Consider the following 70,745-nt stretch of genomic DNA (forward strand, 5'->3'; position numbering starts at 1 on the left):
TATTTTTAATATATACACTTTTTATTTTTTGCATTTGAAACCCACTTCCCTTTTCCTCGGGCTTTCTCTGTTTTCCTGTTTGAAGTATCTGTTACTATGGAAATGTCATGGTGCAGTAAAGTGGCATTTACAAGTGAGGTGTAAAGAATTCTCAGAACATCTTGAAACACAAGTCTAGGGTTTAAGAATATAAGCCCTAATGATGTGATAGTGTTCATGCCTTCAGACACTGTGTTATAAATATAAACACACCCGGAAATTTTAGACAGCATGGAGGAGATAGTTGAGAACTTTATTAGGATTTATGTGCCCAGATTCTGAGTATATGAGAAATATTAAAAACACAAAACATAACACACTAGTTGGGAAGAACATCTGGAAAAAATGAACGACAGAATGCCAACATTTACTTATGAATACACACCTCTGGAAGAAGGACTGGGGGTTGGGGGGAGCACGGGCACCCCGTGGAAACTTGGAGAAACCTTTGTAGCACCTTCTATGCCATAAATATGTTCCCTAAAAATTGCATGTAAATCAACTGTTGGTAAATCATATTTATCAAATGTAACGGTGACCGCTATTTTAAAGATATCTTAAGAATGTACATTTCAGTAGGGGAAATTATTACCAATGGAGTAACGGAAAAATCTCTCCGGACTGAGTGAAACTCAAGGTCCTTCATTATTATCCTGGCTCTGCCAACTGAATGTGTGATTCAAGAAAAGTCACTCAACCTCCCTGGGCCAATTTCCTCATCTAATCTGGGTTGTAATTCTGAATTTTCACTTATTAGTTTCTGAAAGCAAGGTACAGGGGTACTGGCCCGCAGCCTCATGTCCGGTTTCTCCTGGGAGACAAAGCTGCACACTGAAGCCGGTGGACAGAGCCCAGGGCCCTTTTATACGAGAGGAGCTCGGGTTGGTACGGCCAGCAGGCCAGTTACCATTCTGTGTTCTGCATCTTCCTTACCCACTTTGTCATTTCCACGTCACCCTAAGTGTGATCATTCCAAATTTTCGTTCCAAAGTCTTGACAAAAGCTTATTCTTTAGAGTTGTCCTCTGGAAAAAATTGACAGGTCAAGGTAGGAGCCCATTCTTGGTGACCTTCCCACCTCTGGTCCTGTTCCTATTCCACAAGACAAGGCACTGCCCAGGGCAAGGGCTATACCCTCTGCCTGGTACAAGCCCAGGTGCAAAGAAGGAATTCGGCAAATGACGGTTCACAGAAGGAGGAAGCTGAGGCAGAATGGTAGGTCTGCTGAGATACCTGAACCCTAGGAGTGAACTTTTGGCAGCTGCTTTAAACATTTCTGGACTTTCCAAATTTTCTACAATGGGCAGAAATATAAACATACCACAAGCATTAAACTTTCCTTTTCTTGGCTTTTTGTCAATGCTCTGGTCTCTCATAAATAATACAATCTTTGCCCGGTTTTCCAATACTTGGAACAGGACACAAGGCACACATCTTTTCTTTAAAGGAAACAGCAATTACAGTCTCCTATTCTGTTTTGCTTAAACAGCAACGACACTCTGCATTTGTCTTTGTGGACCTAACACCTGCAATCTAGCCTCAGGCAAGGACCCCTGCCAACTGGCTGCGGGGAAAGGCCATTTACCAATGGTGTTTAGGCGCCACCTTGATTAATCCACCATACAGGAAGTACAAAACACACTGTAAGAATTCCTTTGTCTTCTTAAGCAAAAACAGGTTTAGGCCTTATTAACTGGCAAGAGATAGAAGGCAATGAGTCAGGTTTTTTGCCAATTTACTACCACCTTGTAGAATAATTCAGGAGCTGTTAGGAAGACCAAAGAAGCAAAGGAAATTACTATCTACTGAGTACTTACTGCATGCCAGGTCTTGTGCTGGGCCTGTCATACACGTTATTTAATGTGAGCCTCACATCTAAGAGTCACTATTTAATATACTATATTTTGACTAACTTCTCTTATTTTCTGCCCGCCTCCCCCACTTAAATGTATGCTCATGAGGAACGTTTTTGTCACTTATTACTACATCCTCAGTGCCCAGGACAGTGGCAGAAATATACAAGCACTCAATAAATACTTGTTGAATAAACAAACCGAACAGCCCAGTGAGACAGGTGTTGTTCCTTTCCTTTCAGGGATGAAGAGGCCAGTGTCCCAAGGGTGCAAGTGAACCGCCCAAAGCCACAGCCTTGTTAAGGAGGGGGCCTGAAACCCAAGTCTCATGCTTTTGTTCTTTTTATGACCAAAGGACATCATTAGACTTAGACTTAAATACTGAAGAACTCTTTCAGCTTGACAAACTCATAATCTATATGCCTATAAACCTGTATTTACCTTGTGTTCCTTTGAAAGTCTGAAATCTCACCAAGGAGATACATTTGGCACTTTAATGATATTCTGCTAAGGCAACAATGAAGGACACATTTTCCCAACATAACAACAATTCCATCTATGGATAGGCATGGTCTGTATCACTTCTCATTTTAAAACCCCATAACATGGTAACTCTCTAGACATACATAAAAAGCACAGTAATTCTGGACACTGACAAAATAACATGTGCAAACCTTAGAGTTTTATAAGTTACGACATGATAAGCATGTATTATTCTCAGTGTAGAATGCCAGGTATTCAGGTGTGCATCCGTGTTGCTTGAGTGCCCAGGTATGGGAGAAGGTAGACTTGGCACATTAAAAGCCATTCCCATCCTAAGAAATTGTATGGAAGGCTCAAGGATTCTTAGTGAGTCAGCGGTAACAAAATCCATCTCAAGAATATTCCCTTTGTATAAGAGATTGTAAAGAATGAAATCCAACCAAGAAGAATTTCACCCAGGGGAGTATTTCACATCCTTCTCCAATTTTCAGAATACACTTGGTCCCTACATGCTCCTTTACCTACCTGGACTACATAACAGGAGCGTGCCACTTGCGGTGTTTCCTCATATCACTTTGGTTTTCTCTAGGGATTCTGGTCACAACCACTTCTCTCTGGGGCAGGCCCTTTCCCTTCTGTCCCACTCCAGCTCCCGACAGTCCGTACAGCCTGTGCCAACGAAGCCAGTTCATTGTTCACGGGCCAAACTAGTGCTCTGGCTTCACGTTCTCCATTGCCAACTTTGGTGCTATTGTTTTATTCTGATAATAAAAGTAATAATACTTCAGAAATGTTTTTAAAAGATAAGATATACAAAATTTAGAAAACACTCATACTCCAACAATGTTAGTCATTTAAAAAACAATTTTGGATTTATATATACAATTTTTTATATCACTCTTTTAACATTATAAACACTTTGCCATGCAGTGTTAACTCTTCATAAACATTAACTCTAATGATGGCATTACAGTCTATTGTAGAGTCATACTATAATTTATTCAACCAATTTTCTACTGTTGGACTTCTGGATTGTTAAGCATAAATTCCACCCACATTTTAGACTATTTCTTTAGGACAGATTCCCAGAATTGGAATTAGAGGATCAGAAGATATAAACATTTTTAAAGCTCCTGATAGATACTGCCAAATTGCTTTTCAGAAAGCTGTTGCCAATTTACACTTCCAACACTGCCAGTGTGTTTTTCTACCAACATAGGCCTGTCTAAAGGATAATAAAATTTAAGTGGAACATACAGAGGTCTATGGCAAAGGTCATTCCTATTTCAAGTATGTAATTAACAATGAGTTAGTGTGAGCTCATGGAACAAGTTTCGCAGAAGCGGAGCAATATAATTAGATTTCAGACTGACAGATCTGTGGACTGGGTCCGTTTTGTACATTGCTATGCCCCTGCACACAGGACAGTGCCTGGCACATACAGCCACTCAGTAACAATGTGTTAAATTAACACAGAGTCTTCTTTTGAGATGCAGCTTTTCAGCAACTGTAGAATTTAGTCACCCCTGGATTCAAGGGAAAGATGACCAGCTGGGTTACCCTTGTAAAGGTCTGTTCAGTCCTGACAGTCTATTTCAACTTTGGAAAATCGGTTTAAATGAAGGTGACCCAATACAGCCTTCTTTAGGGGAAAAAACAAGCACGCACATCTAAAAGGACATACCTTGGCACCAATTGCAAATATATACATATAGATTTTTGCAAGCATGCAAAAACTATAATTCATGCAAAAACTATAATTTCACCTCCATAGAGCCACTTTGATAAGTGACAAATTTGTTCAAAGGCTGCCCAAGGTCAAGGCTATTTTGGAACCAATTTCAGTTCATTCTATTATCACCAGTTGTAATACTGACAAAATTGTTTTTGAGATATTACAGGGCATATATAGGTAGTGGTTTGTGTAATATTGTTTTGAGTCAAAAAGAGCACAAAACTCATTTTGTGAACCAGAATAGGGTCAAAGTAAAATAGTCAGTCATTCAACTCTAGTTCACGTTCCTGGCACCATAAAGATTCCCTTTAATATTCCATAATTTCTATACAGTAAATTGTCAGACTCCACCAGATCAATTTAGTATTAACAAGGTTATTGATGGAAAAGAATCAATCACTGTCATTTTATATATACACTTTATGAACACTAGACCAAGAGTCAGCAAATTATGGTCCATGGGCCAAATCTGGCCCGCCATCTGTTTTTCTACAGTGTGAAAGCTAAGGAATGTAAGAACAGGTTTTTTTTTTAGCTTTTTAAATGGTTGAAAAAATCAAAATAATATTTTGTGACATGTAAGAATTATATGAAATTCAAATTCCAATGTCCATAAAGTTTTCTTTTTTTAGAACACAGCCATGCTCACCTGTTTCCTTATTAGCTGTCTGCTTTTGCAATAAAATGGTGAGTAGTTGCAACAGGCTGCGTGGCCCACAAATCCTAAGACGTTTCCTTTATGACCCTTTCGCTAGACCCAAGTAGGTCCTTGGAGGTATTGAAATTTCCCACTACAGATTTTTTTTGGTTTCTGAATATCAGTAGTAGAGGGGTGATGCATTTGGGACAGTTATTTGCAAGGATCTAACAAGGCAGAAAGTAGAGAAGATAAATACGTGAGGGCTGCCTTGGATAGGATGGAAAGCCTATAAAATGAGAGATCTGATTCCACTAAAAAGTGGAAGAACACAGGGTTCCATATGTAGTTCCGGCAGCAAAGGAAGCTCTTACTAATTGAGCCACATGGGACCCTGGTAAGATGCAATCCCAAGGCCAGTGAGACTTGTTTGCAAAGAGCAGGCTGGCTAAACAGCTGTCACTGTGATATAGTGAGATGACTCTCCAGTAGTGCCACACTTCTTTGCTAGATGTCCTTAAACCATTTAACATCCAGATTTCTCAGGGCATTTCTAATGGCACATGTAAATGCTGACTAAGTGGATCTGAAATGAGGGCTCTGGAAAGCAGGTCCTAGGTACACCTTCTTCCCAAACAATCATATTTCAATGAGAATTCAAAGCCAGGGGCAGAATTTCTAAGACTGCAGAACTTTCCATCTGTTTTTCAAAATCAAAGATCGGTGGACATTTTATTCTTTCTGATTTGAGTATTACCAGTGGGACAGGTAGAGTAAGGTAGGGTGGGGTAATGGATGCAGGAAAAATTAAATAAAATCAGTGATGGGATGATCTGCCCTGAAAGGTTTCTGTTCCTCCAGGACTTCCAGCTGTGGCATGTAACATCCAATGGGGAAGGGGAAGATCAGCCTGAAAGCCAGAGATTCATCAACTGATTGTTTTGAGCTCGAGAATTGAGGTCAAGGCTTGCAGATTGCCAGCTCACCTCCTGACATCCTGCAGAGAACTAGGCTTCATCTACTACCATTAGGTGGAGCTTCTCTTGCCCGGGAAAATATAATTGCTGGGAGAATGGGATTTGGATGTTGTATTTCAGAGAAACTTCTGTGAGGTAACTAAATTGCCTCCATAAGAAACTGGTAATACTGGTTGCTGCTGAGGTGTGGAACCCGTTGGCTAAGGGTGAGAAAGGGAGTTTTTCTCTTTCTCTGTATGCCCCTAATCAAAAACAAAAACAAGAACTCCTCCACCCTAACCATGTTGCCCACCCTGCTTCCTAAGGATAGGAAGGCAACCTGGGGCCAGGGCTACAACAGACAATTTCTTTACTGGGGGCTATAGGCTGACGTAGGAGCTAGAAGAGGGATCCGTAAATCAGAGCAGAGTTAGCTGTGAGTTGAGTGAAAAACCATGACCAAAAGGGCAATTCAAGATCATCACACCAAAGTGACCAAAAGCAGCTACTGGAGGGAGGTGTGGTCCAGAACCAGGGAGACAGAGGAGCAAGAGCAAACTGGTAGAGAATAAACTGAGAGATGTTTGAGAAAAGCCAAGGACAAGAGCCTGGGGCGTGATGATGGGTAGATCCGTGAGACTATAGGTTCAGGAGCCCTGGGCAGCAAGGTGCAAGACAGAGCAAAATTCATGTCAGCAATAAAAGAGCTTTGGTGGTAGGCACATAAGTTACTGTAAAATATGAACTCTGCCATCCCTTGAGCCTGGGATCTAATGATTCTGAGCAGCCACGTGTGGTTGGCTCTGGATGAGTGTTTCGGCAGTAATTTTACTTCCCCCAAATCTGAGGTACATCAGAGTTGTCATCTCATTGAATATTTTCTGGGAAACCCTGCATTGGGTTCAAGTAGTCATTTGACGTGACTTCTACTCGGGACAGGATCTAAGATAATAAATTAAGTCCCTTTCATAATTCAGTCCTGATTACCTGTTTCCAGCTGCTGTGTCCAAACCCTGCATGGGCCAACATTGCTCTTGGTACCCTGTATTCCAGCATGGTCTTAGTCCAGCACCTTTGGAAGGGTCTCTCCAGCCCTGTGCACAGGACAGGAATAAGTCCAAAAATAAGTTATCTCAGGACCTCTGTGTTATAATAGGTTGAAGGGAATGACTGTGAAGGGATCTGGGCCCTGGCCCAGGAATACACAACTCTGCAAGTCACCACTGGACTTTAGCCCAGGATTAGTATGAGGTTCACTAACTGATGTTACCCCAATAAATTTAATAAAAAATATTTTTAATGAGGTCAGTCAAAGCTGCAATAGACAGCCACGGGGACTTTTGCCTCACAGTGCAATGCAGAGTGCCTGTGGGGAACCAGGGTTTCATCTGATGTAGGAAGATGTAATGGTCCTGAAATGGGATGTCTAGAAATCACTAAGTAGGTAAAAGTCTGTAAGCTGTTGCTTGGTTTGAGTTTTCTCGCACAATATCTTTTGTTTGTGTAATCAGGTCTAGGTTTCAGGGTGCCTCAAAACTGACAGGGAGTAGTGTAGAACTTGTATTTTAGAGGGGATTCAATGAAAGAACGACTACGTAAGTGTTGGGCCTCTGCTATCAACCAATGTTGTTTACTAACTTACTAGGGAAATAAAAGGAGCTGTTATGTATAAAAATTCTTGGATAAAGCACAGACCTTGGCAAATCCTATGAAATGCTGTTAATAACCACCCTGCTCCCTGCTCCTCCACCAGTCATTCTGAGATGTTTCCAGTCTAAGCGGTATTACTTGGAACCCACCTGGGGAAAGTTCCATTCCATAAATCCTGGTGGAGAGGCAGGAAGACATAAAGGAGTTTGAACTTACATAGACTGCTTTTTTCGGGGGGCGAGGGGCAGGGGTTGATGGGAAGTTTAGATAACCAAATAAGTGAGTTATTATAAACCTATCCATAATTTGCCCTGGCTGGTGTGGATCGGTGGTTGAGTGCCAGCCTGCAAACCAAAGGGTCGCCAGTTCGATTCCCAGTCTAGGACACACGCCTGGGTTGCAGGCCAGGTGCGCAGTAGGGGGCATGCTAGAAGCAACCACACACTGATGTTTCTCTCCCTTTCTCCCTCCCCTCTCATCTCTAAAAAATAAAATCTTAAAAAAAAAAAAAAAAACTATCCACAATTTATAAACAACTGGCATAGAGTTGGGGGCAGAGAAGAGGAAGCAAAGGATCCCAAATTGTTCATCCTCTGCAACATCATTATTTTTGCTCTCCAGCCAAAAGTGCCATCACTTTCTTACTGCTGCAGGTTCAAAGCCTCATGCTGTTCTGCCTGCCTGGGAAGCCTTCCCTAATTTCCTAGCCTCTTGCCCCATCTTTCCTTATGAATCCAGCTCATGAACCACTTCATCCATGAAGTCCACCCAGCCCTTGGTGATTTGTTTTACAATATCACACTGTCAATGCCCAGCCGTGTTCTAAAAACTGCAGGTATCCAAAAAGCACCTGACAAATGCTGCCAATAGTTTCTAAAATCAGGCTGCCATGTAGGACTCAGCACGTAGGCAGCTTCCTTAATGCAGGGTCTGGTCTAGTGTTGCCTGGTCTCCCTCCCCACACAGCACAACCTAGGTCTGAGTCTTTTCAAGGACCAGATCTTCCTCTTCCAGCAGAGAAGATACCCAAATGAGCATGTGCATGTTGTGGGGGCAGGGTCCAAAGCACAGGACTAGAATGAAATAAATCCCCCTCTATTGTGAGGTTTAGGTCTGTGAGCTCAGTATGGGTAGGCCAACCCAAGTTCGGAGGGGTTCCCACTGAATCATTTGGGCTGGACTGGCCCTTAGCATTGCTCTTTATGTCAGCATGCCACTGCCTTCTGTACCATACCTCTGGCCTCATTGTGAAGCAGGCTGGAACTGGAGGCCTTCTCTGGGGGTCCCCCCAGAAGAGCATGCCTCCCTGGGCACAGTGATACAGACTCCAGGAGATCCTGCTCCCACCTCTCACTGGTATGATCCCCTGAGGCAGCATGTTGAGAACACAGGAAGGAACAGGACAGCCACAACAATCTAAGGTCTGGGCAGTGAAGAGATCCAAACTTGTTAAGCAAAAGAAATCAAGAACAAGCAAGAACCAGAAGTCAGCAGCCACAGGTTCTTCAAAGTTGTGCAGAACAGCAAGGAAGATATGGCCCAAGTCCAGCAGAGTAACCAAGGAGAGCCATGGCATGGAGGGAGGGATGGTACAGATGACTGGAAACAGAGCAGCAGCAAATGAAGGTGCCTAGCAGTGAGGCAGCTTTTTAGCTCAGGTTTAGCTACCTCACAATCCTTTCACCAAAGTGTGAACCAATCCTGAGCTGCCCTGGTGGGAAGGCTTGTTGAAGATGAGGCCTGCAGAAGCTGGCTGGCGGCACAGTGGATTCTGGGATGGGAGACAGGCAGAGGCATTTCCCCGCCAGCTTCACACTGAAGATGCCTCCATGTTTCAGAGCCTATTACCTTTTTCTTCACACACAACCTATTTTTCCTAGTTTCTTTGGAAAGATCAAAACAAAAGTCTAGTTTTTGAGGTTTAGGGTTATCCTTCAAAATAGCGGATATAATTTTGGCAGAAAATTTTCTCATGTTCAAGTTTTCTTTCAGAATGAGTCTGACAGTTTCTTTATCTAAATTTAACTCTTCGGCCATCATCCTCACTGTTAACTGCCTGTTTGAACAAACCAAGTCCTTGACCTTTTGGATATTTTCATCTGTCCGGTGGGTAACTGGACGGCCACTTCGGGCATCATCTCGAACATCTTCCCGTCCTCCTTTAAATCTTTTGTGCCAGTCAAAAACCCTGGCCCTAGACATGACTTCATTCCCATACGCTTCTTTTAAAAGATGGTGGGTCTCACTTGCAGACTTGTTTAATTTCACGCAAAATTTTATACTAATCCTTTGTTCTAGATAGCGGTCACTCATTTTGGAACTTAACACAGGAACGTTAACAGGCTACGATTACGGGGAAGACAGAGGGACCAATCTCTATACGACTGCAGGTGGAATCAGTTCGCTTGCTATTCTTGATCCTCTGGAAGCCTCACCAGGAAAAAGGAATTGCTTTTCTGAGTTTTCGGCCCTCAGCTTTCAGTCGAAGCTGGGGAAGCCCGTTCTGAGAAGCAAATGGGGCTAAACAGTAGCCGCAAAGCTGGGGAAAATGAAATCTCCTACAACCCACCTCTGCGTCCAACACACTGCACGCAGATCTGCCGGGAGTGTACAAATCAGTAACCAAAGTCGTCCCGATTCCGCGGCGCTTAAAAGTCTACGGCGATTTCTGCAACAGAGGACTAAGTGGTGGTATCTTAAACAAGCAAGGAGAGATACACCAGTGACGTAACGTGTAAGCTCGCCCCAGAAACGCAGAATCCCGCGAACGCCAAACCTACCGAAGCAGCCCTGGGTTCACCAGCTCTAGAGTCCAAGAGACACGCCCGCATACGCAATTCCCTCCCGCTCGGGGTAGAACTGCGCAGGCGCACTGTGGCAGCCCGCGCCAGCCCCCGCCTCCAGCTGGCCACACCCGGGCAGGCGCGTTTCCCTGCGCGTGCTCGCCTGCGGAGAAGTCGGCGGAAGGGAAGGGGCGGGGGAGGAAGACTAAGGGAAGAGAGGGCACCCCCGGGCGCCAGGGTGCATTGTGGGAAGGAGGCGGCAGCGTCCCGGGCGGGCGGGAGGTGCACCAGCGGCGGCGACGGCGGTAAATCCTCCAGGCCGCTCACAGCACTGTGGAGCCACATCCCCAGCTCGGCCTCGGACCGCGGCGCCCCTCCTGCCCCTCGCGGCTTCTTGCCCGCCCGCCCCTCCCCCCGGCCCTGCCGAGCCGGCCGGCCGGCCGGCCTGGCTCCCCTCCCCGGCCCCGACGGGCGGGCGGGCTGCCCTGAGGAGGCGGGGAGGGGAGCGGTGGGCCCGCCTGCGGGCGGGCGACGATGCCGAATTTCTGCGCGGCCCCCAACTGCACGCGGAAGAGCACGCAGTCGGACTTGGCCTTCTTCAGGTTTCCGCGGGATCCGGCCCGGTAAGCGGCGGGCGCGCTGCTGGCAGCCTGGGCCCACCTCTGCGGTGCCCGGGTCCGGGGCTGAGAGGAGTGTGTGTGTGGTTGGGGGGCACAGTCTTCGACCCCAGCCTCAGACCCGAGTGGGGACCGGGCCGCGAGCATTGGACTTTTGTGCACCCAGGGATCTCGCAGCACGTGCGCCGGCGGAGGTTCGGCGCCGGCGGAGGTTCGGCGCCGAGGGTATTACCCGAAATGAGAGGCAACTAGGGTGGCGGGCGAGAGGGATAAGTGGGTTCTTGTCGTGGTTAGCTTACTCTGTGACTTCGGACAAGTCGCTTTCTTCTCTGGGCTTTAGTTTCCCCAGCTGTCAAAAGAGGGACTTGGAGTCTATGATTGTGGGTACCGGGGCCCTTTCCTCTCCTTGCCACCACCTCCGGGACAGTGTTTTTTTTTTTTTGAGTCCGGCCACCTTGTTTGATCTCAAGTCACGTCACAACTGCTGTCTCCTTCGGACTTGCTCCTGGTTCAAATTCTGGCTCAGGCTGTTACTCATTATCTGCTTGGTTATTGTGGGGATAACGGAGCCGGCAGGGAGGAGGTAGGGGTGGGGGAAGTACGCATGAAGGCATGAAAATTAGTATTGAAACCTTCTTTGAGGTAACTTAACACGCTCTTAGAGAGAGTGATAGCATAGGGGCTGTGTTTGAAACGCTGAAGATTCTTGGTCTCTCTTTGATTTAGTCATTTCAGATCAACACACCTACTACGTGTTAGATGCAGGAAATTCACAAATGAATGAGTGTTGCTGCCTGCAGAAAGTTCATAGTCCATTCAAGAATATGAGCAGGCGATTGTTATATAACATGCTATTATTTATTTATTTATTATTAGTTTCACAGATATTTATTGAAGGCCTACTATGTGCTGGCATTGTTCTGAGCACTGGGGGTGTACAGATGGCAATTCACAAAATCCCTGCTCTCATGAAGTTAGTCTGGAGAGGGGGGAATAGACAAATGCACAGTGTGTCAGATGGTGATAAATACAGTGCTATGATGAAAAGTGGGAGAGGGGAATAAGAAGCAGCAGGGGAGGCATAATATCTATTTTAAACAGGGCAATTAGAGGAGGCCTTAGTCAGAAGGTGAATTTGAGCAAAGGCCCGCAGTAGGTGAGCAGGCTGGCCATGAAGGTATCTAGGGGAAGAGCATTCCAGTCTGTGGAACAGTAAATGCAAAGGGCATGCTTGTTAGACGTACAGCCAGAAGTCCATGGACTGCTAGAGCTGGTTTAAGGAAGGGTTAGGGTCGGAAAAAGATGAGACCAGAAAAGTATGTGTTGGGCATGCAGGGGCGGGGGTGGGGTGGGTAGAGGAGGAGGGCAAATTGCATAGGACATTGTAGGCCATGGAAAGCACTTTGGGGATTTATTCTAAGTGAGATAGGAAATAGTCAAAGGATTTAGAGCAGAGACATCCTTTACACAGGGTCACTGGCTGCTTGTTAAATAGATTGTAGGGAAACAGAGGTGAGCAGGAAGACCAGTTAAAGGCAATTGCAGTAATTCAGGTTAGTAAAGGGGGAGGCAGTAAATTTTGCATTTGTTTTGAAGGTGAATCCAAGAGGATTTGTTAATGATTGAGATGCACATTATAAGAGAAAAAGAGAAGTCAAGAATGTCTCTAAGATTTTTAATCTGAGCTTGGGAGGAGCAGGTTTGATGGAAGAATATATATATATATTTTCGATTTGTTCCTTATGGTCGATTCTTGTATGTGCCCTGACCAGGAATCAAACCCACAACCTTGGCATATCCAGATGATACTCGAACCAACTGAGCTACCCGGCTAGGCGTGGGGGAGGATTATTAAGTTTGATTTGAGACATGGGAAATTTAAGAGATGTGATAGACACGTTCAAGAATAGATGTCTTTTTTCATACCACATCCAGAAATAAACTCAAAATGGCCCATTTTTAGATCAATGACCTAAATATTTAAGAGTTAAAACCACATAAAAAGATATACAAGTCTGGGATTTAGAGACTTCTACCTCAGTATTGTAAATATGGATGTTCTCTGTTTTTAGAGGGTATTTAAAACCATGGTATCAGGTAAACAAAGCAGAGCAAGGCTGAGGGTTGTGCCCTAGGGTGTTTCCAGTGTTTAATGTTCAGGGAGATGGAGAGGGACTAGCTCATGAGAGTAAGGAATAGCTTTTGGTTCTATGAGAGCAAAGAAGAGGAGCAACTTAATCTTACTAGACCTTACCCCAATAAGCATTATCTTCACTTCACCTAAATTTTAGCCTGAGGGCATTTTGGGGAGTACATTTTACTTGTCTAATGAGGGCTCTGCTCAGTTCTGGACCACAGGTCATTTGTGTCCTGTGTAGTTAAGTGCTCTTTTATTACACTCCTTAGCAGGAAGTGTGGCCTGTACAGGTTTACAGCCTCAGATTTGGAAGTTTTCAAATCTCGTGCAACATCCCTTGAAATGCTGGAATTTCCTCAATAGTAGTGGCTTTTTAACCTTTTTTGGGGTCATTGTCCCCTTTGAGAATTCAACATAAGGACTCTTGAGAAAAAACATAGACACACACTTTTGCATTCCACACTCAAGTTATTTATGAACCCTTTAGGGGCCCTGTGCATTCCTGACGGGTGGGCCTTTGCTAAACCAAGCCCACCAGTGATGGCTCTCTGCTCTGTGAGGGGACATTTGAAGATTCTGGACAGCTTTGGCTGTTATGTCTTCCTTTTTTGGAGTGGAACTATATTCCTCCCTATAATTGATGTTTTGGGGGACTTAGTTTTGTCCCCAGAGTCACACTATGCAAGTCTGTGCCCTTTTCATGTAACAAGTCTTTTGAGTATTGAAGACCAAATTATGAACTTTAAAAAACTTAGAAAAAACCCCATTTCTATTGAGATATAATTCACATACCAAACAGCAGTTTACCCATTAAAAAGGTACAATTCAGTGGTTTTGGGTATATTACATGATCAATTTTTAAAAGTTTTTTGATGATATATATATACACACAGATTTATAACATAAAATTTGCCATTTTAACCATTCTAAGTGTGTAAGTCAGGGGCATTAATTACATTCATATTGTTGTGTGACCATCACCACTAGATATTCCCAAAGCTTTTTCATTACCCCAAGCAAAAATTCTTGACTGCTAAGCAATAACTGCCCCCCATCCTTCTAATCTACTTTCAGTCTCCCTCCATGAACTTGTCCTGTGTATTTCATGTAAGTGGAATGATACAATAATTGTCTTTCTATGTCTCGCTCATTTTACTTAACATAATAGTCTTCAAGGTCTTAACTTTTTATCTAGACAAAATCTCATACTGTAGGACTTCAAATTATACTATATTTGACAGGATTTCTTTTTTACCATGCCTAGAGTTAATTATAATAAAGAAGTAGTTTCTAGAGATGTTTATTAAATTAATAACAGTATTTTAGGGTTATTAGTTATAATTAGTTTTTTTCTGTAAATGAGTTGTAGGGATGAAAGGTGACATTGCTAACCTATCTATTTGAAAGTTAACTAACATTTTTAACTAATAATAAAGATACATATGTTTAATACTATTTTTAATACATTTCCCATTCATCATATTTATAAATTCCAAGCACACTTTTAGAAACAGCTACTTAGAAGTAATTTACAATTCAAGGGTCTAATCAATAAAGGACACACTACTTTCATACCATAATAACTCTTATTGGTTTAAAAAAAGTGGCATTAATGTGCTCTTTTTTCTTTTAATATAAAATAATAGAATCAACTCAGTGCAGTAGCAGGAAGGTCATAGATTACCTAAAATTAAAGTAAAAAAAAAAAAGAAAGAAAACTGCCCAAATTTTGGTTGCTGCAGAATGGCTTGAGTAATGCCAAGACTTGGCAGGAACCTGGGGACTGTCTGCAGTGGCTCGTCCCCAGACCAGGTGAGAAGGTTAGAGTAGAACCTAAGGAGTTGCTTGTGGTGGTTGAAGCCCTCTTCTGCCTCCTCAGGCAGTTAGTACTGGTTCACCCCAGAAGTAGTGGAGTCTTCCAAGATTCGTTTACCAATTTAATTAAAGATAATTCAGAGTTGATGTGTTCTACCTTGTAAAATGTAAAACAGTGGTTTTCCAGGGACTAATGAGGGTCAGGGTCCCCAAGACCCTTTCAAAGAATCTGCAAGGTAAAACTTATTTTTTAACACTCTGACATTACTTGCCTTTTTCATGCTCATTCCCTCAAAAGTATACAGTGGAGTATTTCAGGGCTATATCCCATATAATAACATCATTGCTCTGATAAGTTGTATATTGTATTTTCTAAAATTTTCTAAGTATTACTCTTTAGAATCAGGTGTTCATCTGTGATAGTTTCTCAGAAATGAGTACAGTAAGCCTGCCACTCCAAGGAAAACAACTGACATGGAGCATTCAAGCAAAAATTAGAATTTTGGAAAACATATGTACCACCTTGACTTTGACAGTTCTCTATTACAGACTTTTTTTGACAAGGTCAGTGGTGATATTGATAGTTGTGATTTTTTAAATATATTGACTAATGAAATGTGTTACCATTTCAGTGGTTTTCATAACTCATTGAAATAATATTTTCCAAATTGACCAATCAATGATTTTACAAAGACAAATGGATAAAAGCTCTATTCAAAGTGCAAGATAGACACATGGACTGAATGTAACCACTAGAGTGTGAAAAAGTTCATTGGTCTGTTTTCACATCGCACCTAAACTTGAAGAAATTTTTGGTGGAGTTTTGGTGTAGTATCAAAGAAGAATATCCACAATTTTGTGGAAAGGGAAGAAAATTTTAATAAACTTTTAACTTGTATGTCAGTGCAACAGCAGATTTTCTTAATATATTTCAACAAAACAACATATGACAATAGATTAAAAGCAGATGTGAGAATCTAGCAGGCTTCTATTAAACTAGACATTAAAAGAGTTTTGGAAAGATGGAAAACAATGCCATTCTTTTCACTAAACTATCTAAACATTTTCAGTAAATTTTTGTTTGTTTGTTTTGGAGAATGTAGTGTTTTGTTTTTAAGATTCTATTTATTTATTTATTTTTAGACAGAGGGGAAGGCAGGGAGGAGGAGAGGGAGAGACATCAATGTGTGGTTGCCTGTCTTACACTTTCTACTGGGGACCTGACCCACAACCCAGGCATGTGCCCTGACTGGGAATCGAACTGGCAGCTCTGTGGTTTGCAGGCCGGCACTCAATCCACTGAATCATACCAGCCAGGGCAGAATGGAGTTATTTTTTATTAACATGTTACCTATGTTAACATGTAGTGGGATTACTATTTTCAGAATTAGTAAGTATTAAAAGTTCTTCTCAATTTTAATCTCTGTAATTGTAAGCATTGATAGATAAAACCTACATAAACAAAAAAAGCTCTTCAGGTCCTAAGTAATTTAAGAATGTAAAAAACTCCTGAGACTATGAAGTTTGAGAATTACTTGTATAAAATGGGATCTTAAAGTCCTTTATATCATCTCTCTTAATCCTTCAAACATACAACACTTGCAGTCAATTTTGAGATAGTCGTTGCTTTTAGATAACCAAAGCAGGTGCACAGAAAGGTTAGCTAATTTGTTCAAAGTCCCACAGGAATACCTAAAACCCCAAGAGTAGGATAATTATATAATATTACCCAAACTTTTTTGACCATTAAACCTTTTTTTAAAAAATGGTCCTTGGAATATATTTTTAGAAATGTTGCATATTAGTATGACACCATTGAAGGAAAAAAATTTCAAATAAAACTTAAAAAGGAATAGTTAGTGTCGGTTGAATAGTGCTGAAGTGTGATTAAGATGAGGATAGAAAGTGACCATTGGATTTGGCGGAATGGAAGTCATTAATAATCTTGAGCAGTTTCAGTGGAAAGGGGTAAGTGGAAGAAGCCTCCTTGAGTCGAAACTGTGAGATAAAGTGGGTATAGTGAAAATGGACTCAACTAGTTTTGCTATGTAGAGAATGGGTTAAGGAAGTTTTTAAGATGGGAGATACTAGGACATGTTTATACTGATGGTAATAAACTGGTAGGATAATTGTAGAATGTTGAGAGACCGTATACAGAGAAGTGCAGGGGAAGGCTTACCTACTTGGATGTGTGTATATACATACTGGTATACACACATACACATCTGAATCAGATGTTTCCCTCAAGAAATGACATTTGAGCTAAGATCTGAAGGCTGATCCTTCCATAGGCTTTCTTGTGCAAAAGATGTGAAAAAGCAACAGAGGAGGATACTAGGCTGAATAAACAGCATGGGGAACAGCCCTAGAATAGAAGTGATCACAGTGCATTCATGAAAATGAGGTAAGGCCTGTGAGGACGGCAGAGGGGAAAGGTGGTGTGATATGAAGGTGGAAGGATGGATAAGGACCAGACTGTGCAGGATCTAAGAAATATGAGGAGTTGGTTGTTTATCCTAAGAGTAATGAGAAACCCCAAAGCAGGGAAAGATATTCTTAAATTATCGTTTTAAAGTTTACTCTGCAGCAAGGAGAAGGGGTTAGAGAAGGACAAAAGATATTTGGGAAGTAGATAAATTTGGGAAGTCATTCTGTTCTGCTAAAGGAAAAGGCTACAGAATCTGGAGGACAGGACAGAACAGCAACAGGAGGAGCTAGGAAAGGGGTAACATTGGTAAAAGCAAGAGGTAATTATATAAGTATGTATATATTCATATACATATACATAAATGTATACGAGGACTGTCCAGAAAGTATCCAGCCACGGATTATGAAAAACAAAGACATTTATTGAGGAAGATACAAGAAACATTGTAATAGGACAGTGACACCTCAGTCCCCTTCAAAGTAGACATCTTGGGACCTCACACAGTTCTCCCAATTGCCATCAGCTGCCCCATCTTATGTTTTCCTGAATCTCATTGATAGTCTGAAATCACTTCCCTTTCAAAGGTGATTTTAGTTTTGGGAAAATCCAGAAGTTGCAGGGCACCACATCTGGGTTGTAGGGGGGCTGAGTCACCAGGGTGATTGGATGTTTTGCCAAAAATGCTGCACACAGTGTGATGCATGAGTCGCCACATTGTTGTGATGAAGCTGCCAGTCACCAGTTGCCCGTAGCTGTGGCCTTCCGAATCATCTGAATAGTTTCCATGGAGAAATGTTCAAACTTAATGCAAAATTTGACACAGATTCATTGCTCTATGCTCAGTTATTTTTAATATGGCAGCCACACAGTATATATGCTCATTCAATGGCTTGTACTGTCCCCACTGATTAGTATAGTGAAATCATCATTGTTCACACATGCGCATTCCAGTCCACTCTCCCTGGCTGCTAGATTGTATCAATTTTGCGCAAACTATTCTCACTATGTTAAAAATGTCTGGACTTTTCTGGACGGACGTCACATGTAAAAAAGACACTGTGGTCATATATATAATTTGTATAACTGTATTAATATAAAACATATACATAGAAGATCACAAATTATAAGTGCATGATTTGTTGGATTTTCAGAGTGACATGTCCATGAAACTAAATCCTGGATTTAAAAAAATGAAAATAACATCCTAACTCATCTCCCCAGTGATCTGACTTCATTGTTAGACTTCACACACAGTAGATTAGTTGGTTATTGAGGAGAAGGGTGAGGGGGAGCTGTTTTATTGCTATATGACATACATGGAGAAAAGTACAAAAATGATAGTCTAGAACTTGATGACTTTTTATAGATGAACATAACCAGGTAATGTTTAAGATACGAAACGTTACCAGCACCTCAGAAGCCTTCTCTGTGTCCACTCCTACTTGTTATCCCTCCCCAAATGTATCCACTATTCTATCATCACTGTGTTGGAGGTCTCCAAGGCCATCCCCATGTTCAAAGATTGACTCGAAAAACTCACAGCTAAGATTTATTACAGCAGTGTAGTAAGAACACACATCAGATCATAAGGGGAGAAAACACAGGTGAAGTATGGAGGTATCTGTCTGAGGGCTGCCTTATGTTCTCTCCTTCCCCTGGGCAGGGGCTAGGGGTCACCCAGAACCCACTTTCCTCAGCAGTGAAAATGCAGCAACATGGGTGCCATGTTTTTCCTGGAGAAATCCACTAGAGCCCAGCACCTGAACATTTTGTTGGGAGTCTGATCACATAGCACTCCTCCCTAGCATACATTAACACATCAGGCTCCCAGAAGGAAGGCAGGTGTTCTGTATAAATCATATTGTTGGCACAGTCTAGGCACAGTTAGCCACCTTATCAGTGAGGGCAAGTTTTATATTATCATAGGAAACTATTTATTGGACAAGTCCCCAGGCACCAACCAAAAGGCCAATCTTATAAACAAGTCTTTCTAAGGATAGCAATCACAGGCCTGCTCTGTTAACTCTCTGCACAGTTACCATAGATGAATTTTGCCTATTTTGAATTTAATATAAAAGGAGTCACATAGTGTGCACACCTGGCTTGTTTTCTCATCATTATGTTTGTGAGAACCACGAAGTTCATTCATCCCCATTGCTAAATACCATTCTGTGTAGAATAGTACACCACAGGTAATTCCTTCTTTTGATAGGCAGAGGTGTCCCACCTCTCATCAACATTTGGTATTGTCTCTTTTACATTGCGGTCATTCTTCCAAGTATGTAGTAATAATTTGTTGTAGTTTTAATTAATATTTCCCTAATGACTAAGGAGACTGAGCTTTTTTTCTTAAAAATTTTTTAGCATTTTTTAATGGGTATTGGCCATCTGAATAATTGCAAAATGCCTGTTCAAGTCTCTTGCTCATTTTTCCATTGGGTTGTCTGGTTTTTTGTAGGAGTTCTTCATATATATTTTGAATATGAGTCCATTGTTGGATATGTGTTCAGGTGCCTTCTTCCATTTTGTGGGTTGCCATTTCATTCTTAAATGGCTTCTTTTAATAAATAAAAGTTACTAACTTTAAAGTAGCCTAATTAATTCACCTTTTCCTCTTGAGTTGTGTGTGTGCTGTCACCTTTAAGAGATCTTTGTTTCAAGGTTGTCTTTTAGAAGCTTTATTGTTTTACCTTTCATATTTATATATACAGTGCATTTGAAATTTACTTGTGTATATATGGTGTAAAAAATAGGGGGCAAGAGCTCTGGCCAGGGTGGCTCCATTGCTTGGGGCATTGTCCCATAACCAAAAGGTTGCAGGTTTGATCCTCGGGTACAGGTACATAAGGAGGCAAGGCAGCCAGTCGGTGTTTCTTTCTCACACCGATGTTTCTCTCTCTCTCCTCCTCTCTTTATAAAAACAGTAAAAAAATGACCTTAGATGAGTGTTAAAAAATAAATAGGGGTCAAGATTCTCTTTTTCATATTAATGTCCAATTGACTGAGCACTATTAAAAATTGTCTTTATTGCTATGAAATAGTGTCTTTATCTTAAGTGTCCATAGCTCTGCATTTTGTTCCATTGTTTAATCCTATGCTAATACCACACTGTCTCATTAATAAGTTATATAATACAGCTTAATATCTTGTAGTAGAAGTCTTTCAATTTTTTTTGTTTTCAAGATTGTTTTGGTCCTTTGAATTTCTGTATTAAAAAGTTTTAGAATCATCTTGTCATTTCTCTCTCTTTCTCACAAGTATGCACAAAGGAGCTTGCTGGGATTGATTGTATTGAATCAATAAATCAGTTTGGGGAGAATTGATATCATTAGAATTCAGTGTCCCAACCCATGTGAGACAGTTTTTATACCAAATATTTGGGTGTTGAAATATGAAAGGCATATATGATATTGCCCAACTGTGTAAATATGTGATTAAAATACAGATACTTTAGGCATCTTTACTGTATATAGCAGTGCTTCTTGGCTGAATGAAATGCTGTATGATGTAGGCGTGGTTTTAGTTTAGGTTAGATAACATTTCACCATGGTTTTATGGTACATACTGGGAGTGGAAGGAATCAGTACTAGAGAGAGTATGGAGGGGTGAAGTGTAGTGTTGAGACATAAGAAAATATAAAATAATTATAAGATAAATGTTTTCAAATTTGTGGTATTTACTCATGGCAGAATTTTATTCTTAGAAACTTGAGGAATGAGAGAAAGATCTAGTTAAAGCCTTCAGCAAATCACTGAACAATTTTGTGCTTTCATTTCTTCATCTGCACAAAGGGGATAATAATAGTAACCCCTTTGGAAAGGACTCAGAATAGTGTCTGGCTCATAATCAGTGCTTATTATTTGTTTTTCTGCAGATATTTAAGCACCAAGAGGACATGGATCTTGTCTTGTTCACTGTGTTCCACTAGATTGTGTAGGCACCAACCACTGCATTCACAGAGCTCGAAATCTAGTCCATACACATCATTGTAAACACTAAATCACGGGTATAATACTGTCGTGCTTCCACAAGAAACTCTAGTTAATTTATAGAACACCTACTTACTAATTTCCTGCAGTGACAGTGTTGCTTTATATTCTTGTTTAAATTGAAATCCTGAGGGGAGTGTTAGGCCATTGGCCTCATAGGTATGCAGCTTTTTCCTCGCACTGCTGGTGATGGAATCTTCTCTGAGGCTTGGAGTCTGGGGAGTTTGAAAGACTCAGGTTTAAGTTCTAATTTTGCTGCTGATTTTGTGCATGACTGAGCAAGTCACTTCTTAATCTTGCCTGTAATTGAATGCACTAAATGCTATCTAAGGTATCTTCCAGCTCTCATTTTGTTAGTAATCAACTTCACTGAATTACGTTCTGTGGGTAGACAGAAGGGAACAGGAATCATGGTCCATAATACATGTTTGCCTTGAAACTGCTGAAATTTAAATGTTGAACTCATGTTCCATATTGTATTTTGGTTTTATTTATAGATGCCAGAAGTGGGTGGAAAATTGTAGGAGAGCAGACTTAGAAGATAAAACACCTGATCAACTAAATAAACATTATCGATTATGTGCCAAGCACTTTGAGACCTCTATGATCTGTAGAACTGTAAGTAAGAGGAGGGCTTGGGTTTTTTGTTTTCTCACTCAGTATCTGGTTGGAAGTATAAACCTTTCTCTGTTGATGTCATGGGGTATCTTTTATACCCTGGCATTTTTTTTTTAATTGAAGGTGAATTTGGAGCTAAATAGTACCTATTTTATTCTTAAAAACCCATTGGTGTTTTTTTTTTTAACCCCCGTTTCTGATACCCCATTCCTACTCGCCAGAGGTAGCCACTTTTTTTTTTTAAAGGTTTCACTTATTTATTTTCAGAGAAAGGGGAGACAGGAAGAGGGGGGAGAAACATCCATTGGTTGCCCCCTGCACGCCCTCAACAGGGGACCTGGCCCGCAACCCAGACATGTGCCCTGACTGGAATTGAACCAGTGACTTTTCACTTTATAGGCTGGCGCCTAATCCACTGAGCCACACCAGCCAGGGCTGAGGTAGCCACTTTTAAACCTGTATAGCCTTCAGAAAATTTTACACTATTATAAAAGTGCATATTTGTTCAAGGTAAAGTTGGTGGTTTTCTTTGGAGCAGCCTCTCTAGAGCTTTTTTATGAGTAAAATCTTCACTGAGGAATGGAGCTCTTTTTTTTTTTTTTTTTTAAGGTTTTGCTTTTGTGTGTAACCGTTAGAATCAACCCTTACATTTTATGTGCTAGATACAATGGGAAGCAGATCACACAATTAATATAAAAAATATTTCCATCAATAATATGAAATTTCATATCAAGAACTAGATGTCTCTTATGACTGTTAACTGAATTAAGCCAAGTCACTTCCCCTCTTAGGCCCCAATTTCAAATGAAATTAGACATTGTCGTTCCTAAGGTCTAAGTTTTTAACGATCTTTGTGTTGTTGCTAGGATTCATAAAAGCACACGTGCGGCAGATTTGGTTAAAATGGAGCAGACTTGAAGCACTAGAAACTAGTTAGGAAGACAGTTTTGTTGAACAAGATTATTTAGGTATAACTACTATATCATCCCAGATATTAGAATAGACATAAAATTGATATGAAGGTACACTGTATATTGTTATGCAGCAATTTATTTTGATATTTTTTTCAGATACATTTTGCAGAGGCATCAGAAAACTAAAGAATGATTGGGTTATTTTATTTCTCAAAATTAATTGAAGCAGATACTTGTGAAGTCATTGGGAGGTGAGCCAATTCCGGTTCAACAGTTTAATCACAAATATTTGAGGGATAATTTTGCCTTGCTTTGTTAAGAGGGGAATAATGATCAACCACCATAAGAGGTTTCATATATTAAAAGGCAAACTATTACTTTGTTCTGACAATAAGTAAAAATATCCCAAATTATTATTTTAAATACATAAGCCATATATTTTTATATTAGTAATAAATATGGTTTCTTAATTACATAATTCCAATAAGGTTAATATGAGAAATTTAAAATATAGTTCACTCGCATATTCTTGTTTAGTCAGAGCGTAGAATAGGATGATGAGCTATTTTTGCTTTTTAAATTTTCACGTGATTCTTCAATCTTAAATAAATTAATGCAAATGTGAGAAAATGTTTTTTCTACTTATATAGAAGACATTGCTATTCAAAGCTGGATTACCTGAAAAATCTCATCAGCAAACATTCTTGGTTAGTTCAGCCAAAACCACATGTTATCTTTAATACTAGAGTATATAAGGTCACTGCTTTATGCTCAAACCATAGTTCAGCAGTTAAAAATTAAATCTTGATACTAAGTTAAAATTATCATGCACATGAATTGAATATAGCCCTTTTTGGCATGCATACTTATAAAGAAATACTAAAATTTGCATGTTTGTCATCCATATATTTTGTTATCTGGTCTGTAATATTTTTGATAGAAAATTAGTTTGATTTGAATTTTAAAAATTTCTTAGAATGTTTTATCCTTTGCCTCTTTATTTAATAACTGATAGGATACCAAGAGTTGACTGTGTGTGTGTATATGTTTGCTTTTTTGAGATGATTGCTAAGTGGGAAAGATGGGACACTTTGTGGGTATTGTACAGTTTTTGCCCCCTTCAGTGATTGTGTCCTTAATCAATCCCTGATTCAAACTTCCTAGTAGAGTCCGAAGAATTGGCCTAGCATTAGAAGTTGGGTATCATTAAGAAATAGATTTTCTTCTTTGTGTTTTCTATGAGGCATTGGATTGAACTAGAAAATACTGAATCTGAATTCTTTCCCGATATATTTAACAGCTCTTTGGATAAAACCTAAGGTAGTGTGTTTCCTTTAGTTTTGTAGAGTTGACCCTTGAACAACACAGAGGTTAAGGGTGCTGACTGACACCCCTCGCAGTTGAAAATCTGCATATAACTTTGACTCTCCAAAATCTTAACTACTCATAGCCTACTATTGACCAGAATCGTTTCTGATAACATAAACAATTAACACATAGTTTGTGGCTTAAATGTATTATATTCTATATTCTTATAATAAAGTAAACTAAAGAAAATTTTCCAAAGAAAATCATAAGGAAGAGAAAATACATTTACAGAATTTATTGAAAGAATCCGCATGTAAGTGTACCTGCACAGTTCACTCCGATGTTGTTCAAGGATAATCTGTATTTTCCTTCATATCTTCCCAACCATCCTTCCCTGGGTGAAAAAAGATGAAAGTCATTATTTTTCTTTGGCATAAATTTTAATGAAGCTTTAATAGCTTTGAAACAATCACTGCTCCCAAAAAAGCTTTCAAAAATGAAGTGTGTTTTGTCTTTATCAGTACAAATTAGGGAAGAAATTAACAGCACTACTATTTTGGATGAGCTAGGTGGCAGGGGAGGGAGGGATATAGTAGCTGTTATTCATCTGCTACTCCACCTCTTTTTAATCCTCACCTGAGGGTATGTTTATTAACTAGGGGATTGAACCCACAACCTAGGTATGTGCCTTGACCAGGAATTGAACTCACAACCTTTTGGTGTATGGGACAAAGCCAACAATTGAGGCACCTGGCCAAACTGCCACCAAGTATGCATCGAGATTTTAGCCAGGTTGGATTGGGTTAACAGGAGTTAGGATAGAGCACATAATCATCCTTCAATGATAAGAACATTAGAATTATAAGGGGATTTAGAAAGATACCTAGTTCAGTGTTTGCAAAACTGTGATTATGTATGTCGCTTGTGGTATGAGTGATTTCAGGTGGCACATGAACCAGTTTTTATTCTACAAGTTTTGTAATAAGTGTTAAAAATATAGCCAGCCCATCAAATCATAATTTTGTAGTTTTTATTGCTTAAGACAATGGCAACTGAAAAAGTGAGTAGGTCATGTAAAAGTGCAGATGACATAACTGAAATGGCAAGCCTGGCGATCACTAGGAAATGTAGGTCTGGTTCAGTGGTGTTCAACTGGTGTGCCACAATAATTTTTAGTCAGGGGCAAGGACCTCTTTTTCCCTTACATTCTAAAATAAAATAAAACAGCCAACACAATAGTAGCCATCTGGTATGAATGAAGCAAAGTTATACCTTTTTTTTGTCAGACCAACAAAACAATGTAATGTATTTTTGGGTGTGCTGTAAAATTTTAATAATTAGCTTATGTGTGCTGTAAGAAGTGAAAGGCTGAAAATTGCTGATTTAGTTTAATATCTGAATTTTATTCAGAAAAGGAACTGAAGTCCAAAAGGGAAATTATTTGACCAGGGTCTTACAGTGAGTAACTGATACGGTTTGGATTAGTTTCTAAGTCTCATGGGTCCCAGTCCAATATTATTTCATTGTGCCGTGATGCTTCTCAAAAATAGTAGCAAATATGGACTGTACAGCAGGTAAAGGAGGGAAGAATTATTGTAGAAAATGCAAGAGGCTGGATTGATTATTTGAGAAACTTTTGTGCCTGCTGTAGATTTGGTGGGCTCATGGAAGGGCAGAATAGATAAAGCAGCTGAGAGTCTGAATTAAAAATATATGTGCAGAATGAAAATACGTTTTGTTTTTTATGCCTATCATTAGTTCAGTTTCTTAATTTATAATAGTAAGATTGCCAAAAGAGCAAATACAAAGAGAGTTATAAATAATAAGCTGACCTGGATTGACATCCTCAGTTCTTCAAGTCTGTCTCTACACAGTAGAGCTGGATTGAAGGAGTACTGGGGAAATCATTAATGTAGAATTTTACTTATGTGTAATACATTCTTAAGGACTAGTTCTGAATTAACACATTTTTCTTTTTCAGAGTCCTTATAGGACAGTTCTTCGAGATAATGCAATACCAACAATATTTGATCTTACCAGTCATTTGAACAATCCACATAGTAGACACAGAAAACGAATAAAAGAATTGGTATGTCAATGTGCTTTCAGCTTTCCCACTCCCCATTATACTATGAAATCAAATGTAGATGTATTCATGTTAAAATTGGACCAAATTACTCTCTATTTTGAAGGTACTAGTGTGGGAGGTGAATGCTATGGTCGTTGTTGAAGTAGCCGGCGTGTAAAATGATTAGTTTGTTTTAGTATTTATATTGGAAGATCTCTCCGATTTAGCCAGTTGATACTCATCGACTTGGGCCAAAGTGTGCTGTTAATTACAGGCCACTAGCTCATTCCCTTCCTGGGAAGAAAAAAGAACAAAAACACAATGCAAAACACTACTTTGTCTTTTCTAGTAAGGAAGTTCCCAGAATTCAGTAAAAATGGATACAGAGAGGGAAAGTATAAAAGTAAAGACATGGGTAGTTTTACCTGTTAAGTACTGACAAGGTTTAGAAAAAGCTTTTAAACCTCTGTGTGTGGCATCATTTATGCATGTTTTTATATTCCTTTGATATCCTTTAGTTCTGATCTTTGAAACCTATCAGCTTTTTGTTGACCTAAGGCCAACAGAATTAAATTCCTCAGACTCCTCAGTCCATGGCTTTCTCTCATCATCACCGCCAGCAGGGCCCTGACTTTGTTTCTGTTACCATTCCTCCCTCCCTGTCGGTATCCATGCTAGTGTCTTTTAACATATGCCATTTCAGGCTACCTGTTACGTGCTTTTTTCAGTTAACATTTATGTAATTTTCCTCTGTGTTTACCTTTCATATTTAGATCTTTAATCCATTTAGAGTTTTATGTATGGTGTCCAGTAGAGGTAGAATTTTACTTTTCTTTTTATAGAATCAGTTTTCCCAACATGGTCTATTACTCCATCCTTTCTTCCGCTGGTACAGCATGCCACCTCTGTCGTGTACAAGTTTACGTATATGCAGGGCTGTTTCTGGGGGCCCTGTTCATCCTGTTGGAATAGTTGTCTGTTTGCAGCTGTGCCATACTGATTTTATAGCTATGACTTTATAACCTATCTTACTTGCAGATAGGGTTAATTCTTAACTCTCCTTCTCTCCTTTTTCAGAGTTGTGGTCCCAGCCATAATATGTGTGTGAGTGTGTGTGTGTGTATGTATGTGTGTCTATATATATGTATATATATATAAATGGCTGTCAGATAACACTAATCATTGATAAAACTAAGTACTAGTTCTTTGAAAAGACTAATACATATTCTCTGTGAAATTGTTTCGAGCAATTTCGAAGACCCTTTTTTTATTAATCCTCATAGTCTCCTGGGTTTTCTATGTAGGTGATTGTATCATCTACAGATAAGGACATATTTGCCTCTTGGTCCAGTTCTTACTTTTAATTTTTCTGTTTCTGTTTTACGTTTAGTTAAGACCCCTACTACTGTGTTGAACAGTCCCGGTAATTTCACACCTGGTACTCTTGCCTTGTCCCATGAAGTCTGACGTTTGCTGTGGTATCAAGATAGTTTTTATCAAGCTAACATAATTCCTTTCATATTCAGAGTTTTTGTTGTAACTTGTTGAACTTATTAAATTCTTTCGTTGTATTTATTGCATAGAAAAGTTTACGATTTTTTTCATTCTTTAATATGGTGAATAGCACTGATTGGTTTTTTAGTGTTGGACTATCTTAACATTCCCGTGAAATGTTGGCCTGTAGTTTTTTATGCACTCCGTTTATCCAGTTACAGTATCAAGGTTCTGTTAGACTTATGAGTTGAATAGCTTTCCTTTTTTTTAACTCTGTTAATTTTTCTAGTAAAACTTGTATAAGGTAGATAACTGTCTGCTCTTGAAAATTAGGTTGAATGTTGTAAAACCATCAGAGGGCTTATGTGGGTGGGAAATATTTTGACTGCCATTTCAATTTATTTACTGGTTTTCTCTCTCTTCTGTGTTTTTTATGTTTCCAAAAGTTTATGAACTTTATTTAGGATTTGGAATGCTTGCCTTTCTCTGCTCCTAAAATTATTTTAATAGTCTTTTCAAAGAAATAGTGCTTAGTTTTATCAGCGAATGCAGTACTTGTGAGCTATTTTATTGGTTCCTTCTTTGAGTTGAGAGATTTACTTTTTGGCTCTTTTTTTCCAGCTTCTTGAATATTTAGCTGATATTTATGTACATCAAAGTTATAAATGTCTCTATAAGTATCTTTTTGCTATATCTCACAATTTTAGACATGTAGTGCTTTCATTGGTCAGCTGGCTGTGAGTTATTTTATAATTTCCCATATTTCTTTAACAGAAGATAATTTTTTTTAAGATTATTTTTAGAGAGAAGGGGATGGGAAGGAGAAAGAGAGGGAGAGAAACATCAATGTGTGGTTGCCTCTTGCATGCCTCCTCCTGGAGACCTGGCCTGCAACCCAGGCATGTGCCCCTAACTGCGAATCGAACAGGCGACCCTTTGGTTCACAGGCCCGCACTCAGTCCACTGAGCTACAGCAGCCAGGGCTAACATAGCATAATTCTTATTTTTAGTTTCCAGACATAAGTATGTTTTTAAAAACCATTTTGTATTTTTTGTTTCAAATGTTATTAGGTGATACATAGAGGATATATGTAGTGTATGTGATATTGATTTTTCTAGTTTTTTTTTTTTTTTTACATTATTGCTGTTGAAATCTGTTGCTAGACTGATTCTTATTCATTTTTAAGTGACTTGCCTTTTCTCCCTCAGAGTCTTTAGTATTTTTTTAATATTTAACACTTTAAGTTTTGCTAAGCTAGATCTAGATGTGAAGCTTTTTTCTTATTCAGACTTGAACATTTTTAAGTTCTGGGAAGCCCTCAGTTTTTGCTTCTGCTACATTTCTGTTCCTCTGTCTGTTTTTCTGGGACTTCTCATAGATGAATGCTGACACTACACAACAATCCCTCAGTCAGTTTTCTCAGTACTGTGTACCAGGGATGAGGAGCTCAACGCTTCCCTTCCTGCAGCTGTTGTTTCTCTGTGCTCTGCCCCTCCAGGGAACCTCAGACACCTTACAGGAGGCACACTGTTCCAGATCTGCCATCCTTGTAACTCCGCAGCCCATAGGATAAGGAGGGATAGTTTCAGGTTGGCTAGCCTGCTGAAATAATTTCTTCATATCATATCATGTCTCATGCTGCCCAGCAGGTACCCTGCTATTTCCAGCTGTCACTGATACTGCTGCTTTTCTACCCTGGAATAGTAATGGGGTGTGTTGTGATCTAATCATTGTAATGGGGTGAGAGGGAGAGAAAAGGACACAACTAGAAAGTTCTTCCTCATTCTAACCCTCATGTGCTTGGCTGTCTATGCCATATGCATTCATTCTTTTCCATACTGGCACCGTGTCACTTTCTGCTTCCCAGGGATTTCTTGTAGCAATTGTGTTATGTTCTGGAATCCAGCAATTCCCTCTTATATGTCCTCTCCCTGGGTTCGAATGGGGCAGGGGGCAGGGGGCATGATTCGTCCCTTGGGATTTGGTCTCAAGTGCCGTGGTATAAATCATGCCTTTTGTTAGCCAGTAAACACTTACAACCCAAACTTAAGTAGGTATAAAGTAAGTTAAATGATGTAATCTTTTTTTCTGTTATTTTATTATAAATTTGGAGTCATTGAGCAAATTAATTGTTCTGGTTTTCCCATCATCTATCTGTTTGAAGAATGTATTTGTTATTAAAAAATTATGCTTTTGACAAAATTAAATTTGACTCCAGGTTTGCTTTCTACTTATGAGTCTACATGATATACTAGAGTTTAGTTTTCTTAAAGATGGTTTTTTTTTTTTTGCTTGTCATTTAGAGTGAAGATGAAATCAGAACACTGAAACAGAAAAAAAGTAAGTGCTAGTGTTAATGACTCAGCTTCTGAATGCCTTTTCTTTTTTTAGGGAATCGAGAGATTTTTTTTTTTAAGATTTTATTTATTTATTTTTAGAGAGGGAAGGGAGGGAGAAAGGGAGAGAGAGAGAGAGAGAGAGAGACATCAGCGTGCAGTTGCTGGGGACCGTGGCCTGCAACCCAGGCATGTGCCCTGACTGGGAATCAAACCTGCGATGCTTTGATTCGCAGCCCGTGCTCAATCCACTGAGCTATGCCAGCCAGGGCTCTGAATGCCTTCTCAGAAGGCCTTGACCTGGTAAGGACAAATAAATATGCTTTATGTCCAAAATCGACTGTGAGAAAGATGTAAGAGTGTGGTGGGTATTGTCCTGTGGTTTGGAATTGTCTGTGCAACTAAAACCTTAGTTCAGTTTGTCTTTATTGAGTGCCACTGTGCCATGCCCTTGGCTCACGAGGTGTTCTCAGTGTGATGGGGGTGGCAGGCTCACAGACAGTGTCTCAGGATAGGGTAGGAAAGGCAGCAGTCAGGACAGAAGCAGAATCTCTGTCCATCCGATGTGTAGTGCATAGTAGTTCTTGGTAATTGTTTAAGGAGTAAATGCTGTGGGGACACTTAGCCTTACAGAGGGTAGGAGTCCAGTAGCCTTTCTGCAGGTACTGATGCCTGAGCTGTGTCACTAAAGGCTAAGGACTAGAAGTTGTTTTTGTCTTATCAATTATTACTAGTACTCTTCCTCCTCTACCTCTTTCTCCTCCTGTTAGCACTAACATAACTTTTTATTGAGTGCTTACTGTGTACCAAGTCATGATTCTAATTGCCTTACTTATATCAGTTCATTTAATTCTCACAATAGCCCTGAAGTAAGTACTATGATTTCTCCCTTTATAGATGAGGAGACATGGACTCAGGCAGAGAAAGGAGGGAAAGGTATCCTGTGCAGAAGTAGAGTGGCTTGAAACAGGGTGCCAGGTTTGAGCAACTACATTCATGTTGCTGTTGGAGCCTGTAATGACCCGAGATCATTAGGAATGGACCCAGAGGGGCCGCAGAGGCTGGGACTTGCAGGGCTGTGTGCACGGCTGTGGGCGGACTCTTAACTGCAGGACCTCAGTTTTCCCACCCAGAGAGAAGAGATTAGGCTAAGATTTCTGAAAAAAAATGCATGAATATACCTGATACTATATTGGTTTTTAAAAGGGGTCTTATCTCCCATATAAAAATATAGCTTAATGATTTTATAGAAATAGCATCAGCATGGGCCTTAGAGCCAGACAACATTGGATTTAAATTTCACCTCCATCGTTCCAACTGCATCTGTGACCTGGAGCAGTTATTTGTCAGATTGGGTTGATACCACCTGCCTGTAGAGGGGGTGATGGGATACATAGAGAAGGTCAACACAGTACCTCATAAATACTGATTCTCTTTCTGTCTTTCTCTGGGGGCAGGGACTGTCTTACTACTCTATATGTGATGTGCCTTGTTGTTAGGTTTGTAAGAAATTGTCCCTCTGTTACAACAGCATTTACGTTTCTTAATCTCTATTCTAGTCTGTGGTCTAGTAGGTGCTCTGTGAATGTTAAATAAACTAGTTTGTAAATTGTAAATACTTAACCAATCAAGAATGGATTTTTTTTGTTTGTATAGTTCCTTATAAGCCTGTTTCTAAAATTAATTCTTTGTTTTCCAGTTGAGGAAACTTCTGAACAGGAACAAAAACATAAAGAAATAAACAACAGCAATGCTCAGAATCCCAGAGCAGAAGAAGGGGCTGAAGAACATGATGAAGATATTTTACCTCTAACCCTTGAAGAGAAGGAAAACAAAGAATATTTAAAATCTTTATTTGAAATTTTGATTCTTATGGGAAAACAAAACATACCTCTGGATGGACATGAAGCTGATGAGGTCCCAGAAGGTCTCTTCACTCCCGATAATTTTCAAGCGCTGCTGGAGTGCCGGATAAATTCTGGGGAAGAGGTTCTGAGGAAGCGCTTCGAGACCACAGCAGTCAACACGTTGTTCTGTTCAAAAACCCAGCAGAAGCAGATGCTCGAGATCTGCGAGAGCTGCATTCGGGAAGAAACCCTCAGGGAAGTGAGAGACTCGCACTTCTTTTCCATCATCACTGACGATGTCGTGGACATCGCGGGGGAAGAGCACCTGCCTGTATTGGTGAGGTTTGTTGACGAAGCCCATAACCTGAGAGAGGAATTTATGGGCTTCCTGCCTTACGAAGCTGATGCCGAAATTTTGGCGATGAAATTTCACACTACGATAACTGAGAAGTGGGGGTTAAATATGGAGTACTGTCGTGGCCAGGCTTACATTGTGTCCAGTGGATTTTCTTCCAAGATGAAAGTTGTTGCTTCTAGACTTTTAGAGAAATATCCCCAAGCTGTCTATACACTCTGCTCTTCCTGTGCCTTAAATATGTGGTTGGCCAAATCGGTACCTGTTACGGGAGTGTCTGTTGCATTAGGGACAATTGAGGAAGTTTGTTCTTTTTTCCATCGATCGCCACAACTGCTTTTAGAGCTTGACAGTGTCATTTCTGTCCTTTTTCAGAACAATGAAGAAAGGGGGAAAGAGCTAAAGGAAATTTGCCATTCTCAGTGGACAGGCAGGCATGATGCTTTTGAAATTTTAGTAGACCTCCTGCAAGCACTTGTTTTATGTTTAGATGGAATAAACAGTGACACAAATGTTAGATGGAATAACTGTATAGTGGGCCGAGCATTTGTACTATGTAGTGCAGTAACAGATTTTGATTTCATTGTAACTATTGTTGTTCTTAAAAATGTTCTATCTTTTACAAGAGCCTTTGGGAAAAATCTCCAGGGGCAAACTTCTGATGTCTTCTTTGCAGCCAGTAGCTTGACGGCAGTGCTGCATTCACTGAATGAAGTGATGGAAAATATTGAAGTTTATCATGAGTTTTGGTTTGAGGAAGCCACCAATTTGGCAACCAAACTTGATATTCAGATGAAGCTCCCTGGGAAATTCCGCAGAGCTCATCAAGGGAACCTGGAATCTCAGCTGACATCTGAGAGTTACTATAAAGAAGCTCTAAGTGTTCCAACAGTGGAACACATCATTCAGGAACTGAAAGATATATTCTCAGAACAGCATCTCAAAGCTCTTAAATGCTTATCTCTGGTTCCTTCTGTCATGGGACAGCTCAAATTCAATACTTCAGAGGAGCACCATGCTGACATGTACAGGAGCGACTTACCCAACCCGGATACACTCTCAGCTGAGCTGCACTGTTGGAGAATCAAGTGGAAACACAGAGGGAAAGACATAGAGCTTCCATCCACCATTTATGAAGCCCTCCACCTGCCAGACATCAAGTTTTTTCCTAATGTTTATGCATTGCTGAAGGTCCTGTGTATTCTTCCTGTGATGAAGGTTGAGAATGAGCGCTATGAAAACGGGCGAAAGCGTCTCAAAGCATACCTGAGGAACACTCTGACAGACCAAAGGTCAAGTAACTTAGCTTTGCTTAACATAAATTTTGATATAAAACATGATTTAGATTTAATGGTGGACACGTACATCAAACTGTATACAACCAAATCAGAGCTTCCTACAGATAATTCAGAAACCATCGAAAATACCTGAGAGACTTTAACACTAGGTTTTCTCTTATATTTGATATTGAAAAAATCTGTAAGAAATTTGAAAACATATAGAAAAGCTATAAGGTGTATGTAGGCTACTTAATCACTGAATATCTTGAGTACATTAGTCTATTTAAATGGCCCCCGTTTGAACTCTCATGCTTTAGAGAACTAACTGTTCTTCTAGAAGATAGCATTGAAAGTGCCATGTGACATATCTGCGTGATCTCTGCTCGTGGCACTTCGGAATTGTTTTCATTAAGTCATTTAGACATAACATTTATTATCACTGTGGATCCAGTTGTCGGGTAGTGAGTTATTATTTCTTTGAAGAAATAAATTTTGAGCAAGTGTGGGAGGAAGGAGTACATTTTATAAAATCTTACAGTGAAACTCACAACTAACATTTGAAGAGCAAGAGTTTTAAGTATTCTATTAAAAACTGTAATGGACAGCTAAGGGGATTACCAGAGAGTGAAAGAAAAGTGAGCTTACCAAACAAGGGTTTCGGTGTAGATTTTGTCTTTATTCAATGATCTAAAAAGGGACAAGATACGGTCAAAGATTGAACGGAAGAGCCTGCCATTGTTCCCCATCTGGTTGTTGCTGTTTACATTCCTTCGTTGAGCCTATGTCTTCATAAGCTTTTTAGCAGAAACAGGTCGAACACTTCTGTTTTATGGTCAAGACAGGATTGGAGGCCATGGGGACTGACAAATGATTTGTCTGTTTTATTCTGTTTCCATGACTATATCTACTGCCTTGTCTTGATTTATAAGGAAAACCTGGAAAACCTACAAAATGTGTTTTGTGGTTATCTAGGAATAATAGAGAAAATATTGCTGTTATTTTTGGTGAAGAAAATCAATTTTGTATAGTTTATTTCACCGTAAATAAAATGTGAATTTTGTTTAAAGTTCAAGTATTTTATTTTTGGTGGGGACAAAATAGATTCTTCTGGTAAATTCCCTTTTTAAAAATATTTATTACCTTCACAATAAGATAAGTTTATTTTTTGGTTTATGGTTTACTACTTGGGGACATTTTAATTAAGAAATTATTAAATGTAAGGTTTAACTTATTTTAAAAATATTTTTATATAGATATATATATGCTATATGGCCCCTGTTACAAATTGTCAGGGTTTGTGTAATTATTGCTGGCTAAAATGGAAATGAATGAATGTAACGGCAGAGGTGTTACTGAGTTATTTTATGTTGGGATAACTGAGTTTCAGAAAACGGAATGGGGTGTATTTGTGGATTGCTGCATCTTAATGATATCTAGCGGTGCATTTTCCTGTCGTTGACAAGCCTGGCAGACACGTCAGACCAGGACGCATTACCAGTGCAGGTCATAAAGATGTCAGAGTTTATCTTGTAGCCAGAGCTCTGAGAGGTATCTCTGTCATCGGCAGAAGGAACTGATCAGGTTTATGATGGCAGGATGACAGTGGAGGAGACACAGCTGGCCTTTCTCATTAGTTACTTGTAACTGCTTAACAACATCCTAAAACTTAGGGACTTTGAAGAACAGTTTATCATTTCTCACAGTGTGGCTTGGTTCAGTGATTCATCTGGGCTCTCCGCATTCAGCCAGCAGATTGGCTAGGGCTGGGTGAAACAGCTGGCCCTCTCCATGTGGTCCTTTATCTTGGGCTTATAGCGTGATGGTCTCAGTACAGAGCGGGTAGAGGCAGTAGTGTCAAATCCTCTGCTCAAGGACTGACAGAACATTGCTTTCACCACGTTCTTTTGGTCAAAGCAAGTCACAAGGCTGGTTCAGATTTAAAGCATGAGGAAACAGACTCCTCATCTTGATTGGAGGAGCTGCAAAATACAGCCCCATTTTCAGTCTACTGTAATAATGTACCCAAAACATTCAGGCAACAGTCATTGGTTAACAAGCACATTTTAAGGTGCACATCATTTGTCTTTATGATCCCTGTATGTTTTTTATGTTAAAAGCTTAAAAACCCATTTGTTAAGAGGCATGTTCACAAGCTCTGATCTTGGAAGGCAGATTGAGGCAGTGATAGTCTCCCCACAGATGAAACGAGGCTGTCGTTTTTGCAAAATGAGTTATAACAGGGTAGGTGTAGTGGCTGTTTGTTTCACAAATTTTAGTTGCATGCTTACTGTGTGCCAGGCCTCTTGGTTAAGTGCTAGCAATGACAGATGTACTTCCTTATACTCACAGAGTTGGGACTACAATTGTTATTTATAACTACACACACTACATAAAGTTAAGTGAATCAGATTATTGATAGTAAAGGAAGAGAAAATACCATATAGGTACCCATAAAAACCTTGTGCAGCTTTTAAAAAAATTCCATATCTAAACAGCAAAATATACTAGAAAAATATATTCAAGATTTAGCATATCTAATTGAAAGAGTCTGATTTTGACATATCCACTCATTTTTGGGAAAATAAAGTTGCACAGTTGAAGTCTAATGTAGAATTTGTTACTTGTAAAATAAATGAGAACTTTAAATGCTTTATCAATTATTTTATGTAATTGTTATTCACAATAACCCTGTAAGGTAAATAGTAGATTGAGTTGAAAGAGACCTTCCTTGAGGCAGTTCCCTTGCAGTAACATTTGGATCTGGTTTTTGTTTCATATTAGGGGCAGCCACTTTTTAAGCATTATTTAAAGTGAGAAATTCATAAAACAGGAAAATTGGACTTGCAGTGTTTATAAATAGTTATAGTTGAGAGCCTGCAAAGCACTTTGAATGTATCATTCAAGTTCTCAGAGAAACTCAGGCACGTATCCCCACTTTTCAGTTGAGAAATCAGACTCACAGAGGTAAATGAAGTGTCCCGAATTATATAGCTAATAAGTGCCAGAGCCAGGTACTTCAGTCCTTCTGTCTTAAAATTGATTGTGAAAGCCACTTCATTCTTAAGTTTGTAAAAGAGATAGGCTCCTTTTATGTTCTTGCTTTATCCGCTGCCAGCTTTCAGCACAGCATCTCTAAAATGTGCTCGTTCTAGTCCACATGGGCTTCTTAAAAAAAATAAAACTGAAGCCTGAAACTTCTGAGACTTTACAAACTGGGCATAGAGGGGCTGCCACCTTTGTTTGGCTGCCAAGGCACCACCACAAAGGAGTGCGCATCCAGGTCCATTTCTTTCATGAGAGTGAGAGCAGCTGTCTTGCTCTAATCAAAAGCTCCTCTAGCCAGCTTTTTGTGGCCAGAAAAAGCAAAGTAATTTTTAGTACAGATTAGCATAAAAATCTCTACTAGATCAGTTTCAGGAAACAATTACTAGCTTAGAAACAATAAGGGTGATCTACAGGTTGGCTAAAACGGCAGTTAATTTCTAGACTTCTTGAAACTCCCCTTATTTCTCACCGTGAGTACTATATAAATAGAATACACTACCTGCCACTGTATTTGGTTTCATAAATTATTTAGACAGGGCGAACAACAGACTTCAAAACTAAGTAGAGGTAGTAAATCTGCCCTCTTTAATGAGTTTGAATTTACAGTAGGAGTTTAAACATCTGGAAGTTTAAAGTCTTAATTCATTCCAAATGTGCAACAGGGATATACCGCAAAAAGGATATTGTAATTGCAGGATCAAGAGAACTACCGTTGACTCAATCTGAAGCCTTTCTAATTTTCTCTCTATACATTAATCATATAAAACTTAAGAGGCTGACAGTTCAAAAAGAGAAGAGATGGGCCCAAATACCTAAGTTGGCACGCTTATAGAAGGGTAGCTTTTAAAAGAGGCCATCCGTTATAATGGATGAGGTTTAAATGCTGTTAACTAACACATCTAGGATGCCACCAGATAGTGCTCCTGTGTTCTTCATTCTGTGCTTTTTTACTTAAGGATATAAGGTAGGCTTTTAAAAAAAATTGTTATTAAAACTGGACTTAGAGGAGTCAAACCTTCTAAATTGTAATTTTGATTAATGCATCTGTAATCCAAGAATCTGGTCTGCGGCCAGCATCTGGCGTGAGACCAAGCATTCATGTAGTACGCACTTATTGAGTCCCTACTGGATACTTGTTAGGCAGTTGCTTAATTTTCTTTCAGCAAAGCAGGGTTATGGCAGCAGGAATGGTCATCACTGAGGAGTAGCTGCTACTTACAGAGTGCACTCATTACTTCTCCACCCTATGAAAAACATACTAAGATCCCTGTTTTTTCACGTAAAAACCTAAGAATCAGGTCACATAGCCAGTGAAAGGGGGATCCTTGATTCTAATGTGGTGTAAAGATTTACAAGTCTAGTTTCTTGTCTCATTTGCTTTTCATTCTGATTTTACATACTGCATTGAACACCTCTGGTGCTCAGTTGAAATTCAGCAGCAGGCACGAGGTGGTGTCACAGCTATAAAGATGGATGAGATGAAGCCCATGTGGGGGATGCAAAGGTAAGACAGAGCCCGCACCTCAGTGAACTGAGTCACGTGGGGGAGGCAGACGTGCAGTGGGATCTGCCAGGGGCAGGAATAAAGATACGGTAATCATGTAATTGTCTCAACCAGAGTACCTTGAGAGTGTAAGGAGGCACTCCGCTTGTGCCAGAACAACAGATAAACCAGGACTTTCAGCTAGAGGGAGCCCAAGGTGTGAAGGGGCATGGAGGAGAAAGCCCTACCTGACTAGAGAAGGTGATGCCCTGGCTGCACCAGAGTTGCAAAGTGAGACATGCTCTCGTTCCCTTACACCTTCATACCTCAGCCTAGGTGTCGCATTCTCTAGGGGTTACCCTGCCCCTGAAATCTGAGTTGAGTGGTCTTCCATGTACTCCAGGTTTGCCTCGCTCTTCCACTAGAGGTAAGCTCTGTGACAACCTGTGTGGTTCTGAGACATCCCCCAGCTGGTAGCTGAAATGGTCAGTGTCTAACAAGTCAAAGGGTAGACAGCAGCCTTTGCAGAGACCTAGAGAACAATATTCATATTCATATATATTAACTCATTTAATGAGCGAGGGATAGTTATCCACCAACCAGCATTGCTGGTGAAAGGTCTAGTGGGATAGTTTTGAAGCTGCTGAGAAATTGACACCTTTAAAATGGTATGTGGATTTCATGATCCCATATGTTTTAAAGTAAAATCTCTCACTTCTCAATGAAAATGTGACTGTTATCTTAGTATTAGAAATATATCCGTATAATGTGATTCATTTCCCCCCAAAAAGACCAGATGGTTATTACAACATTCAACACAGTACTTCCTTTTCAAACCAGTATTACATATGTTAAACTAAAATCTGTGTGGTACCGGAGTTTTAGAGCAGTAGGGTTACATAGGTGAGGCCTCATGTGAGAGGGCTGGACAGGACAGCTTGCTTGCGACCACACCACTCGGTGGTGGCAGAGGCCAGGGAGAGCAGCAGTGGCCCGACGGTGCTCTGTCAAACCTCACAGATGTAGCTGGAGATGGAAAGCCTGAAAGAATCATTTCTTGGCAAGTGAGCAGTGTTCACCCTTAAAACTTATTAATGTAAACGGTAATCCCATAACTATGTCAGCTTTATAGGAGAGAGATTTATTAAACAGGCTGGGGTCTGGGGTTAGTTCTTGGCACATTTCTGTTTTGAGTTACCGTAACATTTTGGTTTTAAAAATATTTGGTATTGCTTACATCTTACTTGGTGAATTCCTAGTCTTGGTATGATTATTTTTCTTTGGAAGAGTGCATGTGGTTAGATTGTGGATTTGCAAAGCTGTTTTCCTAAAAAATGAGATGTTGAAAGCTTTCCATATAATTGCATCTTGTGGGATTTAGACTTCCTTTTATTAATAGCAACTACTATACGTTGAGTACTTACTAAGTACCAAGTGTCACATTAGGTACTTTGTATGAATCATTTAAGCTCACGATTGCCTGACACAGTAGGTGTGGCTATCCTCCTTATATAAATCCAAAAGTCATTTGTCCTCGGCCGTTCAGTGATGGAGTGGGATTCAAACCCTGACCAAGTGATCCTGGAAGACTAGGAGTGGAAATACCCACCTTTTAAATAATGCGTGTGAAGAAACCGGGGAGAAAGTACACCAAAGTACCAATGTTTGTCTCTAAGTGGTGGGAGTATGAGAAGTTATCTGTTTTCCTTTGACATTTATGTTGTCCAAATTTTCTGTAGTATAGATATTCTTTTCATCTTGGAAAGGATTAAATAGCATTCTGAAATTTAAAAAGTCAAGATTAGTTGCATGAAAATATTTTTCTTCCAGAATATTTGTTACTTTTTCCCATTTCACTTAACACATCATGCCCGGCATTATCCCGTGCATTGGGACTATAGAGACAAGCCATTGACCCTAGTGGCAAGTGGTTAGGTCACCAGTTCTTCAAGACCAGCCCAAGTGTCTTTCATGGTGCACCCCCATCTCTTGCCCCAGTTATTTCTCATCACCTCTGTTGCCACCCTAGTTCAAACCACGGCTGTGTCTCATTTTGTGTTTCCCTCCAAGTTTATTTTCCACCAAACAGGCAGAGTGAGCACGGACCTCCTCCTTCCAGACCCATTCAGTGGTATTAGACCAGAACCCAAGTTCCAGCCATGACCCTTAAGGCCCTATGGGATCTGGTCCGTGCCAACCTCTGGCCTCATCTGCTAGTGGTCTTGTTCTCTCCAACCAGTTGTTACGGTCGTTTAGTTTCTTCCACTCACTGAGCTCATCCACAGAACCTTCTTCAAGACCTTTACACTCACTGTGCCTTGGAAGATGTTAACCCAGGTAGCTCCTAGCTCATTTTTTTGTATCACTGAGATCTTTGCTTAACTATTATATCCACAGAGAAGCTTCTCTGACTCCCCTTTCAAAACTAACCTTTCACTGCCTTTGCTAGAAATGACTTGTCTTTCTGCACCAGTATACGAGTTCTTCTACAAGGGCTGGGACCTCGTTGTGCTCATTGAGGTTGTGTCCCACTGCCTTTAACAACACTTGGCATGCCGTACGTGCTGCATCTTTGTTGAATGAATGGGCAAATGATGTGTTCCAGGATAATGGGAAATTCAGAGTGACAGGCAGATTGAGAGGAGGGAAAAACAACTAGAGATGAGGATGGAAAGGTATTTAGGGGGCCAGCCCATGAAAACCCTTGAAATTCCTGCTCAAGAGTTGGCCACCACCTACGGTTGTGGGGGTGCCCCAAGAGATGCTGAGCCTTGACCTCTCCCCTGAGTGAACTGGCCATAGGAGCAGAGTTCTTCATAGGGTGACGTGTATGGCAAAGTCCAGCCGGAGTTTCTGGGCATTTTTAGAAAATGAGAACATGGTTGAACTAAAAAGCGAAACCCACATTGGTCACAGTTAATTATAACTAATAACATCTGTGATTTGTATAGTCCTTCTTCCGAAGCTTTCCAAGTCTTGAGACATGATCTCTTTGGTCCCCCCCAGGTCCTGCCACAGTAATGACCTTGGCAGGGGACTCACCACCCTCCCCTGCCACGTAATACCCTCCTTTTTATCACCGTTTTACCTCTTCCTTTCCAAGTCAAGTAATTCTGTCTTGTTTCCTTTTTTTCTCTTCCTTTCTCAAACCACAACCCCTATAATTTTCATTGCCCTCTTTAGAAACTGCTTGTGTCTCAGCTCCAGCCTTTTAATAGAGAAGGGGGCAGACCTGAACCGGCGTGGAGGCAGGGACACGCACTGTGTAGAATACGTGTGCCTCCGTCCCGGTGGCATTTCCCCTGGACTGCAGCTCCTGCTCCGGCTCCGCAGGCTCCCTGGGAGACAGGCGAGGGAACCCAAAGGGGACTGCTGGTGCTCTAAATCATTAGTGACCTCGGTGCTTATGAGACGTGAAAGTCCCTACCCAAAGCATAAGGTTTATCTGGGTGTTTGAGTAATAGACTAAGATACTGGTTTCTATTATGCTTCATATAATGATGCTTATTCTTGGAAAGGAATTTAATACTTATTGAGTGCCTTTGGTGTGCCAGGCACTATGTGATTATGTGTATAATCTCATTTAAGACTCATTGGGATGAGGCTGATACGTTATTTCCAGGAGAGAGCTGAGTTTCTGAGAAATTACTTGCCAGAGCCCATGTCTTTGCACCACCCCGCACGGCCAGCCTCACCCTCGCCGCAGCACCAAGGGTCTTCACAGACGTTGACTTCATTTCAGTCTTCATAACAAGCTGTGAGATCGGTGGTGTCGTCCCGCACCGACTTGCCAAAATGTAGCAGCACTGGAACTCGACATTCCTGCAGCTCTGTGGCTCTGAGGCAGAGTCTGGTGCTTGGGGCAGGGGCCTGTGTACGTCACACGTCACGTGTAGAGGAGGGACTTGAGTCCAGCTCTGGGAGAGTTAGAACACTGGTGGGCTCTCCTGGAGGGGCCAGACCACAACCCCTGTGACATCAATGAGAGCAGGGATGTGGGTGCTCTTTCTCTTGGGGAGCTTGGAAGAGGCTGCTGTCCCCTTCCTGCTGGGGAGAGTGGAGGCAGGCCTGGCAGACCTGGGAGCATCAGAGAGAAGGTGCAGGGGTGGACCCACCAGCAGCAGGAAGCAGGGAAAGAGCACAGGTCTGCTTTGAGGAGACCCCATCTGAGCTCCGCCTCATGGGGGCCGTGGGGCTCTGGGTGAAGCACTTCACCTCTCTGAACTTGGATGTCACAGTGCTCATTGTGCAACCATGGCAGACCTCACCACAGCTTGGAATGCCACTTTCTCCAAGGCTATGGGTGTGGTCGACTGTCCCAGAACAAGCAGCAGCACTGAGGTAAAGAACCCGGAGACTCACTTCTCTTTCCTGTTCTTGTGAAAGAGGTTAGGTCAGTTGTTGCCTCTCTCTGGGCCTCTGTCTTTTTGTCTGTAAAGCAAGGATGCTAATGTCGCCCACAATTGTGGACAGAGTGTTCGGTTGGCTATATATTCTATCATGTCACTGAAATGCTCTGATAGGAAAAAGCTTCTAGAAGAAGTTAGAAAAGGATGAGCTTCACACTGAAGGACCTGGCAAGGCTTCTTAGAGGAGTGTGGTACGAGCTAGGTCGGGAAGGCCGGAGAGGGGCCGGCACTGGGGAAGGGTGCAGAGTTTGGGTGTTTGGCTGGGGCAGAGGCCTGGGCACCCTCTCAGAACGGGAGGGCAACTGTTCTCTCTCCTGTGCATCTGGCTCCGTCAGCATCTTACCCAGTCCAAGCTCTGGCCCTCAGTTAGTAATTAAACAGCAGCTTTTAGGGGAATAAAAGACATTTCCACTGTCAGCACACAATTGTGTTAAATTGCATCTCAGTTTCAAAATTATTAAATTGTGGGGCAAAAGTGTATCTTAGAGTTGAGAAAATACACACGTCACTTCAGAATGAATACTACCAAAAAAAATGTTTATCCTGTGGACCGTGAGAGTGATGTCCCTGTCCCTGTCCTCCCACACACCAGGGCTATTGTTCTGGGCGCTTGCTTGGCTTCCCTAAGCGTCCATTCCATTTCTAAAGGGTCCATGAAGTGCCCGGACATAGAAGGTGAGCAGTTAAGATTGTTTGAATCTGAACGTTGATTCATTTTGGAAAGAGACCTACAGGATACATTTAGTCTAAAATTAGGTGTTGCCATAGGTTTTTAAAACCCTGTATATTATCATTTTAGGATCATATAACACAGAGCAGTGATTCTCAACCAAGGGCAACTTTTTTTAATACTCACCCGAGGACACTTTATTGCTTTTAGAGAGAGGGGAAGGGAGGGAGAAAGAGAGGGAGCGGGACATCAATGTGTGAGAGGAACATCAACTGGTTGCCTTTCATATGTGCCCCAACTGGGGAAGAACCCACAGTGTAGGCCACTGCCCCTCCTGGGAATCAAACCCCCACCTTTCCCTCTCGGTTTGCAGGAAGATGCCCAGCCAACTGGGCCACCCTGGCCAGGGCTCAACCTGGGGCACCTTTAACTTCCACATGTCATTTGGCAAAGTTTGGAGGCCTTTTTGGTGGTTACAACTTTTCGGCTGGGGTAAGGAGGAGGGGAAGCTACTGCAATGTATGGGGCAGCCCTCAGAACAAAGGCTTTTCTGGCCCCAAATGCTTATGACTTGAGGCTAAGAAACCCTGACGTAGAAATTAAGAGCATTGGCTGTGGAGCCCCATTCTCTGGTTTCGAACCCTTGCTGTGTATCCTTGGATCCATTACTTGACCTCTGTCATCTGAGACGGGGATAATAAAGCTTCCGCCACACAGGGTGGCTGTGGGGGTAGCTAGAACTCAATGCAGGCAGAGCATTTCCAGTGGAGACTCACTTCCGGGAGGCACCCAGTTAAGTGTCTGATTTTCAGTCGTTGATGGAGCACCAGACTTTGTGAAAATCACTGATGACCAGTACCAGGAACTCAGATAAATTAACTCCTCGGGCCTCCGTTTCTCGTTAACTCCTCACAAAAAAAATTGTGGAGATCAAATGAAATCAAGGAAGCAGTAGGAAATATTACAAACGCACTTGTATCATCATCATTGCCTCAGACTGTAATCAGAGAATGATCTGGGGCGAAGCAATCAACTCCCCTGGGCCAGGCTCTCGCTCAGCTGCGGGGACAGCCAGAGCTGCACGCTGCAGGCCCAGCAGTGGGTTTTGCCTTAAGTACATCCTCAGCTGTGAGTCCAGGAAGTTGCCTTTATTGCGCTGTTCTGCGCAAACTGCGCCCCAGCCTCACATACCACTTCCCCCTGAGGAGCGGAGGAGCACTTGGCCAATCAGTGTACACGCCTTCTTGGCAGGCTCTGACCTCGGGGGGAGGGGGAACAACAGCTTAGAAGGAAAGAGAGTGTCCTGCTCCACCTCTGTCTTCTCTGGCCCCAGTCTTCCTAGCTCTCAGGTAGAAAATGTGAATTGCTGGCTGAGACTCCAAGGCTGGCTAGAGCCCTAGCTTTAACCACACAGGACTGAGTGAGGAGTATTATTATCTTTAACAATCATGTTAGGGAACAGTTATCTAGAAGGATTGTGTCAAGCAAGTTACAGCAATAAGCTCATGTAATTCTCAGAACAACCTTGTGAAACTTGGAATATTTTGCCCACATCTCTGAGGCTCAGAGATGTTCAGTAACTTGCCCGAGAATGCCCGGAGCCAGACCCACATCACTTGACCAGCACGCTGCAGTACTGCACGCCAGAGTGAGCGGAGCCCGGCAAACACTAGGCAGTTAATATTTGTTCATTGGGTTTAGTGAGTGAATGCCCAAGGGCAAATCACAAAGTAGCTTGCCTGTCCTCCACTCTGTCTACCCTTGTCTCTCACCGCTTCATCCCTTTTCCTCATCTGGGCTCCCAGTGCCAGCTCACTCTTGCCAAGGGCTCAGCACCCTCTTGGCAGCAAGTGAAACTGTTTTAAGGGACCTTCAGTGACAGCTGCAGAGACCAGCCTCTCTCACTATTGCATCTGGGCAGCCTGATCTGCCAAGGCCTGAGGAGGGGTTGGGGACACAGAGCCGAGTCATCTCCAGCACCTGATGTGAGGCGGGCCCACATCTGTGGGAGGTGGGGCGGGGCAGTGAGCGGGGAAGCTGCCCAGAACACCAGACAGCTCACAGGCAAAGGTAAGTGCAGCCTTTGCCCTGGCCGGTGTGGCTCAGTTGGTCAGGGCACATGCCTAGGTTGCAGGTTCAGTCCCGGACTGAGTTCAGAAGGCAGCTGATCAATTTCTCCCTTTCCCCCTCCCTTCTCCTCTCTAAAATCAATTTTAAAAAGTAAAAAACAATTAAAAAAGCAACCTTTGAAGACTCAGGGGAGCCTTCCCTGGAGGTGAAGCTGCTTTTGAAATTTGCATACCTGTATTTGGCACAGATGGGGCCACAGCTGCCTTTTCCCATCCATCCCGATGTGTCCTTCGTCCAGTGTCCTGACTCCACACAACAGAAAGCTAAGGGGCGTCTCTCTCCAGCAGCTCAGAGTCAGCACTGGGAAAACAGGATCAAGATAATGCTGCTATGTATCCACTTTGTGCCCAGTACTTCCATCTATAGGTACTTTGTTTAACAATACTGTTAAGTAGCTGTAAAGGTAGATGTATCCATTGTACAGTCTGGGAAAAGGACATTTAAAGAGGTTGGGCAATTTGCTGAAGGTTCCAGAGGAAATTGCCTGTAAGGACAGACAGGTCAGTTGGCCCCATTCTGTTTTAGATCCTAGTGCAGCCCCCCTTGTATGGCCCCTGAGCGGGGCCATGCTGGGTGTCCGGTTTGCTGCAGTGTCCGGCTGGAGAGTGAGGACAGCCCAGTATGTGCAGACCCCCACAATTCTTTGGTTAAAACACTTCGGGGAGGGGGGCCCACTTCCCCTGGAGTGCTGGGAGCCCAAAGACGTGATGTGGCGAGACACCCCCAGATCCACATTCAGAAGAGGTCATTTTGGGGAGTGGGGTTTTGGGCAGGGATGAGAGCCCAAGGAAGAGCCTTAGGAGAGAGGGACCTGTTTGTCCCTGGGACTGCCCGAGAGCAGGCCAACAAGATTCTCTGGGACCCTCTGGGCGGAGCCAAAGTGCTGCCTGCGCCACCCACAGTGACTGGAACGGTGGACACAGGCACACAAGCCACCACACCGCCCATCACTGACCGGACCACAGCCACCCCCACTGCTCTTGGTTCATCTGATCCTCCGCCTAAGTGTCTCTCTAGCCCTCTCTCCTCCTTCCGTCTGTCATTCCTCTACTGCACCCAGGGATACCTTCTTCCTTTCAACAGGTGTCTGGGGACACTTACCAGGCACCTCTAGAACTTTGCCAGCATCTAAGAAGACCTCATCATGGTCCAGAAAGCATGAGGCCCAAGTCTTGACAGATGAGCTAGAACTTGGGCCGGCAGAAATGTGTTAAAACAAAGACCAGCCCAGATGGAAGGAATGGTGTGAGCAAAGGCAGAGAAGCTGTACAATCTGGGAGAAGTGTGACCAATAACTTGCCATCCACTTTGGCAGGACAGTGTCTCCCAGGAATGTCTGACCACGGAGCATCCCAAGAAATCAGTGGCCTGAGGAACATGTCCTTCAGGAAACTCTGTTGTGTAGTGTGTGTGTGTGTGTATGTGTGTGTGGGGGGAGAATAGGAAGGTGGAGGTGTTTGCACTTGTTCCCAGAGGTGGTGATTCCAGAGTACAAGCCCCAGAGGTACTCTGGGGGAACACGGTCCCTCAATAAGCAGGGGAAGCACCATGTACAGTGTCCTCCTCGGGACTCATGAGGTGAGGTGGTGCAGCATATTGAAGCCCCCAAACCCTGCAACCAAGGCACTTTAACTTTGCTTAACCCTGCATGGACCAAACTCATTTCACCACAGATCCTTTTGTTTCAGGGCACATCTTCATTTGGGGGCCTAGGGGATGAATATTTTTTAAGTTCGCATGTGCTTATGGTATGAATACATTTCAAACAGGGCAATGGGGGTACGCCGGTCAAGTTTCCCCCCGCCCTTGGCACCCCAAGGTCCGTCCCTTCCCCCACAGGCAGTCATCGGTGGAGCTCCTGTGCCCCCCCGGGGACTCTAGGCTCCCTGGGACGCCTGTGTGTGCTTGCTTCCCAAAATGCAGATGGACGCAGCTGGTCAGCACGTCTCCTGTGCCCGTGTGCTCCATCCTGGGGACATGGCCTATGTGTCTAGCCATTCCTCTAGTGATGGGGATGGAGATGGTTCTCGTCTTCATCTACAGCAGAGGCTGACAAACCCTGGCCTGCTGGCTGTATCCAGCCCATTGCCTGTTTTTGTAGTAATGAGCCCGTATGGTCTTCAGGTTTAAAATAGTTACTCTCTGGACCCTTATAACTCTAAACAGAGCTTCAGTTGAAAATCCCCACCCATTATCGCAAACACGTGCGGTAGATCTCTCATAAATATCATCCTGTTTGATCTAAGCCAATCCGAGGGGCATAGCTCAAAAAGGTACATTTCGCTGTTATTTTAGTTGATCTTTCTTCAGTTTTGAGTGAGGTTAAGCGTCTTTTCACAGGTGTAAAAATGTTTTTCTCTTTTTTGTAAATTTCATTTTTTCCCAAGTGGATAAAGAAGATGAACAAAGGTATTTTATTGCTTTATAAAAATATTAAAGGAATTCGCATTTTGTCTGACTTGTGTATAGGTGTTGCCTCCATTTGTCATTTGTTTATTGCTTCCTATTTTCATGCAGAAATGTTCAGTTCCTAGTGCAGTGAAGGTGGGTTCAGGTGCTGACAGAAAAGAGGGTAGGGGGACCCAGGCCCGCTTTTGTTTTTGGAGCCCCTACCAGGCCCCGGGCGGGCACTGGGAATCGGTGGTCAATGAGAGAGGCAGAGTCTCTGCCAGGGTACCAGTGATAGACAAGTGGGGCAGTGCTCAGTGAGAATGTCACAGGGCCACCTGCCCCCGCTGGACGTGAGCAACCAGGAGGCTGACCCAGGGGTCTGGGCTGCAGGGGCAGAGCTCTGAGCAGTGACTCACACAAGGCTGCACCTCAGAGAGATGGAGGTTTCAGAGTTCCGGTTCCTGGAGCCCAAGCTGTCCTGGGTGGCTGTGAGGCACCTGGCACAGTTGTGTCAGGGGACAGCAGGGCAAGGACAGAGTCCAAGGAGTCTTGTTTAGGCCCTCAGGAGACAGAAAGCTGCTCTACTAGGGCCTTCCCAAGGCAGGGATTTCGTCTCTTGAAACAGAAGAAGAAAGTGACTCTCACTCACGGGTGATGCAGACTGTGGAGACTTAGGGGTCTGAGCGGTTCGGGCTGGCCAGGGTGGCCGTGAAGTGTCACTCTAACAGCTGGAGAGGGTGGGAGGACAGCCTAACCCCTCCTGGAGTGAAGGCCTCTCCCAGCCCTTCCCCGGCCCTGGCCCTCTTCACACCTCTCCAGAGCCTCAAAGGGACAGAGAACCAAAAGTGTAAAGAAGGTGGCAGCCTAGGAGGGGAGGAGGAGGCTGGAAGGAGATGTGACCAAACCCTGGGCCTTGAGTGTCAGGCAGGCTGAGGCTGCCAGAGATTGCTGGAGGTGATGGGGGCCAGGAGCCTGGGAGCTGCTTCCCAGCCTGAAGCCCTGCCCCCAGGGCTCCTCGCATGCAATGGCAAGGATGATGGGGGAGTGGTGCTGAACGCCAAGAGCTCACAAAGATTCCGCTGTGCTTGGCCAAGCCTCCTCCAGGGCCTGCTTGCTTGCTTGCTTGGAGGGAAGGATCTGATTTAGGAAGGTGGCTGCCTGGGGCTCAGGGCCAAGCCTGCTGGCTGCCAGCCCAGCCCAGCACCCCGCTCCACACTTCCCATCCGAGGGCCTCCTCATTCCTCGTTATTTTGGTGCTCCTGGTTAGACCCAAGTTGGATTCCACAGTCTCACACTAAAGACTTACCAGATCCCAACAGCTAGTGCTCCCCTGAGGACCAGCAGGGTGCCGCAGGACTGGCACCTCGAGGAGAAAGGAATGCATGGGAGCTGAGCGCTGGGCATCTATAGGCTCCACATTCAACACTCCCAGCAAGGTAGGTATTGTCATCTCCATTTTACAGGTGAGAAAAGGGAGTTCCAGAAAGGCTAAGCGATTTGCCCAGGCTCATGCAGTGACTCAATGGTAGGGCCAGAATTCTAACCCAGCTCAGCCCTGCCTATGAAGCTGATTTCCACGTAGCCTCTACACTGCTGTGTGTGGGAATGACCCTGTGTCTTACACGCGTCCGGCAGAGTCGGTCAGGGTAGTAGTGGTGGGGGGGTCCTCATAAATGCTGACCTCATCACGCACTTTCGTCTGTGCTAGAGCTTATGACCCTTACAGCCACCCTTGAGGGTCAGTAATGTTCCTCTCACTTTAATAATGGAAGCCCAGAGAAGCTGAACAACTTGCCCAAGGTCACACAGCTTATGGCAGAGGGTGGGATATGTTGGGGTGGGATGGAGGGAGCTAGCCCAAGGAACGACGGGAATTTTCAAGAAGTCCAGGTTGCTGGACTGAAGATCGGGAGTATCCCTGGAAGCCACAGATTTGAGGGCTGAGTCCGAGGGTGGTCCTGGAGTACTCAGCCTGACCTTCCAGCAGCCTCTCACCCATCAGAAGAGCATCCCTCACAGGCTGGGCTCCGGCCTGCCTGGCCAGGTGCACGCCACATGTGACCTTCAGGAGAAAGGGCCTTTGTTGAGCCTGTTTCCTCTTCTGTCAGACGAGGGCAGCTGGACCAGGTCTTTGGATTTCTTTCTAAGCACTGGCACCTTTCTTTAAAATAATCTTAAACTTGAACCTTAATAGTCTTTCACCCATTCAACAAATATTTGTTGAGATCTTCCAGGTACCTGGAACGTATGGTGGACTGGATTTTCTTCCTGATTTGTGGTAGTCTGACATGTGGTAGGGAAATTCAGGGTCCTTAACCCTCTGCTCAGGGAAGGAATTGGCCACCTGGGCTGCCAGGGGTCCACTGCCTCATGAGGAGGCCGGCCACCATGGGGCTGACCCGAAGGGCTCGGTGTCTGTGCTGACGCAAGCCTTGGAGATGCTCACGTACACCGGCCATTTCACAGGCTAGGTGACCAAGTCCCAAAGAGCAGACCAGGCCACGGTTCCCGGGGCAGCCTCTCTATGGAGTCATTCATCAGGCTCTGTGGGACCCGTGGAGGTGGGGTGTGGTGCTGATAAGAGAGCAGCCCCCCAGGTGGGAAGACAGCCTCTCGTGGAGGCCAAGCCCCAGCCTTTCCCCTGCTGCCCAGCAGAGCCTTCCAAACGGCCACGCCCCTCCGCCAGCCCCCACCCTCTGCCCAGAGCCAGGGTGTCAGCCTGGGTTTGGTGACAGCATCCCCGAAGGAGGTGTTAGGTGGCTGAAGCCCTCCATTGTAGAAGCTCTGGCATCTTCCCTGAGCCCAGCCTTGCCGAGGTGTCCTCCTGCCAAGCTGTAGAGTGGCTGGCTCCTGAGGGGGACCCTCTCCAGGCTGGTAACTCGATCCTCTGCAGCCCAGCCCAGCTCTGGCCTCAGCTTAGGAGCCCCGACGACTTCATGGTGACGTGGCAGCACTTGTGAGCAGCTTTTGGGTTCAGACGAGGTGGCTACCAGGAGCCCCAGAGCCAGGGTGGGTGGCGAGAGACCCGGGGTCTGGCCCCAAGTTTTCACTGACCTGCTGTGTGAGTTTGGGTAAGTCACCCCTTCCTTTTGGTCCCCAGTTTTGACATAGATGAGTCTGATGGAGGGGTGGGTCCTAAGAGCTTGTGGGTGGACGGACTGGCCAGGGTCTCTGACAAAGTCCCCTCTGTCTGAAGCATCCCTTTCAGGTAAAGGTCTGACTACGCTGTGCCGGGTGACCAGGGTGCGTGCCAGCTCCATGTCCCACCACCCCACCTGCTGCCCCTGCAAGAGCAGGAGCTGGTGACTTCCGTCCTCAGCCTCCTTAGCTCCTGAGGAACGTTCTAACTCCGTGGCTTCCATTTTCCTCCAGACAACCAGGTGAGACAGGTTCTTCCTCCACAACTGGGACAAAGTTAAGAACGGGCTGGAAATAGAACTTCGTCACCTCTGACTCCCTACACCGAGGAAACCAACGTGTGAGTAAATATTGTGAAATAAAACTTTGATTTCTCCCACAGAATTATTATTATTTTTACTATTGTACATATAAAGTATGCTATTGTAAAATCACCATGCCCCACTTCTAACATTTCTTAGTACAGTCTGCCGAGAACAAGTCAGTAGGGGCTCCCCTCTCCCACAGATGCATCTGAGGAGAGCACCGAGCCGGTGACCTGGCCAACGTCAGAACGCGGCCCATCTGCCATCCCAGCCAGAGCACGTGCCTTCTCGTTGGTAGTGCCTGTGGACTGTCCTTTCCTGAAATTGTGCCTTTCCCATTTTGTAGTATTAAAATGTCATTCTTAATGGTGAGATGGCGGCCCATGGGGGAGTTCTCGGAGCGGGTCTCTTACAAAGTGCAGCACGGAGACAGAGCAGTCGTGCTTGTGAGGGTCCGCTTGCTGCGTTTCCACTCGGGGAACACACCTGACCATGCAGGTCGAGAGATAAAACGTCATGATGGTCCTTTAAAAAAAAGATTTTATGTATTCAATTTTTGAGGGAGAGAGGGGAGGGAGGGAGAAAGAGAGGGAGAGAAACACTGACTGGTTGCCTCTTGCACACCCCCATCTGGGAAACTGGCCCGCAGCCCCGGCGTGTGCCCCGACCAGGATCCAAACCAACCATCCACCGGGCTACACCAGCCAGGGTGATGGTTCTTTTTTTAATAGTCTTTTCTGAGCAAAATAGAAAGTTGGCAATTTTTGCCTTGGCTGGTGTGGCTCAGTTGGTTGGAGCACACCAGAAGTTCACCCGTTTGATTGCTGGTCAGAGCACATGTCTGGGTTGTGGGTTCGGTCTCAGTCGGGGCGTGTACAGGAGACAACCGATCGATATTTCTCTCTTGCATCCATGTCTCTCTTCCTCTCTCTCCTCCCCTTCCCCTCTGAAACCAATGAGCACGTCCTCGGGTAAGGAAAAAAAAGTTGGCAACTTTTTGTTTGTCTGTCCCTCTCTTCATTTAAAATCTACCCATCTGTAAAACCTAAAACTGGGGACCTTCAGGGCTAGATGACCTGCTGTGCCGTGTGTGAGCATCCTGCAGTTCTGCGGGGCCCTTGGAACTGGTGTCTTTGGTGACTCACTGGCCAGAAGGAAGCAGGCCTGGCCATCTGCCTAATCTCAGGGGACCGGGGGATCTGGCCACATGTCCCTGCAGATACAGGACTCAGCTCAGCAGTTCTGGCCACCGGAAGCCAGGCCAAGGGAAGGTGAGGAGGCATGGCTTACTCTTCCCTCCACCGACCCACCCTCCTGGACGCCTAAGAAATCCTTGGGGCGTCTTTTGAGTACCATCATCCCCACCCCCGCTACCCTCACTTGGTTTCCAGGTCATGCCACCCAGACCCAGGAGCTCATTCTCTTTATTGATAGATGAGGAAATCCTGGCACCTTTCTGAAGGGTTAAGAAATTTGTTTAAAACCACACCTTAGGCTGGGAGTCCAGGAGGCCACCTCCACGCCATCAAGGCAGTGCACATTTGTCAAAGACTCCCTTTGTACCAGAAACAGAGGTGAGGCTGATTCTAAGGAAGAAGATCCTTTCTGTCCGATAAGGATGTAAGCGACGCGCCCAGCCCTCACTAGGCAGTAACCATTAATGCATTCAACAAAGGTGTCTTGAGCAGGCTCTCCATGCCACGTGGCTGAGTTCACAGCCGGGTGGGAGAGGTGAGGTTAGGTATCTACACTTGGAGTTAGCCAGTGATCGCCGTGATGAAGAGCAGGATGAAGGGGAGCAGCGAGGAAGTGTCACATGAGGTTGCAGAGACCACGGGAGGCTGCTGCAAGGCGTGGCATTTTAATTTGCCCTCAAAAGATGAACTGCATTCTCCTTATTCAGCTGAGCTCCCCAGAGTCCTGCAGAATGTTCCTCTCCTGCTAACGTTTTAAATTTGGTCAGTGTTTGGCTAAGCCTTCTGCTAAAAGTGACTGTCTGCCTGCCGCTAGTGGCCTTGGCTTTGGGGTTTGTCGTTACTTAATTTTTTTTAGAAAAACAACTTTAGTTGTACATGCATAATTTAAAAAGTTTTCAAGGCTTGTAATGGAAAGCATACAGATGCACACACAACCACTCTACAGAGGCAACTGCTTTCAACTCTAAATTATTTGCTTATCTTGCTACTTCTTGATTTTTTAATTTTAGATGTCTCTCTCTCTCCCTCTCTCCTCCTTGTTCTTTTCATAGCCACATGTCCATTTTGTGTCCCCCAGCATCTTCCCAGTTTACATTACATCACAAGTTTGGTTGGAAGAGCATTTACTGTTTGCATTATTAATCCATATAAATGCTGTTCACAGTGAGCCATGTAACAGTCTATGATTACTTTTGCTTTCCTGCATAACAGTTACAGTTACGTAATCTCCTTAATATGTTTAAATGCATTGGATGGTCTATTAATTTTGTCTTCTTGAAAGAATCTCTTTTGGAGCCTCCCATCCTGTTCTGTCAGGATTGGCCGCTTTCTGCTGCACAACATTGGCCTAGGGGTTCCTCGGCCCTCCTTTGTGGCGTCTGCTCTCCCTCAGGTGCCACAGCCTCCTCTTTCTTGGTTCACTCATGTATTTCTGCTGAAGCACAGCCTCCAACAGCTTCCTGAGAAAGCGTGCAAAGAGAGCTCACATGACTAAATATGTCTTTATTCTATCTTCACCCTTGGTGATCATTTGGCAGGGTCTAGAATTCTGGGATGGAACTAATGCCCTTCAGGATTTCAAAGGCTCTTTGCCATTGTCTCCTAGTTCCCATCCTGCTCTTGATAATCATCCAATACCAATGTGATTCTTCATCCTCTCCGTGAAGCCTGCTTCTTTTTCCTTCTGTCTGGAAGCTTTTGTGAGCGCTTCGTTTTTAGGGTTCTGAACCGGTGTTGGGGTATCAGTCTACTTTTGCCCATTGGGCAGAGTCCTCAGCGGGCCATTTCAACGTGAAACTCAAGAGTGTCAGCTCCAGGGCGTCCTCTTGAGTCCTGCTTTCTAGAACCCCCGTCACGGTATGTCAGGCTCCTTCGATCAGCCCTCCAATCATCCTGACTTTTCTGTTTCCTATGTGTCTAGCCTCCTTGCTCTCTTTCTGAAATTTATATTCCAAATATTCCTTTGAGTTTTTCCTTTTCTGCTATCATATATTTAATTTCCAGGAGTCTTCTTTTTTGTAGCACCCATTCTTGCTCATGGATGCAATGCCCGATCTCGTAGGACACTAGCGATGGTTTCTCTGGTACATATTCTTCTTAGTCGCTATCTTCTAAGTTCCTTTTCTCCCCTGATGCTGGTTTTAACCTATGTCTTTCTTATTAGAGGTTTCCCTCAAATGTGGACTCAGCCTTTGCTGTCTGTTCAGATTTAAGAATGAGACACTACAACACAGACTTGATAATCTGTGAGTATCTGGATCCAGTTGGACCATTCTGTGTCTTTTCTGTTGAGCTGGTCAGGAGAAAAGCTCCTCCAATCTCCTGCCTGGAGGGACCTGTCCTGGCAGCCAGCTTGGGTAGCTGAGCAGACAGAAAAGGCTAGAGGCCTCAATATTAAGTACCTAAGCATACGCTTGATTCCCATTGTCAGAGTACCCACAGAATACAGATCCTCCGTTAACCCTCCTGAGAATAAACCTTTAATATTCTACCAGGTGGAAAGGTATCTGGGAGTCTGATTGCTTCTTAAATAAATTTGCAGCCAATTTTCCTGTTTTTAAGCCTCTCCACCCACCCAATTTTCAGAAGTACCCGATACAGCCAGTCCCTGAACCATTGGGGGTTTCACAGTGTAAACTGGGCTGCTCTTCAACTCGCTTACTGTCTGTCTAGCATTCAGTCAGTTACCATTCTTTGTTGCTTCTGGTTTCCAATATTTTGATAAATCTCTCTACTGTTGTTTTAGTTGGTTTCAAGGAAGACTGCCGTGTGTGTTCACCTTGCTGTCTTTATCCTACTTTGATTTTTTAAATGAACACAACACATTTCAGAGCAGGAGTTCTCTGCTGCCAGTTTCTAGAAATAAACAGAGAGTATAACCCAAATGTGGAAGAGAGCCTACAGGGTCTGTCCACACCAGCTCTTTACCTTTTCAAGCTTTCCTGATGCTAATAGCCCAGGTCAAAGCCACCCCTGTGACGCCACCCTCAGGCTCCCACACCTGCATCTTGCTTTACCTGAGTTGGCCCTTCTGAGTGAGAGACATCAGAGAACCTTACAGGCAGGATTCCGTTTAAACCTGTACAATTTGCAGCTGTGCCTACTATATCCAGGCTACCACAACCTTCTCCCTTTAGCCTTTGAGTCTGGCTTCCTCTGAGGGTCACCCTAAAGGAGAGCAAGAGTACCGCCTTCCTACAGACCTCCAGAGACCAGACCTGGGGCCCGTCTTCCAGTGAGGCCTGGAGTCCAGTGGGTTTGGGTCTGGCTTTCCTTAGGAGGCAGAAGCACCTAGAAGACAAGCCCAGAGAAGCAGATCTAAGACAACAGACCTGCAAGGGCCTGGCTTGGAGCAGGGGCAGCAGGTATCAGGGAACGGGAGGCGAGCATCTCGGGAGCAGTAGAGGGAGATGTGTGAGCAGGACCGTGGGATTTGAGTAGGTTCCAGCTGATCGCACCCTTCTCTTGGCCCAGGTGAAAATCAGGTGAGCCACCACGGTCATGTAGCCTGCTACCGGCAGGGAATTTGGGCTGACAGAACGAGACAGAGCAAAGTGGGCAAGGCTCCTATATTCATCACAGGTAAACTGAGTCACGACAGTGAGGTAAGGCGTGAGAAAGCATCTAGTCCAATGGCACATAGTAGATGCTTAACAAATGCTAGTTAATGTAACACTGTCACATCCTAAGCTGGGAAGCAATGGGTCACACGCCGTCTGTTTCTCAAGGACATCAGAGCCTAGGAAGAGCAAGGGATGGACATAGAAGCATTCCTGTGTTCAGTAGGCCACCTGGAGAGACACAGGGAGAGGGGGAAACCAGGGTGGACTGTCCAGGGTAGACCCTTGCTATATGTATGCTTCAATCCACTGGGACTTGATAGGTCAGAGCCAGGCTCCAGGGACTGGCAGCCTCTTCCCACGTGGACAGTAGGTGGCGCTGCAGCTCTGTGCATCCAGCCGCAGGGGCGGGGCTACCTGCCCCTCACCTAGGTGGGTAAGACCCGTGTCCTGCTTGGCCTTGGTGCTGGGGCCCTATCTCTAATGATAAGGCTCCAAGAAGGAATGGGGTTGTGTGGGCTCTGCTACCCCTCCTCCAGAAGCCAGGAAGGCCACTTGCTGTGCTTGACAGAGCCACAGGATGTGTGAGCAGGAGTGCCTCAGGGCTCTTCTGGCCCATTGCACCTCCCAGGAATCTCAGGCCTAGAGAGGGAGGGGCTTGCCTGAGTCATGCAGTGGGTTAGTAACTCAGGAGTAGTTCCTGCGTGCCAGATGTCTTCCTGTCCCTTCCTCCCTTAAATTGCCCCTCCCCACTTCCTCCTTGCCAACCCCACCACCCTTTCCCCACTCAGTTCTCCACCAGCTGCCTGGCCTGCACCAATGTCCCAGGCTCCTCACAGGTTCCTGCACTATGGGCCTCTTCCATGCCAGCCTGCACCTCTCCCACCCCACCCAGCCCCACCCGCCTGAGGACTTCTCTCACACACAGATCCAACGGTTCTGCTCCCCGATGAAGCCCTCCCCTGGCCATCACCCCCTGGGGCTCCTTCCCCTGGCAGTCTAGGCCCTAGGAGCAAGACCCCTCTTCCACTCACAGGCCTCAGCCATGCAGATTCGCTCTGGGCAACTTGTGCCTTTGCCCACACTGATCCTCCCTTCCCTGCCCTACAGTCAAACTCCTAACTCATCCGCTGTGACTGAGTGTGGCCTCGGAGATGTGGGGGTTCATGTTCTCCTCCTGGGCTCCCATAGCTGTGACTGCACTGTGTTACTGGGCACCCCTGTGCGCATCTCCTCTGTTGGGTGGCCGGCTGCAGAGCCTCTGGCTAGGGACTCTAGCATAATGCTTGGCCACCAGTTGGAGCTCAGAGCAGCCTTTCTGGGTGCATGGCCGAAGGATAAGTACCGTCTGGGAGGAGTGCCGCCAGATTGTTGCACACAGCTGTGGGCCAGGCAGCGTGCTGGGCGCTTTTGCACAGGCACAGCCTCTCAATCCACACCGAGACCTGGATGGGTTAGAGACTGCAATGATCACTCTTGCTTTGTGGAAGAGGGGGCAGAACTGCAGGTCCATGGCCAGTGAGTGGGTGAGCGAGACCTAGCTCACCAGGCTGCAGGCCCGAGGGGGGCTGCAGGGGAGCTGGAGCCACATGTACCTGAGGGCCTAGTAAGACTAGTGTGGGGCTATCAAGAGACTGTTTGGGGAGCCTGGAGCAGAGGCCCTCCAAAAGTGAGGCTCCCTTCCTGCCTTGGGATTGGGGAGCCCCCAGCTGTTCTGAGCCAGGCAGGGACCTGCGCCTGAGCACCAGGGTGTTCCTTTGGTGACTGTGAGGCAGAGGCAGCAGCCGCAGGCCGGGAAAGAGGCTGACCTGGTGATCCAGGGGCAGACGAGGCCCAGCCGGGCAGGTGGCTCCTGGTGTAGGATCTGGCTGGTCCAAAGACCAAAGACTTTCCAAGGAACCCTGTGGTCCGCAGGCTGAATGTGGGGGAGCCAGAGGTAAGACTGCCCATATAAGACAGGTGGGCAGGACGTGGTAATGAGCTGCAAATGTTTGCTGCAGAGAAACCCAGGGCTGGGATGGGCAAAAGGAGGGGCCCTCAGAGTGTCTCAGGCTTCTGGGTCACAGTGTCAATGATGCCAACTCTGTGTGTCTAGGCACCAAGAAGGAAAATTCTAGCCTGGAGTTTCCCAAGTGGCCTGTGGTTCCAGGTGCCCAGTCTTGAACCTACACAGAGGTCCAAGCTAGAAGGACATGCAGTGCCTGAGCCTGGGCCCTTCATTATCTGAAGGAGAAACTGAGGCCTGGAGAAAAACTGCACCTGCCCAGTCCCACACGGCGGCCTGGAGCCCAGGTCTCCTGATCCCCAGTCTAACCTGGTGACTTGAAGAACATTCCCTCCTGATCTTCCAAGACTTGTGCTTGTTCTTTGGGCAAACACTTTGGGGTTATGTGGTGTAGCCCCTGCGGCTGGGCAACCTCCCAGTCCCCACTCCACAGGAGGGAGTGTTCACAGTGCCTTTCTGGTCTAAATCCCGTCCAGGCAGTGCTGGGTAATTTCCTTGAGTCTTCCTCGCTCTCTCCCGCTGCAGCCATCCTACTTGGGGATGTGTGTGGGGCAGGGCATTAGGAGGAGTTGCTGGTGAGGAGAGGACAGGGCTCAGCCTGGTGCCTGCCCGCCCACCAGCATCCCTTCAGTTGGTGAGGTCATCCTTCCCTGGGAGGCTGGCTCCCAGGCGCTCCCATGGGTCCTAGTCAGCTCCTCCCCCAGCAAGGGGTCCGGCCACTTTTGGAAGGCAGCCCTTCCCCTGGGTCGGCCATCTCAGGGTCGTAGAGTGGGTGCCTCTTCCAACCACCCAGCTCTGCACGGTGGGGCCTCTGGTCCCTCCCCCCCCCACCCCCAGCTCTGGGATGCAGGGAAAGTCCCTGCTAGTTTCCTGGTGGGGTAAGTAAGTCAGATCAGCCCCTGCGGTGGGGCTACCAGTTTGCCTGGGCTGGGGGGTGGGGACAGGAGGGGTAAAGCATCATCCCACCCCAAGTGGGGAATCGGGTGAGTCTCAGCGGAGCCCCGAGCCTCTGCTGCAGGCCCTGCCTCGTCTCTGAAACACCCACCCTTCCAGGAAGGGCACTCGGAGGGTGCGCCCCGCTGGTCAGGTCAAGAAGGGACAAAGATTTACTGAGCTTTTGCTAAGTGCTCAGCGTAAATGTCTCCTGTGTCACTCCAGACAGTGTGGGTGTCACCATCCCCGATGACTAGCTGAGACCCCCAAACTGCCAAGCCATGAAGTGAGGGAACCAGGACATGAATGTATACGTCTTTCTGAATCCAGATTTGCTCCTTTCCCAGACTGTCCCCACTGCTGGATAGGGAAAGGCCATTCATTGTTCTGTTTTTCTTAAAGTGATAGTAAATGGTGAGAATATCTATAGATTTCTGCCAGCATGTAGTAGGTGTTCAATAAATATTTGTTGAATGAATGAGTAAAGGAGCTAGTTCTTAGGGGCTGGGGGGCTGGATGAGAGAGTCTGCCCTTCCTGGTATTCCACCCCAGCCCAGAGGGGAGCTGTCCCCCAGGGACCTGAAGCCAGAGCTGCCCTTGTTCCTTGCACTGGGCTGGGGTGTCATGTCCTTGCCCTCACCCTCACCACTGAGAGGTAGGCAGCCAAGTCTGATGTGGGAGAGACAACTGCATTTGGGTGGGGCTGCATTAACCATGGGGTGTCCCTCCCGGGGTTTCTGGGTCCTGCCCGCCCTGGAGGCTCTCAATCCTCTGTGCTCCCCGTTCTGCTGGGGACACAGCCCTGGGAGTCCCTCTTCAATTCGCTCCTTCCAGGAAGCCTCCTTGCCCCTGAGCCTGGACTGGGCCTGGCTCTGGGCACCCCCCCTCCAGCGAACTGTCGTCATGTAGTTCCATGTTGTCATCGACTAGTTATGTGGCTGTTTCCCCATCAGACCCTGCGCTCCCTGAGGGCAGGGCTTGTCTGGTCTCTCCTTGAGCCTGCTGCTCCCAGGACACAGAGGGAAGGAAGGTCGTTGAACCAGTGGGTGAGCATGTGACCAAACGAGCGCGTGAAAGACACAGGTAGCACAAATACCCCCAGTTGGCAAGCCTTGAGCCTCGGTTTTGCCATCAGCTAGCTGGGTGACTTTGGACAAAGCCCTGTTCCACTCTGGTTTCAAATGTCCCATCTGTCCCCTGGGCTTTTGGGACCCTCGGGCTGTCCCTCAGAAACCGAGAGTGACAGTGGGGTCAGTGCACAGGCAGGTGCTCAGCATGTAGCTGCCCCTCTGGCCCTGTCCACTCAGCCCTAAGTCCCACCAAGGGAGGGTGGGGGAAGGGCCCGTCAAGTTGCTTTAGCCCCTGAAGCTTCCCATCACGTCATCTCAGAGACGCTCCATCTCAGCTCCGATCTGCGCCCGGAGCGAAACTGCTTGGCCAGCCATCCCACTGACATCAGCCAGGCTTGCTGGGGGCAGGTCCCACATTCCACCCTCAAGGTCAGGCAGTGTCTGCAGCTCTGCGGGTTAGCAAACCTGCATCACTCCCTGCCCTCTCCCCACACCCGAGGCAGTCGGGCTTTCCATCTTCACTTGGTCACCAAGGACAGTGTGACCCACGGAGGGAGGGACCGGACTGAGCACTCGGTGCCCAGTGGCTCCCCTGGAAGTCTGAAATCAAGCCTTAAACTCCAAACTGACTTATTTTAATCCCCAGTGCCGCCTGAGGTGTGGATCTGGGCCAGGGGGTAATTTCCTCTGGGTCTCATTTCTTTATCTGTTTCAGGAAGCTAACTGTTGCCCAGTGTTCCTGAAGGTGGCTGGAGGGATGAGGGGCTGCTTGGCAACCCGTCTGTGCAAACAGGGGCCCTGGTTCCGTTTCCCGCCCTTCCCCGCACTCTCACTCCATCAGCCTCACAGCGAGGTGGGGGCCACAGCAACGTCCTGTGTTACTTTTCAGGCCTGGGCTGGGCCGTGGGCATCAAGAGACGGTTCAGTGCCCATCCTCAGGGGGCTTAGTTTCTCCAGGGGAAAACGCATCCATCTGTCAGTCCATCCATCCATCCATCCATCCACCCACCTAGCAAATGTTTACCCAGCAGTGGCCTTGTCCCAGTCCTAGGCTATGCTGAGACTGCAAGCTGGCCCTGACAGGGGATCCCCGAGCTGCCCACTCCCCCCGCATCCCGCTTCCAGCCTGGACATTTCTTCCCTGGTCCACATTCTGAGATTTACAGCTGCCTGAAGCTTGCCCCTTGGGCGTCTCCTCAGACTGGAGCACCTGAGCACCATCACCCCACGCCCGGACTCTTTTCTTTCCAGTTTTCCCCAGATCAGTAAATGAGCCCTCAAATCTTGGCATGTTTCTGGACTACTCTCTGCCTCTCACTCACCTCTGACACACAAACGAGCAATCGGCAAACTCTGATGATGTGCCCCCCAAACCAGCTCCCACCATTCCCAGTTCCCTCCATCGCCACGGCCCCTGTGCTCACCGAACCCTCGTCACTCGTCTTACCCAGAGCGTGACCGCTGCCCAGCTGGTCTCTATCACCCTCCTCCACGTGACAGCAGGTGTCTTTCCAAAGCACACCTGACTGTGTCTCTCTCTGCTGAGAACTCCCGCAGGCTCTCCATGACCCACAGGCTAAAGCTGTGCTCTCTGCATCAGCGTCTGGCCATGCCCACTTTTCCAGCCTCACCCTGTGCCCCCCTGCCCTTCACACCCAGACTTCTTTCAGCCCTGCAGAGCCTTTGCCTGTGTTGTCTTTGCCCCGAAGAGTACACTTCGTGCCCCCCCCCCCCCCCAACCTCCTGGTGTTCACTGCGGTCCAGTTTCCCTCCTGCCTGAGCCCTCAGTGTAAACAGCTTTCCGGAGCTGTGCTGGCTGACCCCTGCGTCGGGCTGGGCCCCCCGTGTCCCCTCTGACTGCCTCCCTCCCTCCCTCCCTGAGGACTATCCTGTCTTCTCCATTTCCGCCTTCCTTCTCTCTGTCCGTATTTATTAAGTACCTGCTGTGTGCCAGGCATACACAGAAATACAGCGAGGAACCAGGATAAATGTGGACCTTGCCCTCATGGACTTGGAGTGTAATGAGGGAGCCTTCATTAACCAAAGAAACACCTAATAAATAAGGACAAATCTGGACAAGCATTTGTCCCTCCTCACGCGGCACCTGTCACACAGGCCTCCTCAGAAAACGGCCTCCGAGACGGAGACAGACTCATGGGAAGTGTGCTGCCAGTGCCCCGGGAGTCCCCAGCTGTGGAAGGGAAGCGGGAACAGGACCAGCAGAGGGAGAAGGTGGCCAGGACACGGTCTCTTGGAGGCCTCAGCTGGCCCCCTGGGGAGCGCTGGGACCTGGACGAGCCTCAGAGTTGTCCCCATCTGGCGTGAGGGCTGGCTAGGCCCCGCCCCTGCCACTGCAAGCCAGGCAGTGGCTGCGGGCAGCCCCAGGAGGGGCTGTGACGTGGGCGAGGGCAGCTCCCTGCTGCAGCGCAGGGCCCCAGTGGGCTGACAGAGCTGACAGCGGGGGCCAGCTCCCGGCGGCAGCCCAGCACTTCACTCCCGAAGGGGCCTGGCCAGCCTGGCCCAGCACAGGTGAGATACGTGTCATCACCCGCACGTGACATGTGGGGAAGCTGAGGCTCACAGGCATCCGGAGATTTTCTCGTGATTGTGTGGCTTCTTGGCCTCAGCTTATCTATCCACTCCCCAACTTTCTCTCTGCCCCCTGCAACTGCTTCATCCTTGGGGACCCGTGGAGGCTGATGTGTGTGGGTTGGCTCCTTGGCTGGGTGGCCTCACCTAGTGCTTGGAGAGGAGTGGCAGAAGCTGCCTTTGGGGGACATGAGAGGAAGGGACTCTGAGGCCTCCTGCTGGTGTTTCACAGACTCACTTGCCCCTTGGTGGCATCTTTGCCCGCCCCCCCCCACCACGTACCCTGCGAAGGCACAGCCTGGGTTCTGGCTGACAGCCAGCAGGTGATGTAAGTAATACATTTCAGAGGAAAGACAGGTGAGCCAGAGCTGGGCCCTGCCGTTCCCAGGATCATGGGAAAGATAGGCTAAACAACAAAACAAAACAAAACACCCAACTCCTCAGCCACCTGGAAATGTTTATCAAGTGCTTCACTTGTGCTCGGTGTGCATCTCAGGGAGTTTGCCCAACTCTGTGAGGAGGTACAACCCATCCGCCCATTTTAAAGATGAAGATACTGAGGCTTGGATGGCTCCAGCGACTCGCACAGTGGTGTCCAGCTAATAAAGGGCGGGGCCTAGATAGGAGGAAGAGAGTTTGCAATGGAGGGTGGGGGCCTGGACAGTCCCTGACTGGAGCCGCCACCACTTCCCCAGAGCCCTGGCAGCACTCGGGGAGGCTGGAGAGGAAGCCCACCCAGCCCAGGCCCGGCCAAGTCACCTCTAGTCCACACCTGGAGGTGGGCAGGTGAAAGCTGCCTCAGCCAGAGTTCAAAGTGAGACTTGTCTGAACATGTCAGCCCGGCTTTCCCTGAGCCCCGGGTGTTGAGGGAAGAGCATAAGGGGGAGTAGAGCCCCTGTCCCCAAGTACCCAGCATGGCCACTGGCTACAGAGCAGGGGACGGTCTACCTTGATAACGAGGCTGGGGCCTGATCTCCCACGTGGAGAGTCTCCTTCTAGGGCTGGGTGCAGGGAGGGGGGCTATTATCAGGAAGCTTCTTTTCACCAGGGTTGGAACTTGTCAGGAGCCAGTTGGGTGTGGGCCTAGCTTGGCAGCTCCAGGACTGGGTTCCGATGCTGTTCTATCTCAGGCACACCTAGTGTGTGCCCGGCCCCCGGGGGAGCCTGTGCATCAATGGGCTCATCCAATCTGCACAGCCACCCAGTGGGAGAGGAACCATCACTCCCAAGGATCTGATGGGGAGATCGAAGTGCAGAGAGGCGAAGGGACTCACCCAGATCTGCTAACTCCCAGCCCGGGGTTCTCTGGAATTTTCCTAGCTCCTTCTCCAAAAGATAACGTCCATCTCTTACAATCTCTGAGCTAGGGAGCAAATGTCAGTGGGCAGGAGCCTCTGGTTTGGCTTTCGTGCTTTTTGGAGAGAGATTTTTTTTTATTGAGAGAGAGATTTTGGTTGGACCTGCTAGCCCTCACTTTCCCCATTCACGGAACGGGCATCAGTACCAGGAGCGGTGCCAATAAAGAAATGCTGCCTGTCAGGGTGCGGCGTGGCTCATGTGCTGTTAGCGCACGCCCAGGGCCTGTAGCCCAGGAGGGGCCCTGCAAAGGTTGGTTGGTATTTCAGGACGGTGAAGGGAAGGGGCAGGCGGACCACTGAATCTTCAGCCTCCCCGCCTCCTTTAGCACCTGCACCCCTTGCCTCTTCCTGACAAGGTCCTCAGCAGCGTGTGGGCGCTGCCATGGGGGTGTGGTGTGCACACTCGCATTCCTGCGTGCCTGTGCTGCTTCTGCCCTTGGGCCAGGGCCCCCATGGGCCTCAAGACCATGTCTTCCCTTCAGATCAGGGCTCAACCCTGCCCGTTCTGTTCATGGTGCCTGATTGCTTAATGAGCTTGGCACCAGGGTGTGAATAATTGCACCATAAAGTATGTAAATCTAATCATAACAGCACTGTGCTGGGCAACTCGCATTCTCTCAGCTCTCAGGTGCCCTGATCCCGGGACGGAACTTTGGTGGGAACCACACCCCCAGCCTCCTCGTGCCTGTCTGCAATTCTAACCACGGGGTGTACCTTGGCCTCAGTGATTACGGTTGCACGCATGGCTCCTTCCTCCCTCCGCCTGAGTCGCACAGTAGTAATGAGGGAGCAGCTATGGAGTCCTCACAGTATGCCAGGCACCGTTCTGATCGTTTTACCTGTGTTAAGTCCCTGAATTCTCCCAATATCCCTGTGAGAGAGTCATTATTGGCTCCTCTGTTTCACAGATGAGGGAAGAGAGTCTCAGAGAGGTTTAATAACTCGCCTTACATCACACAGCTGCCAAAGTGAGAAGTCGGGAAGTTCTGCAGGAAGGGAAACAGAGGCACAGAAAAGTTGAAAAAAGACTTGCCCAATGCTTCATCATAATTTGGGGTTCACCCAGCTGTCCTGGGACTCTCCAGCTGTTTCAGGTCTGTGAGGGCCTGAGGGTCACCCCGACATGAGACTGTACGGCTGAGCGTGTATGTATTGGGGGTGTGGACCTCGGCTTCATTCTGGGAAAGTCAGGGGAAGCAGCCAAGGCAAAGAGCTATTTTAAGGCCTCCCCTGCCCGCCCCGCTCCCCGCACAGCCCCTCTGCTGAGCCAGGCCGCAGTGGCCCGGGGCCGGGGCCAAGCATGGAGAGGTTTGTTCCGAGAGCAGAGGGAAGTCTTGGCTCCAGAACATTCACACCCAATGAATTACTTCAACGCTAGATTAGACTTGCAGGCTTCAAGCAAAGTGATAATAGGGCCCAATTAAATTAATTTATATGGACTCTATGATCTGGGCCCCTCCTTTGGTGGTGGGGCAGGCCTGACCCACCGCTCCCTGGCCCCCAGGCCCAGCCCACGCTGACAGTTCTGGAAAGCGCTGGGGGAGATGGTTGTGGGTGCCACTGTGGAGGGAGAGGCCAGGGTTGCTGTTTTGTTTTTTTAATTTTTTTTTCAGTCTGATGTGCAGGTTAGAGAAAATTGCCCTAATTAAACAAAGACTGCAGGAAGTGAATTCCTGGTTAGAGAAGGTGAGGGCTATCGGGTCTGGCTGGGGACAGACTCCCAAGCTCCCGGGGAGAGACTCAGAAGAGGTCATTTGGGGAGGTCCTCAGCCCGTGCCCAGACCTCTGTGCCTCACTCCCTGAGGCAAGGGGACACGTAGCTCTCTGTGGTGAGTGGGTGGGGAGGAGGCTGGGCACCTGGGCTACAGGCTGCCTGATGAGGCTGGGCTCTGCCAGCAACTTGCTGGGTGAAGGATGTACTTGAACCCGTCTGGGTTTAGGGTGAAGCCCTGCCTCATGGGCTCAGAAAGCCCTCATCACCCAGCCCCTGCCGGCCTTGTCTGCCCCATCTTCTGGCCCTCTTCCTTCCTTCCACCTGACTCCCACCCTGCGGCGTCCTGGCTGGCTGCTTTGCCGCCCCTCCGCCCCTTCCCGGGCCTTTGCCCTAGCCGTTTCCCAGCCCAGGATGTCCATTTCCCCCGCTTTCCCTAGAGAGCGCTAACCTTTCTTTATCCCTGCCCTTAACGTTCCGACGTGGTGGGCTGCCTCAGGGCCTGTCTTGCCTGGAAATGGTCTTCTGGAGGGCAGATCTGATCACCCTGGTTGCCCAGGGACCAGAGGGCTTGGCACAGGGGCTGTGTCGGGGGAGGTTAGATAATCGGGAGCATCACCTGCAGCGTTAATGCTGTGACTCTGTCACGGTCTCTAGCCCAGTTCCAGGCTGACGGCCCCGCTGCGTGGGCTGCACTGGGTGAAGAGCATGGTGCCTCATTCATGCAGCTCAGCCACTGGCCTGCGACAAGTGACTTCCTTTCCCTCAGTTTCAGTTTTCCATTTTGCAAAAAGTGGGACTTGCTGCCCTGCATCTGGTGCTCGGGATTCCAGCAGTTTCTGGTATAACTGAGCTGAGCCGAGGCCAGAGCTGAGGCCCTGAAGCTGGAGGTGGCAGAGGTGGGCTCTCCGAGCTGAGGGCCAGCCTGCAGGCTGCAGGAGGGATTTCCCTGGAGCTGTCATCTCCTGGGTGGGCGGGGCTCACTCCACTGACGTTTATCACGTGCTCAGTGTGCTCAGGCCCCGCCTCCACTTCTGCCCAAGATACTCCACTTTGGGGTTCTGGCTGCCATCTGCAGGACTGGGGACATCTGCCAGGCCTGCATGGCTCTGAGCCCCAGAGAGCCCCTCAAGGGTCCTGGGGGTAAGGAGTCAACCTCCATTCTCCCCTGACCCTCGAACCCCACCTGTGTTTTGAATCCAGACTAAGGAGCTTGAACTCCACCAAGAAACGTGGGGTCCAGGCAAAGCAGGAAATGGCCTGGTCAGATGGGGCTGCAGGCAATAAGCCTGTCCCGAGATGCCTCCACTCGGGGTCCCTGTGGGCAGGCCCTGGTACCCCGGGCCCGGCCCGTCTCTTTCCCCGCGTGGAAGAACCGCTCTGTCTCCCTCAGACTTTCCCACAAGTCGTTGACTCTGTAGGGCAGTGTGGGGCCAACCGTGGAAAAACCTCCCTACCCTGCGCCCCATCCCCGAGGAGGCAGGGCCTTTTTGGGGCTGTAAATTTATTGCGGAAGCTGAGGGCTGGCGCCTGCTGCAGGCAGCCTTTGAACCTCAGCCTCACACTCAGCACCCACCCAGGGCCTTTCCTCCAGCCAGCCGGAGGAGCAGGCCCGGAGCCAGAAGATGGAAGGCCTTCGTGGAGTAGGGGGCAGGAGCCTGGGTAACTCCCGCTGACCCCCAGTTCACCCCTCTAGGCCCCAGAGATAGGCCCTGCTAGCTGAGCTGTAGAAACCGCTGCCTTGCGGGGGGAGCCTGGGCCGGCTCAGGCCCTGCCCCACCACAGACCTCCTCTTCATCTTTCTCTGGTCAAGACATCTAATGCGATGGGGACTTAGAGCTTGGGATCCCATCCTCCCAGTTCTGCCTTCTTGGGCCTCAGTTTCCTCTTCTGCAACAGCAGGGCAGTAATGTCACCTTTAAGTTTCATTGGGGGTCTAATGTTCCATTGTGTTCCATATTCTGTTCTGGGCCCCTCCTCTGGGCCAATGCCAGGGTCAAGAGAGATGCCGGGGACCTGCTGGTGTGTGGGGATGGGTGGGTGTGGGTGGTGGTGGGGAGGGTGGGGGCCAGAGGGTGAAATCCAGGGAGCCGAGCACGAGCTCGCTTACGCTGAAGCAGGGAAGGCTGCCCGCAGGGGTGAGAGTTGGACTGAGGACTGGAATTAGTGACGCGTTCCTGTATTGATTGGACAGACACCGGAGTCTCCTGTATGTCAGAAAACGTAGTGGGTGTTGGGGGCGTCGCATGTGTGAAACAAGAATGAAGAAAGACATTGGACATGGAGGGAGGGCATTCTAAGCAGAAGGAGCATGAGGTGAAGGTGGTGACTCCTGAAAGAGCACCACGGCTTTGGAGAGGGACAAGATGATGCGTGTGGCCGAGGAAGGGGAGCGGTGAATGCTTCCTGGAGTGAATGGCTTTGGAACCAGGGAGACACAACATTTGTCCCAGCTCTGCTCTTCCTGGCCGTGGGACTTCGTGGAAGTTGTTCGACTTGTCTGAGCCTCGGAGTTTGTAGAAAATGCGGTATAATTTTTGCTTCCTGGGGTTGTGAGAATTAGATGAAAGAAGGTGGGCACCAGCGTCTGGCCCAGGTGAGCAGGTATAACCACTGGGGGCACCACAAATCAGAGGACCTTGCTATCAGCCAAAATCTTACTATAGAAGCAGTTCCTAGGCGGGAGTAAGCTCCCTATCATAGGAGGTGTGCCAGCTGGATGGATTAGCTTCATCAGTCAGGGAAGCTAGAGGAGGAGAGTTTGAACCAGGGACCTCTGAGATCTTCCAGTTCTCCGGTTATAATTCCACCAAGCACATATGGCCATCTGTCCCAAGCTGTCCTTGTAGAGGTTTGAAACTAGCATCCTTGTCCCCTGAGTTTGTTCTGCTCCAGGCTGACCTGGCCCAGAAACTTCTTCCTTCTCCACATGTACTGGGTTTCAGAACTCTCACCTTCCTGGTCACTTCCTCTGGCCTCAAAGTTTCACTCCCACACTGGTCACCACTCCCTAGGAATCTAGTTAATATGAAGTAGATTGAGAAAATCACCTCCCTGGATTTGGGCACAATATCTCTATTGATGTGACCAAACAGGTCAGTGGTTGTTTGGCAGCCTGCCTTCCATTCAGCTGCAGCAGGGAGACCCACCCACTTTGGCTAAATGTTCTCAGACATCTCAAGATTTTTAGCACAGAGCATTCCAGAAAAGCAATAAATCCTTGTAGGATAAATGAATGAAGTGTCTGACTTTTGGCTCAGGCCAACCCTGAGAATGGAAATCCGGAGAATTAGAGGGCACAAAGGGATCTTCACAGCTGGGGTCCGTGTTGCAGTTTTTCCCCGGGAGCTCAGAATGCTTCCTGTCTCCCCATTCATCATCACCCCACCCTACTGGTTGCTTTCTGTCTTCACAATACACCTCTGTGGAGGGTGGAATGGCAGGCTAATAGACTCATGGAGTTGCAGGTTGTCAGCACTGAGGGGTCTCTACAGAGGTCCAGTTCAACCAAGGCCAGAGTAGAGAGAGGCTGGTAAGGTTTCCCAGAGTCACCCAGGGAGTCGGTGATGGAAGGCAATGCAGGAGCGTGTTGGATGATGTAAGTGTGGGTGGCCCCTGGCCCTGGTGGCACAGCTTGCTCACCCTATTTGCAAGGTCTCCTTGGTTAACCCCATCTACCACTACCCAAGAGCCCCGCAGAAACCCAAAAAGTCTCTGAGTTCAGAGACCCTGGCAGAGTCCCAGACCTCAGACCTCACTGGAGGACACTGGCAGGGGACCACGGGAAAGCTCTTGCCGGGCTGGATCGCAAGGCTGGCACAGGGGGAGGGCCTCCAGTTCAACTTCCAGTTCGGACTTGGCCCCTGTTCCCTGTGACCCTAAGCAGGTCCCATCCCCTCTGCTGAGCCTCAGTTTCCCTATCTGAGAAATGATGGTGCTGAACTGGACTCGAGGCCTCGGAGCCCTCACCTGCTGTTTGTCTGAGTGCTTTAACAGGGGGAATCTGTGCTCACCTGCAGCATTTCCTGCCTTGGCACACGCCGAGCCCCCTACCTAATGCTGGGGTCCCAGGCCTGCCCTCCAGGGAGAAATTGCCGTGATTTAAGGTTCCAGATTTCCTGGACCATTAGTGTCATAATACTTTATATCTGGGCCTTGATTGCTTTTTAATTAAAAACGAATCCCTCCCAATCCCCGGGTTTACGTGCATCTCTGGGAGCCTGCAGAGGTTCTGCTCTGCTGCTGCTTGCTGTAGCCCTGCTCTCTGCTCTCCGTTTCCTCCCCGGAATCCCCAGATCCCCTTGTTTTAGGAAGAGAAGTGTCTGGAATTCTTTATGGACTCTGAGTTTGACTATTCTTTGAGTTAGGTGCGGAGGCTCCTAATTGCCTACCACAGATGCCCAGCACTCCACATTGGAAGCCATCTGAGCAGGACAGGAAAGAGGGGTGGCCCAAACCAGTTTTGTGACCAGCACTCACCTCCAGCCCAAGTACAGATGTGGTGGGGGCTGGCAGGACAGGCTTGGGGTGCAAGGACTATGCTCCCGCTTTATGGCCAGTCCTGGAGTTTGGGGGGCAGAAGGACGTGTGTCGGGTTCTCCCCTGAAACACTGCCTGAAGCCTGGAGGCTGGAGCGAGGGTCGACGCTGCCCTCCCCGAGTGTGGCAGGCAGAGGGAGAACCGGGCTTCCTGTGCGCCAATGTGGGTGCTCTGGCAGGAATGGGGCAGATCACTCAGCGAGGGCTAGTGCGAGGGCTGCTGCCTGCCATGGTCAGGTGACCCCCAGTGTCTGCCAGGAGTCGAGGGGGAGTGGGAGACAGCAGCTGGAAGAGGGGGCATCGCCCATGTCCACAAATTGTTTCTTCGCCAGGAGAGAGGATCACTGAAAAATCCACAGTGCCCCCACAGAGAGAAAGTGGGGTTTTAGACATTGCCATGGTGAGCACGCCCCTGTGCCAGATTCTGGCAGCCCCGGGTAAGTCCTGCTGTCTTCATTTTATGTCTACCCTCCCCGCTCTGTCCATTCCAGATGCGACTCTGAAGGCAAGGGTGCCACAGTAGAGGAAACCCACTAACCCCTTTCCTCTTCCCGGTGGCTAACTCTGGAAACGGGCCTGAGCTGAGGGAGGAGGAACTTTGAATTGTGTATGAAAGTGACCTACTCAGGTGCAGCCGATACTTCCTGAAAACGAGACTGTCCCTTAATAGCGAACATACGGGGTCTGGCAGAAGTAACGCCTGCTTGAGTGTGGTCAGGAGGGTAATAATATGGGTGTAATAATCTAGTTTTATTTGAACATTTCACCTAAAAAGTCATACGGCGTGATTGAATGTGATGTTGTTATGTTACAGAATTATATGCTTATGACTTTGTAATGAAAGATTTTGTAATAAAGAGGGGCGTTCTCTG

The 70,745-nt window shown here is 46.1% G+C and overlaps 2 protein-coding genes and 1 long non-coding RNA gene across 7 annotated transcripts; 1 reads left to right on the forward strand and 2 right to left on the reverse strand.

Annotated features, from left to right (window-relative positions):
- Nucleotides 1-273: 273 nt before the first annotated feature.
- LOC118501260 lies at nt 274-10,402 on the reverse strand. Its single transcript, XR_004903882.1, has 2 exons — nt 10,133-10,402; nt 274-3,135 (listed from the first exon to the last, which is right to left on the reverse strand). It is a non-coding gene; the product is annotated as an uncharacterized LOC118501260 (long non-coding RNA).
- Nucleotides 8,147-10,186, reverse strand: GVQW3 (GVQW motif containing 3). The gene has a single exon (XM_028516941.2). It carries the CDS (start codon nt 9,663-9,665, stop codon nt 9,033-9,035), a length of 633 nt encoding a protein of 210 aa, XP_028372742.1. The 5' UTR covers nt 9,666-10,186; the 3' UTR covers nt 8,147-9,032.
- A 22-nt stretch (nt 10,403-10,424) lies between the features above and the next one.
- Nucleotides 10,425-34,408, forward strand: THAP12 (THAP domain containing 12). 5 transcript variants are annotated; one of them, XM_036028790.1, is made up of 6 exons: nt 21,619-21,739; nt 22,810-22,904; nt 23,897-23,973; nt 25,943-26,050; nt 29,828-29,864; nt 31,560-34,408. In XM_036028790.1, exon 6 carries the CDS (start codon nt 31,733-31,735, stop codon nt 33,491-33,493), a length of 1,761 nt encoding a protein of 586 aa, XP_035884683.1. In that variant the 5' UTR covers nt 21,619-21,739; nt 22,810-22,904; nt 23,897-23,973; nt 25,943-26,050; nt 29,828-29,864; nt 31,560-31,732; the 3' UTR covers nt 33,494-34,408. The 5 variants fall into 5 exon arrangements, with proteins under 5 accessions (XP_028371184.1, XP_035884685.1, XP_035884684.1 ...); XM_028515383.2 differs by lacking the exons at nt 22,810-22,904; nt 23,897-23,973 and adding an exon at nt 10,425-10,758; XM_036028789.1 differs by lacking the exon at nt 23,897-23,973.
- The last annotated feature ends 36,337 nt before the right edge of the window (nt 34,409-70,745 follow it).

Source organism: Phyllostomus discolor, chromosome 6 (assembly GCF_004126475.2).
Source record: "Phyllostomus discolor isolate MPI-MPIP mPhyDis1 chromosome 6, mPhyDis1.pri.v3, whole genome shotgun sequence".
Taxonomy (NCBI): Eukaryota; Metazoa; Chordata; class Mammalia; order Chiroptera; family Phyllostomidae; genus Phyllostomus; species Phyllostomus discolor.

Coding starts and splice junctions, on each gene's coding strand:
- GVQW3 (XM_028516941.2), bottom strand. CDS start 9,665: ATGAGTGACCGCTATCTAGAACAAAGGATTAGTATAAAATTTTGCGTG.
- THAP12 (XM_028515383.2), top strand. CDS start 10,670: ATGCCGAATTTCTGCGCGGCCCCCAACTGCACGCGGAAGAGCACGCAG. Junction 10,759..21,618: donor TTTCCGCGGGATCCGGCCCG/GTAAGCGGCGGG, acceptor TTTTATTTATAG/ATGCCAGAAGTGGGTGGAAA. Junction 26,051..29,827: donor GAAAACGAATAAAAGAATTG/GTATGTCAATGT, acceptor CTTGTCATTTAG/AGTGAAGATGAAATCAGAAC.